General features: G+C 46.4%; 4 protein-coding genes, 1 long non-coding RNA gene and 1 pseudogene across 6 annotated transcripts; 3 read left to right on the forward strand and 3 right to left on the reverse strand.

The window, feature by feature from the left end:
- Nucleotides 1-8,998: 8,998 nt before the first annotated feature.
- LOC311130438 (capping protein inhibiting regulator of actin dynamics-like) lies at nt 8,999-13,611 on the forward strand (the record flags this gene model as incomplete). The annotated part of the gene is made up of 8 exons (XM_084163164.1): nt 8,999-9,040; nt 9,225-9,380; nt 9,510-9,752; nt 9,886-10,191; nt 10,528-12,592; nt 12,750-12,943; nt 13,081-13,240; nt 13,451-13,611. The coding sequence occupies 8 exons, from the start codon at nt 8,999-9,001 to the stop codon at nt 13,609-13,611; spliced, it is 3,327 nt and encodes a 1,108-aa protein (XP_084019290.1).
- A 1,944-nt stretch (nt 13,612-15,555) lies between these two features.
- On the reverse strand, nt 15,556-27,080 carry LOC311131059 (beta-alanine-activating enzyme-like; annotated as a pseudogene). The gene is made up of 9 exons (XR_014615346.1): nt 27,030-27,080; nt 25,967-26,202; nt 25,723-25,829; nt 24,420-24,534; nt 16,728-17,528; nt 16,481-16,608; nt 16,266-16,388; nt 16,044-16,174; nt 15,556-15,914 (listed from the first exon to the last, which is right to left on the reverse strand). The product of XR_014615346.1 is annotated as a beta-alanine-activating enzyme-like (transcript).
- Nucleotides 27,081-35,450: 8,370 nt separating this feature from the next.
- Nucleotides 35,451-53,421, reverse strand: LOC311131298 (amidophosphoribosyltransferase-like; the record flags this gene model as incomplete). Its single annotated transcript, XM_084164195.1, has 11 exons — nt 35,451-37,273; nt 37,366-37,486; nt 42,253-42,474; nt 42,588-42,715; nt 42,874-43,025; nt 43,119-43,191; nt 48,411-48,556; nt 48,653-48,765; nt 48,869-49,075; nt 49,394-49,460; nt 53,291-53,421. The coding sequence occupies 11 exons, from the start codon at nt 53,419-53,421 to the stop codon at nt 37,101-37,103; spliced, it is 1,533 nt and encodes a 510-aa protein (XP_084020321.1). The 3' UTR covers nt 35,451-37,100.
- LOC311130324 (zinc finger and SCAN domain-containing protein 20-like) lies at nt 49,880-52,906 on the forward strand (the record flags this gene model as incomplete). Its single annotated transcript, XM_084163055.1, has 6 exons — nt 49,880-50,291; nt 50,563-51,048; nt 51,161-51,214; nt 51,329-51,853; nt 52,139-52,210; nt 52,725-52,906. 6 exons carry the CDS (start codon nt 49,880-49,882, stop codon nt 52,904-52,906), a joined length of 1,731 nt encoding a protein of 576 aa, XP_084019181.1.
- Nucleotides 53,422-53,768: 347 nt separating the features above from the next.
- LOC311131300 (multifunctional protein ADE2-like) lies at nt 53,769-57,884 on the forward strand. The gene is made up of 10 exons (XM_084164198.1): nt 53,769-53,958; nt 54,055-54,091; nt 54,262-54,459; nt 55,140-55,318; nt 55,553-55,732; nt 55,870-55,983; nt 56,138-56,221; nt 56,658-56,838; nt 57,265-57,423; nt 57,541-57,884. The coding sequence occupies exons 2-10, from the start codon at nt 54,076-54,078 to the stop codon at nt 57,705-57,707; spliced, it is 1,278 nt and encodes a 425-aa protein (XP_084020324.1). The 5' UTR covers nt 53,769-53,958; nt 54,055-54,075; the 3' UTR covers nt 57,708-57,884.
- A 1,366-nt stretch (nt 57,885-59,250) lies between these two features.
- On the reverse strand, nt 59,251-60,167 carry LOC311130701. Its single transcript, XR_014613379.1, has 2 exons — nt 60,080-60,167; nt 59,251-59,876 (listed from the first exon to the last, which is right to left on the reverse strand). It is a non-coding gene; the product is annotated as an uncharacterized lncRNA (long non-coding RNA).
- Between the last annotated feature and the right edge of the window lie 11,050 nt (nt 60,168-71,217).

Consider the following 71,217-nt stretch of genomic DNA (forward strand, 5'->3'; position numbering starts at 1 on the left):
ACTGATCTCAAAAGTGTTGGCTTACAAAATCAAAATAAGTTATCACAGTAAAAATAATCAAGGGTGTTCTTTCACATTCCTCAACACTGCATAAACAATATGCATTTCCATAAACAAATGAAATATCAGCTGAAAATACAGCATCTTGGTATTTGTTCAGATTGCAGGATCAACAAGAGCTTTTACCACATTTTTTGCCTCATGGTTGAATTGGAAATATGTGCACCTGAGCATAATTCACAACAAGCAAGCAGGAGCTTTTGATAGAGGCTACTGAAAACATTGATGCAAGTTATTGGTAATAAGACATTTTTATAGACTTCCATATTCTGCCCTCTTGTATAGATTTGTGAAAATGAACAGTGATAGACATTTTGCCTGAAAACAGAATTTGAAAGTAATTTCTAGAAAAGGTAAACACAGCTATCTGTATGGCTTTGTAAAAATTAACAACCATATTCTGGCCAATTGTATAGATTTGTAAATATGAACAACCATATTCTGGCCAATTGTATAGATTTGTAAAAATGAACATTGAGAAAGATCGAATGATATTGTTTAATCTTACCTTATGGCCTGCACACTGCTTGTGAAGCTGTCGAGGGCACGTTTGATAAAGACAGCATCGATGTCCTTCTTCTGTAGCTTCTGGTACAGAATGTCGACGTGGGGCATGATTTTGTGAAAAAGCCGCAGGAAAAAAATAAAATCTTCATCAAGTAGCATCCTCACGTAGCCAGATGCCTCTCTCAGGGTGGGCTGGTCAAATGAACCCAATGAACCCGTCCGAATGGCTTCAAAACATTCTATGAGGTCGTCTCGATTCTCGTAGACAGTTTTCACGACTCTGCTTAGTAGAAACCTGTTGAATTATTAAATTTGGTCTGGGAGGTCCTAATTGTTTCGTTGCCAATTTATCTTGATTTGTTCGCCGACAAAAAGGAACTTCTTTCAAAGAGACAACCGAGTTGCACTGAAGGCTAGCCATTTTGACAGTAATAGTGAATTGATTGATGAGGCTACCCGCTCTTTTCTTAGTTACGTTCATAGTTATGTTAGGTATGACGAAAGCACGTAAGTGCAAGCCCTCAGAAAACCATAGAGATTGTATTGAAAGCTCTGATATTTGAAAAAAATTGATTTTACATTAGAGGCTATGAGAGACTTCTGGGCGATTTTCAACCTGACTGAAATCGCCCCAAAACGGGCGGGGACATTTGAAGCACGACTTTAGCCTGATTGGACATTTAGTGGCAGATCAGACGTCTAGATTAGAACACTGATAACTACTGTTGCCGTGATATAATTGATTAGAAAAAAAATCCCTTCCTTTTCCCGTTTGGCAGTGCGTCGCCCATATCGCCCTAATGAACACACCGCCCCTGCTCCCTCTCCTTCTTCATGTCTCTATTCCTCTCTCTATCTCTCCCTCTTGCTCTCTCTATGTCTCTATCCTTTGCTGTACCTCTCTCTTTACCCCCCACCCTCTCTGTCTTTCCCTCTACCCCCCCTCTCTCTCTGTCTTTCCCTCTACCCCCCTCTCTCTCTGTCTCTCCCTCTACCCCCCTCTCTCTCTGTCTTTCCCTCTACCCCCCCTCTCTCTCTGTCTCTCCCTCTACCCCCCTCTCTCTCTGTCTCTCCCTCTACCCCCCTCTCTCTCTGTCTTTCCCTCTACCCCCCCTCTCTCTCCGTCTTTCCCTCTCTATCTCTCTCTCCCCCCTCTCTTTCTCGGTACTGTCTCACACATGCCAGGCTTCTGGCTCGAGTGCTTGGGATTTACACACCATGTGTTTCCGCTGTACATGTGAAAACCGGTGGGTCAACAACGTGCTGGTGTCTAGAGACTGACAGGTGTTGGATGAGAGGTGTTGCAGCCAGAGAGCTGTGTGTGTGATTGAGGTGTTGAGACGATTGTTTGGTGAGATAAAAACAGCATCTTTCATTTTAATCTAATTTTTGCAACATTATGTTTCTCAAATTGTCTCTGTTAAAAGTGGTGGGTGGTGGTGGTGATCAGTGTACCATGTAGTTTTGTTCAGAAGTTGCACTGCAGTCATGTGTGACGGGTATCATCCACATTGTGCTTAGGTGGAGGATCTCTAATCAAATGCAGGTCTGGAGGAACAAAGGGCTTCCCTGCTGGGTTAACACATTATCTACAGCTGCAGTGAGAGAAAGAGATAGTTGAGAGAGGGAAGGAGAGGGAAGGAGAGAGTACTGTGAGTGTCCTGTGATTTGTTCAGTTATGATTATCTTTATTTGAAAGGTGTGTTAGGTGTCATTTGAAAGATGTATACGTCTCATTAACACTTAATTCAATTACAACACTTTTCTGAGCTATGTAAGGTGTTTGTTTGGCTATCTAAGCAATTATGTTTGCACACAAACTGTGTGTAGCACAGTGTCCTCGGAGGGGTTCCCTATACCATTAACAAGCTAGTCACCAAGGGACCCTTCGAGAGAGGGGAGAGAAGATCATTGCAAGGTAGAGGATGAGAGGGCTGGGGAGAGAGAGAAGGAGAGCAAGGGACAGCTGTGTCATTTAAACTGCACGCTTTGTGTGAGCTCTCATGTTTCTCCCTTCACTCAGTGAGTGCTGCTCTGTCATCTCCTTTTTTCCTTTCTTACACGGGACAGGACCCTCACTCGCTCACTCTCACTAAAGACAACAACAACCCCCATGTTCACTCTCTTTTTTCTTACCACAGACAAGGCCGTTACCATGGCTAAGGACGCCAGGGAAACTAAGCGTGACAGTCATTTAGAGGTAACCGTATACGAAAGCCCAGGTTAATAGGAAAAAAATAGTGATTTTAGACAAGGCCTTAAAGAGACAGGACTCAGACTAATTCATGATAACCTCGGGAGGATACAAGGAGGCCTTTGTTGGCTTATATTTATACCTCTTTAACTGTCTCTTTAAGAAATGCATGGTGTGGTGATGTAGTGATGGGTTGTACAGTAACTGATATCAAAAGCTTACAGAGGCCTATCTTAGATGTGTGTGATGGTTTAAGGCCTCTGTGTGACCCTGTGTGTGATTTCTGCACTCAATTCCTGCTTTTATCACCTATTGGTATCTACTTTCCTATGGTGAATTAATACATTCTGAAATGATTGAATTGACAGGACAACTGACAGGACAACTGAGTGTTCTACTCTGCTGAAAATGTGTCCTTTCTAGTTTCATGCATGAGTGTGTGAGCACGCCAGGGGCAGTGAGTGCAATATTGGCCGGCTAGCGAAACAGAGCAGAAGCAGTGCAGTATGGGCCGGCCAGCGACACAGAGCAGAAGCAGTGCAGTATGGGCCGGCCAGCGACACAGAGCAGAAGCAGTGCAGTATGGGCCGGCCAGCGACACAGAGCAGAAGCAGTGCAGTATGGGCCAGCCAGCGAAACAGAGCAGAAGCAGTGCAGTATGGGCCGGCCAGCGAAACAGAGCAGAAGCAGTGCAGTATGGGGCGGCCAGCGAAACAGAGCAGAAGCAGTGCAGTATCGGCCGGCCAGTGAAACAGAGCAGAAGCAGTGCAGGACAGGCCCTAATGCTGGGAAAAATAATCCACAGTACAACACTCAATACTTCCTCAGAGGGAGAAACAGACTGACAGACAGAGAGAAATAGGCTGGAGCAGCTCATCAGTTTGCTCAATAACACACTCTAAGACACAGAGGCTGAGCCCAGTAGTCTCTCAGGTTTGGCTCAGTCAGCAGTCTGGGTCAACAGACTAGTACACTGTTGACATCCTGTTGGTAGACTGTCGGTACACTGTTCTGTTGAGGCCTTTGTTTCTCTAAATTGCACCAATGTTAAGAAATGATTAGGTAACACTGATTACATGATTGAATTATACCACAGATAATATGGTAGTTTGGATATGAGGACAGATGATGATTTGCCTGAGGTCTTGGTAGAGGTGATTGATGGCTATTGAATATTTAATATGATTTAAATGGTCAGGAGTTAGAGTCGACCTACAGTATAGTATTTTAATCACTAAGGATAGATGGATGCAGATGCAACTTTTTAACACTACTAACTCAAACTCACACAGCTCCCAGAGGTGGTGTTTGTGACCAGAGAGTGGAAATTAGTTTACTGTATAATTTCCCACAATGCCCTTGTGCAGCAACACACACAGAGTGAAATCCCACACTGGTTGCTACTTATAGCCCTGCAAGGGATAACCGGAGAGCCCAGAAAGCATTTGCCTTCACAGTGGTGTAGAGTAGCCTGGTAACCTTTCCCACTTCAGTTCATCCACGGGATCTCCCACTAACATTCAGACACAAACAAACACTGACATAGATACATTACACACATCTGCTCATACAGATACTCATACTGTATGAATATATACAGTAATCCTGGAAAACACTGACCTCGAGCCACGTGCACACACACACATACATGTATTGAACACACATGTTGAAACACACCTCTCAAACTGGCAGGCAAAAGTATGCAATTACCTGTATGCACAAGTCTAGTGTAAAATAACATTTTAGATTGAATAGTCTTCATTTACCTTGGCATGTGAAATAGCTTTCAACCAGGCCACTCAGTGAGGATAGGAAAGCATTTTAGTGGGAGAAGTGATAACCTCCTTCAGAGTGCTTGACTTGGACTGAAATAGGTGGCGGTACTCATTTTGGGTGCCGGTACTGTTTATAGTTAGGTGCAGGAGCTCCACAATACTATTGAGCTGATATTCTATAAGAGGAACAGGAGCCCAAGCAGTAGACCAATTGAGGTGCCTGTACTCAGCTCCAGTGAGCTCCTGCCCAAGTCAAGCACTGCTCCTTCCACTCTTGAGATACAGTAACAATATAATATCTATGGATAGCATATCGACACTGGTTACCATATCATGTCAACAGCATTCAGGTCAGGAGATCCCTGAGAGACCACTGTCAGACGTTTTATTTTAGACACGGAAATGTTTATCTTATATGACTGGGAGTTTATAACTGACTGGCAAGGAAAGCTAATGAGGAAATAAAGATATAAAGCAAAGGTCCTCTTATCTTCAGTTCAGCACTGTGGCATGGAAACTGCTCGGTCGTCAAGACTCAATCACTACCAACTGAAATCATGCCCTGTCAGTGTCTGCCAGTGAAGTGGTTTACCAGGGTTGTATAGCAGGTAGGTAGTTGCACTATGATTTATGTTTTTGACAGCAGTAATTTACCGATACAATATTTCACGGCTGGATATTGGTCAACAAATCACATAGCCAATACCAACAAAATTATATTTTGCTCTTGTGATGTAATCATTATGTTGTTATAGTAGTAGTAAGCAACCGCCTTGTAGATAAATGAACAGCAAGCTTCCTTGTTCATAAGAGCTGTACCTAAAATAGAAGTACGATTTGTGCAATATAAGGTTAAGATCTCTGAGAGTGTGGTTCTCAAATTAATTTGTAGAGAATAGAAACTAGATGGAAACTGTGATGTGTCCTTGTGCACATTGTCATTGACATTTCCAGAGATAAGCTTCTGTACTCAGGAACCACATTTTGTACTCTGATAAACAGGAAATTAATCTTAATATAATATTATTGCTAAGGATTCTGTAGATATATTGGTTTGGTTTGTTTGTGGGCTACCTGGTGTGCTAGCATTCTGCTACATGGCAGCTCTGAAATGTTCTGTGAACCAAGGTTATTATAGTAAACTAAAACTAAAAAATGAATCATGAAAAGTAAACTAAAATAATAAAAAACTACAACTATACTGAAACTATCTTTGACTCCAAAACTAACTAAAATAAAATAAAAACCATAATTAATTATGTTCAGTTAGAGTTTTATTTCTAAACTTCGGGCAAAAATCTAATGGGGTTTCAAGCTACTGGATCTGGTGGGTAAATCCTGCTAGTAGATGGCCATGTTTCAAAAAGGCCTAGCATGTGCATCACTGTCACTAGCTATCACTAGCTAACAGGGAAAAATGTCTAGGTAGTTAACTTGATTCTTCTTACATGTACTACTTAAGTTAAAAAGTTTCCTTCCACCATATTTACCCAAGGCCATACAGCCATATGGTTCTCATTTCAACAACTGACCACAGTGGGGCCAAACTGTCCCGACACTCAACTTAATAATCACTGCGTGCAATGCGGTTTTGGAAACCTCAGAAATCTTTCATATCACCCCAAAATGATTTTACAAATACAAAAGATACATTTACTGTGCGCCGTTTTAACACAGATTCCCACAGAGGTGTTTTGTGTTACACTTCCTAAGCTAATGGAAACTCGGGAGGGAACAAAAAAAACCTGTCGGCTCAAAACTGTGTTACACAAAAAAACTAAGTTAGAATCTGTGGTAAAACAGCTAACAGTAAGTGTATCTTTTGTATTTGTAAAGTTATTTTGGATGATAATTAAGTTAGGTGTTCAAGGTTTCCAGAACTGTATAGTAATCAAGGATCAATTGTTTCTAGATAGAGCGTTTCACACTTGACAAAATCACTTCAGCTAATCAAATGGGACGTGGATTACTACAATGTAGCATTGGAGTCATGAGAAGTGCTAACCTAACCTATGACCTGACCAATCACCTTATCAAAGATGGTGGATAAATACGTTCGTTTACTCAGGCCGTTTACCATTTAAATGTTTTTTCAATGTTCCGGTCTGTGTAAGTGGGCGTTCCCTCTCTCGCGTGAGCATGCTTTCCCGCATGAGCTCATGGTTCCTCCATAATATCTGGCATGCTCACACGAGAGAGGGAACAGCTGGCTCTGGTCTACTTTGTGTCCTCTCCCCGGTCGCCATACCTGCCCGACCAGAAAAAATTTGCCAGTGAGATGTCTCGCTCTCCAATAAGTAGACCAGTGTGGCCCCGCCCCGATCAGAAGAAATGAGGGAGTCGAATGTCTCGCTTTCTCTTCTGTCTTTGACCTTAAGTATAGTTGCAAGAAGTGACAAGACAAACCCAAAAACAAACAAAAAACGATATAACCCAAATGACTCATAGGCTCCCACGCATGCATTCTGTCGCTAACACTAAACCTAAAACTGAAACAAAATAATATAAAAAACAAAATAAAAAAGGACTGAAAACTCACTGAAACTAAACTGAATTTAAAATCGAAAAAACTAATAGAAATAAAAACACAAAACTATAATAACCTTACTGTTGACTAGGTGCTCCCTACACTTTAATAAGATATCTGTTGGTCATCTAAATTGCTGCTCAGATGAAACACCATCTGACAAGGTCACAGAGACAGGACGAGGAGGCAGTCATGATGAGCTTCACCGCCATTGTTTCTGCATTTGTAGTAAACTTCTGGTTATGCGATTATATAGCTGGGATTTTCAAGGTTGATTTGTAATGAGTCATTGTGGTGGTGAAAACTCTGCTCCATACCACCCAGCTGTTTGAGTGAAGTTGGCATAAAAACTCTTTTTGGGGACAATTTATGAATCAGTTTGGCACAAGCCACGATAGAGGAGTATTTATGTGATGAAGGAGCATGTACAAACGTCAGTGATAAATCACATCTATGTGGATAAATCACATCTATGTGGAATTAGACAACCTGGAACCTCAAAAGTCCACAGCACACCATGCTGTGTAGATAACATGAACAGTATTGAACTGTCTAAAGTTGCTTTGGATAAGAGTATTTGTGAGGCCTTGAGTATCTGTTCAAGTGAAACAAATGTATGTTTGCATATGAGAGAGAGAGAGAGAGAGAGAGAGACAGTCATTCAATGAGTGAGTGATTTCCTGAATGACTCCCAAGGGTGCAGTCAGGTCAGAATGATTCAGCCTTTTTATGATCAGAATGTTGGTTTTCCTCCATGTCCTTCTGACTGTTGCTACTTTATTTAGCACATTCTGTTATTCAAGGTAAGTATTATCAACCGAGCCAAGGTTTTCTCTTCACCTAATCTGCTGTGGAGTTATTTTGTATACTTACACACACACACACACACACACACACACACACACACACACACACACACACACACACACACACACACACACACACACACACACACACACACACACACACACACTACGGCCCACTCATTTAGATGTAATTATACAGTCCACGGATGTGATAATAAAGAGAGATAAGGTGATAGTGTGTGGCTTTGGTTATCATTTCTCTTTCTGCCTGCAGAGAGGCGACGACAGGGCAAATTCCAGCCATTCAGACGTCTGTTTGGGAAGAGGAATAAGGACGCAGCAGAGCGGGACTTTGATACAGCAGAGCTGAAGGCTAGCTTCTCCACAGGGGAAGTGTCTAACGAAGTCGTCTCAGATGATGAGGAGACCAATCAACATCTGAGGTAAACGGGACATCTACGTATTCTGTTTGATATTATGAGAAATACTCCAGTAGTCCAGGTTGCATTTATACACTGTTCATAATGTTGTCATGAGGTCATGCAGTTGAGTTGGATCTACATTGCCGTTTTCCCCCTATTGCTTGTACAGGTCCCCATCTCAAAATGAAACAAGCTCTGAACACAGGTCTTATCAATAACTTAGTCTGCATGGCCTTGAGCACATTATGTCTTTAATCCCTTCCAGTAAGCCACACCCAGACCACAGAGAACGCCTATAATACTATTTCCACTAAGACCCAACATGGATACCACATATATTATCATGTGGCTTCTTGTTTGGCATGCAATGTGTCTGGTTATCTATTTTTCGAGTCAGCAGAGTCGACTGAATCTATCTGGTGAGAAAAGGGGGCAGTTCAGTTGAAATGTGTTCTATAAACTGCTTGACTGACTTTTAGCTTTTAATTGGTGGAGTGTGAAAGGGTTTCGGTTTGTGCAAATGAATTTACTCAGGGATACTACATCTTGTCAGGAATTAATGAGTGACTGACTGTAATAGCATGCTATAGCTGTAGCGCCCGTTATGTCTTTGCAGGAAGCTGAACCCCATTGGGTCCCGAGCCCTCTCCTACGACAGTGTGTTTATCCCAGAGGAAGCAGTACAGGAGCCCAGCCCAGAACAGACCATGTCCCAGGAAAACGTCTCTGATAAAGTCAGGAACCTGCAGGTGGGCCTTAAACACGCACACACACACACATTCAGATGTATGTTCACAGTCTTGGTTGATGCCTCTAATTACCATGTACTCGTAAGTCAACAGTTGCTCCCAGATAACATACACTTTAATGTTACTGCTGTCTTCAATGTCTAACACCAAACCCAAAATGTGTGTGTGTGTGTCGAATATGCAGAGGCAGATAGCACAGAATATCAAGTTTGGCCAGAGGCCCCCCTCTCTGAGGAAGAGTGAGGGAGACGAGGGCAGCTCGGATGAAGAGGAGGTGCCCAGGAGCCATCTGAGTGTCTTAGCCCAGGTGGAGGTTGAGCCAGTGGACACAGAGCCAAAGGTAATAGCAGATCATTAACTGCATAATCTTTGGTTCACTGTTAGCTTATAATGCTACAGTAGTAACTCAAAGAATTTGTGTTGGAAATATAGGAAGAAAATGAAAATGTTCTGTTTTCATGACAACCAGGGGGCCAGTCAGGACCAAGAGGCCGGTGAGAGCCATGGAGCTCCCCAGGCTGAAGCCCCCAGCACTCCAGTGAAATCTCCCAGGTCCAAACAACTTCTTCCAGCCATCGGCACCATTGAGTCTATCGACCTGGATGGAGTCTCACAGTCTGTCCCTCGGCTGGACAACACCGCTGCCAAGCATAAGCTGTCTGTCAAACCCAAAAACCAGAGGATCTCCCGCAAGCACCGCCGGTACACACAGGTGAGAGGGGTCATGGTCCTTACAGTTGGTGGTCTTTCTTTGGTATGAATGTACATACATAGAATTGTCATATAGACTGAATATAGTGAGATAAAGCTCAACAATAGAAATCAAAATACATTATTTTTTTCAGGATCTGCAAGAGGTGGATATCCCTGGCATACAGCAGGAGGAGAAAGATGCAGCAGACAGCCAACACAGGACCACTGAGGAGGAGACACCCCCAGAGAAAACCAAGAAGCAGAATCTGCAGGAGGAGGAGAGACGGGAGTCCAGGAGAAAGAGAGACCTGGCGGAACAGAGGCACAGAGTGGAGGAGGAGGATAGAAAGAAGAAAGTAGAGGAGTGGAGGCTGCGTGAGTTAGAGGAGGAGCGATGTCGCAAACAAGAGGAGGGACGTATACTTAAAGATGAGGAGGAAAGGAGGCAGAGAGAGGAGATGGAGAGGAGGATGAAAGAAGAAGAGGAGAGGATACAGAGAGAGGAGATGGAGAGGAGGATGAAAGAAGAAGAGCAGAGGAGACAGAGAGAGGAGTTGGAGAGGAGGATGAAAGAAGAAGAGGAGAGGATACAGAGAGAGGAGATGGAGAGGAGGATGAAAGAAGAAGAGCAGAGGATACAGAGAGAGGAGATGGAGAGGAGGATGAAAGAAGAAGAGGAAAGGAGCCAGAGAGAGGAGATGGAGAGGAGGATGAAAGAAGAAGAGGAGAGGATACAGAGAGAGGAGATGGAGAGGAGGATGAAAGAAGAAGAGCAGAGGATACAGAGAGAGGAGTTGGAGAGGAGGATGAAAGAAGAAGAGGAGAGGATACAGAGAGAGGAGATGGAGAGGAGGATGAAAGAAGAAGAGCAGAGGATACAGAGAGAGGAGATGGAGAGGAGGATGAAAGAAGAAGAGGAGAGGATACAGAGAGAAGAAGAAAGAAGGATGAGGGAGGAATTGGAGCTTATGCAGCGAGAGGAGAAGGAAAGGACACTGGTGGAAGAGAAAAAGAAGAAAGAGGAAAGAAGTAGAAAAGAAGAAGAGGAGAGGAAGCAGTGTGAACTGGAGGCAGAGCGTCTCCGTGTAGATGAGGAAAAGAGACTGAAAGAGGCAGAAGAAGAGGAGGAGAGAATGAAAAAGCAGGTGAAGGAAAAGAGAAAACTGCTTGGAGAGGAGGAGAGGAAGAAAAAGGAGAAGGAGGAGGAGAAGAGTCTGTGTGCAGAAGCGGCTGCGAGCAGCTCTGACCCTGAGAGGAAGAGGAGGGCGGAGGAGGTGCGCTGGAGAGAGATGGAGAAGAGACAGAGGCCGTTCACCTTCAAAGTGTCCTCTGGGGAGAAGCAGATCCTGTTCCAGAAGGTCGACCTGACGCCTGTTATACTGGCCTCCAGTCAGCAGGGGAGCACTGTGGCTGAACACAGAGAGAGAGCCAAGGCCTCATCGCCTGGAGGAGCTGACTCCCCCACCCTCCCATCCTCTCATCATGTCCCCCACACAGCCATCCTGGTGACAGGTGGCCAGCTATGTGGCACTGCTGTCAACCTGGACCATATCAAAGAAATCGCTTGTAAGTCTATCCTGGGTCTGGCAGATGAAAAGAAAGCTGCCATGGGCATCCCACCACCAACCAAGACCAAGACCTCACCAGACCGCAAGTCTGGGAAAACAAAATCCCTCAGCGAGTCCACAGACCAGTCCAGTGCAGCCGTCCTTGCAGAGTGGGCCAGTATCCGCTGCAAGATATTCAAGGGGGCGGAGGAGGGGAAGTATGAGGAATACCCAGACCCCCAGAGCCAAAGCCGACCCAGCAGTGAGGACCAGAGTCCGTTCCCCCATACCAACCTCAGGAAGACCATGTCCACCAGCGCCAAGTTCTCCATCACCCCGGCCAGGAAGAAGTTTGCCAACTCCAACAGGAACTCTGAGGTGTTGAATCTGGAAGAGAAGGAAGGAGGAAGCCCAACCTCTACTCTCTCCAACACCTCCTCCAGCGCCTCTATTCCCCCTGCAGTCTCACCAGCCCCAGGCAGCAAGGCCCAGAGCAGGGGTGGTAAGTATGTCCGGATTTCAGACGGAACAGGGGAGTGCATGTTTGCCAAAGACCTCCCTTCATTCATAGTCCCCAGCTCTTCCCAGTGCTCCCCCAGACCTGAGGACTCAGAGACAGATGCTGAGAGCCTGGGAGGAGAATCAGAGGACTCTGACGGCCGGGAGGAACAGGGGGAGAAGGGCCAGCCCTCTCCGTTTGGGATCAAGCTGAGGAGGACCAACTACTCCCTCCGCTTCCACAGTGATCAGTCAACAGACAAGAGGAAAAAGAGGTACAGCGCCGGTGACAGCTTCAATGGGGTCCCCTCACCTCTGACCCCCATTGACCCTGACGCCTCAGTTTTCTCTGATCGATCCAGCCCTGCATCTCCACTCAGAGAGAGCATTCCTGGGGTAAAGCCTGGACATATGGTTGTATCTCTGCCAGAGCCCAGGGCCAAAGCAGGCAAGTCTCCCACCCCTTCCATACACAGTGAGGAGAAGCCGTCCAAACCCTCACTCTACCAAAGACCGAGCACATCCCCTAAACCTGCCACCCCTCCCCCCTCTCCACTCCCCAAAGTGGGCAGAGGGGGTCCAAGCGATGCAGTGGTCCAGAGGACGAGGGTGGGGGCTAATTCAGCTGGCCATGAGGAGCGAGTTGAGAGGACGGAGGAAACCTCAGCTGTGGCCCAGCTCCACAGGAACGGCCAGGGACAGGGTCAATGGGGTCAGGAGGAGGAGGAGCCCAAGGAGAAGAGGTCCTTCTTCCCCTCCATCAGTATCCCCTGGAGGGAGCAGGCTGACAGTAAAACAGAGCTCATCAGGAAAGGTTAGTGTCACCTTGGGAAGCGCATATGCTGCAAGTGCTCCAATCTCCATGACAGATATTTGCGAGTAGGGATGTCACACCTGCATTTTAATTACTTGAGTGATTTTGTGTATATGATGTCAAGTATATGATGATTGTCTCGTCTCACCACTTACAGAGGGGAAGCCATCGCTGCAAAGCAGGCACTCGTTGGACAGCGTGCCGGTCCAGGACAAGGAGGCGGGGCCTCCGTGGATCACGCTGGCGCTGCAGAAACAGAAGGGCTTCAGGGAGCAGCAGCAGAGCCGAGACGAACGCTGCAGCAATAGAGAAGCCAAACTGGCCGAGAAACAGGCCAAGGACAAAGACAGCGTATGTTGCTGCACTTTAACACACATTACTGTCCTTACCTTCATACACTCACGATTATGCTTATGCAGAGATAGAAATGCATTCAGGGCAGTAGGAGAGACTGGGACAGTCCGCTAAAAGGTACCTGTGTTTCACAGTGTGTGTTGGTTAGTCCTTCAGAGGGTAAGGGGAGTGGAAACACCAGCCCTCCCAAACCACAGACACCGCAAGAGGCCAAGAGACCAGACTCCCTCCTGGGCTGCTTCGAGCGCCGGGACCACCTGAAGAAAGCCAACACCCTGCCCAGTACTGTCACAGGTAAGAGCTTTCATATTCACAACTATTTGTCATCACACTTTCCCAAGATCACATCAAACATTTAGGATATCTCACATATGAAACATGATTATATTACATCTGGATCATCATAATCAAACCAATCTGTTATCAAACTTGTGTGGATTACTACACTTTTATGGTGTCCTCAGCATGCATTATAACCCTTTCTCTCTGGGTCTTGTGTTCCAGTTGAGATTGCAGACTCCACACCATCGCCCCCTGCAGTGAAGGAGGTGACCAAGCGCTTCCTGTCCACTGACTCTCCCCAGGTGTCCACTGAGCCGGCCTGGCTAGCTCTGGCCAAGCGCAAGGCCAAGGCCTGGAGTGACTGCCCTCAGATCATCAAATAACCTCCTCTCTAACCTCTACACTGCATCAGTACTGTACACACACTGCCCATGAACTATGACCCCTGTCCCAAACCATCCCAACCTCTCCTCTCTGCCCCTGCACTCTAACCTCAACCCAAGTCTCCCCCTATTTCACCATAACCATGTACTTGTATGATTAGTATGATTAAAAGTGTTTCACATTCATAATATAAACACAGTCACACATTTACAAACACGAACACTCAGTACAAGCATGCACTTATATGAACACCTGAAAACACAAGCTACATTTTTTTTAAAGATTACCTGGCTGTATGCTATCAACTATACATTTACATTTTAGTCATTTAGCAGATGTTCTTATCCGGAGCGACTTACAGTTAGTGAATGCATTCATGTTTTTTTTTTGTTTTTTTAATACTGGCCCCCCGTGGGAAACTAACCCACATCCCTGCCGGCCAAACCATCCCCTACCTTGGACGACGCTGGACCAATTGTGCGCCGCCCATGGGTCTCCCGGTCGCGGCCGGCTGCGACAGAGCCTGGACTCGAACCAGGATCTCTAGTGGCACAGCTAGCACTGCGATGTAGTATACAATATCTTCCAACAACTCAAAAGATCCTACAGTAGCCAATCATGGCCACTGCTGGCCATTGCAATAGCCAATCCCAACCCTTACTTCTCTTCAGTAGCCAATCAAAGCACCACAGCTGTAAATAGATAATGTGTTTAACATAATACAAGATAAAAATGCTTATGTATTGCAAAGATCAATCCCACAGGTCTGAAAAAGGATATAGATTATTCATTCAAGGGTGCTTTGGGAACAGTGTTTTAAGGGCTACCAGTAACCAATAACCCAACATGACAGATGATCACCGTGTTTCGTCCTTAAAACAACAATAGTTATGTTACCTTATCTTGTGGGTATTATTTCAAGCACTGGTTTTAACAATGTTGAAACAATATATTTGTAATCTCTGAGCCTTGTCTGCGATGTACAAAAGCTTATTTTTTACTTGTATTCAAAAGCAGTACTTAGTATAACTATTCTCACTGTGCCCGTGATGACTGTGACAGCTGTCTAAGATGCTATATTGTAAAAAAATATATATCAAAAAAATGCCATGACGAAGTTATTTGAATCTCACCGCAGTTTGTAAAATAACACTAAAATCTGTCATAATCAAATGTCAACTGCACTGAAACACAGCACTGAAGACCAATGTTGGGCAGTTGTGAACAGTATTCTCAACACTAATAATGTGTCCTGGATTTTGCTTAGCTATGGCAAGAGGCTACCTGCCTGCTGTAACATCCCATGTGCTCAAGTCACCACTAATGTGATGATCCATAATAAGGCCTTTACATGGTCCTCCAGCATTTGGAAAGTCACATTCTCTGAATCCCATCATGGGACAAGTTAAGCTATATCACATCCTCTTAATTTACCTCAATGTGATTTGAACCAATCAGCCCTGCTGTGAGAACCTCTGCTGGGCTGTCTGTTGGTGACTGACATCATATGGATATTTCTGCCAGCATTCTTCCTCTCACTACTCAATGTAATGATCTGTATGGATGTAAGTATGTATGTATGTATGTATGTTAGAGGCGGTTTTACCAGGACATTGGTCAGAAAGAAGCCCCTAAGGCTCAGTCACTTTGTCATTATTATTTTGTTTACCTTTGGTCGTGTGCAATAGTGTAGTGTACACAGTGTTGTATGGAAGACATTATTTGGGTAATAATTGCACTTTTTTGTCCCACTTAAAAGGTATTCATGAGAACATCTTAAAGTGATGCAAATGTTATGAATTATAAATTAAATACTGATGTCTGAACTCAAAGCCTCAAGTCATATTCCTCCTCCAAATTAGTATCAATACTTACATTTGTTTCCTATATTATTCTTTAATATTATAATATAGTACAAAAATACATGATGTCATCTCAGGAATCTATTTGAGCTCATCTATCGGCTCCACACAGTACACAAAGTCATTGCGTCATCCGACCACCAGGAGCGCTGCCACACCACAGGAGAGGAGAAGAGCCCCCTGGGCAGAGAGAGAGGCTCTCAGAGTTCCATTCTTTCCTGCCAGAACACACAGGGTCCCATCTGTGGAGACCACGTCCACCAATGTACCCTCCAAACCCCAGGCTGACCCCTCAAACACACATGGGCTGGAGTACACCCTCTGGTAGCACAATTCAGACAGTACACACACCCGTCATGTGACCCACACACAACGCTCTGCTTGTCTGGTGTGATGCAGGGGGATGAGAAGACTAGTCACTTGGTCACATACTGCCACAGCTGCAGAAAACACACAGTATTAAAGATGAAACACATAAGTGAGCAATATCAATTGTTACTTGGTGAAAATGAAGATGTTAAAGAGAAAGACTAAATGGACATTATATTAGTGCCTGTTCTTCCTCTCACCATTTTCCTGTGTGGCTGAGGCAGCAGATGTTTCCATTCACAGAGCCGATGATTATGTTTCCAATGGAGCAGCTTGGGATGGAGAAAAACGTAGTCTTCCTGGAATACATCCACAGGACAATACCAGTGTCCTGAAACAGAAAAAGAGTTTGAATCTTTTCTCATTCACTCATAAGTGCAAGCATCTGTGATTTTTGCAGCCAAGGAGGCATGGACACTCACAGGATGGAGACAGAGGAAGTTTCACCAAGGGTGGTGACACAATGCTGTTAGAGAGGGATGGAGACAGGGTGAGGAGAACACCAATCCACTCCCACAGTGGTGCTTCCACACACACTGCCAAACCTAGAATACACACACACAATTATACAGTGTTGAGCATGTGATGCAAGATTTACACTTGAAAGAAAGGTATGCACACACACACACACACACACCTGTGAGTCGAGGGCATAGACGTGGCCATCCACAGTAGGACAGCTCTTCACAGCATCTCCAGTCTCAAACACCCACTGTGTCTTCCCAGACTCCAAACACAGGAAACACACACAACCATCATAGCACCCTGAGATTAAACACAGTTAACACACAGTATATATCCTCAATATACACTGTAGAATAGACATAGAATAGAAAACAAAATTAAACATAACCAAATAACAGATGCTTTATGTGGATACAGACCAACCACGATGAGTCTTCCACATCCGGACACAGCAGCAGAGGACTCGATCCTGTCCCGAGACCCTCTCCCACAGCAGCCCCCCGGTGGCCAGGTCCAGGGCCTGCATCCTGTGGGAATGGGAGCCAATGAACAGGACTGGAGAGGCGTCCACAAACCTCTCTGTGTCTGACTGCCAGCTCCCCCTCAGCCCCAGACCACTAGCCTCTCTAAGGGGAGGGATAACACTGCTAGCACTGGGCTCATTGGTTTCCACTGCCTAGGAATGGTTGTGTTCTGTCCTCTTATTGGACCCAAATGTCTGGGAATGGCTGGATTATGTGCTCTTATTGGCTCCTTTGTCCTGTGTGAGTGTATTTCTTGTTCTTATGATTGGTCCCTCTGAGTCTGAGTTTTCATTGGTCCTCAAAGGGTCTGAATGACCCATCTCTACAAGCTCCCCTGGTCTCTTTACCACTGTACATCTTACAGCCTTCTTCACAGAATAAACGACAACTCCCAGTGGCGTCTCCACAGCTGTCTCTTGGGCTGTGCTGAGGAGACAGGGTCTGCTGGATGTTTCTTGGCCACAGGACGGGACGTCCAGCTGTGCTCTAACTGGAGAGTCAGTGTTTCTGTGGCAACATGGTACAGGACGTCTGAGAAGGATCCGTCCAGTATAACCTCCAGAAGCCCAGATGAAGTCCCTCCTACGGCGGTGGTGGTGTCATCACAGAGACGCAGGGCTTGCAATGAGTCGCCTCCACTAAACTAAAGTTGGAGTCCTCCTGGATGGTCTCATCCTCCGCCTGACCTAAAGTCTCCTGATATACACAAATATAAATGTACAAATATGTAAACTCTTGATGTAAAAGGGATACTGACTTGTATGTGACAATAATAAAACGATTAGTTACCGGAGTGTAACTCCAGTTCTATGAGTGGAGCGGAGCCCCATAGGGGAGCTCTGCTCCTAGTGGTTTACCCTCTGCCCTAAGGCAGCAACAGCCTGAAGCAAATTTATGCACACACCTGCAGCCAATGGGAGCACAGGTGTCCCTATAAGAGGGGACACATCCCCTCAATCAGCCTCCCGAGACATTATCTTCAGCGAGACTAGAGAGGGTCGGCAGGGCCTTAAGTCCTATGGGGCTCCGCTCCACTCATAGAACTGGAGTTACACTCCGGTAACTAATCGTTCTATATCGTGGAGCTCCGCCCCATAGGGGAGCTCTGCTCCTAGTGGTTTAAGGCGGAGCGTAGCGCTCCAAAATGTACTCCCTGCCGAGCCTAACACTTCCCATTAAAAAATGAAAAGGTCAAGCCTAGCAATGGCCGCAACCAATTCCCGCAGTACTGCAACTAAAAACCCCTCCGGGCGTCACAATATACCGCGTCATCGGTTAAAGACCCGCCCCATCTAGTTCAATGGCAATGCCAATGACTAGTGGGCAGATCATCAGAATAGAAGCTACACTAATCTGTACTAGCAGATAGATGTGCCTCAATATCCTGTGAAAACACTACCGACCACTAACGGAATGACACCAAGTGTCACTCTACATTATGTGCCCAGTAGACCACCTCACTCACTCAATGGAACCCAGAGATTAGTAGGCAGGAACAAAATATAAGTCATACTAAACTGAACCATCAGATAGATGACCTCACATTCTGTCAATTCAATACATGTCTCTACTATACTGACCCTGTCAGTCAAGAGACATGCCACAAGATATGCTTTCCATCCAAAGCGGACCTGATAGAGACCTGTGTCCATCGTCCTGCTTCTCTCTCCTCCAGCTCAAGATTCCCCTTCAGCTATGCTGAGTACAATCGAGCCAGAGAGCTAGAAAGCCTATCTATCAACAAACATGTTTTCCTAACCAAAGCGGACCTGATTGGAACCTGCCCATAGTCCTGCTTCATCCTCTCTTCCTGGTTCAAAATCTCCTTTCAGCCTTGCTGAGTACAGACCGAGCCAAAGAGTTAGAAAACATGTCTGTCCATAATATGTCTTCCTAACAAAAGCGGACCCGATGAACACCCATGTCCACAGTCCTGCTTTTTTCCTCTCCTTCTTGCTCAAGATCTCCTTTCAGCCACGCTGAGTACAGATCGAGCCAAAGAGTTAGAAGGCATATCTAATAGATAGAAACGGATAAATGGAGACGGCGTCGACCATGACGCTGCTCTACAAATATCCTCTACCCCTGTTCCTCTGAAGAGGGCAGTAGAAGCTGCTACTCCACGAGTGGAGTGAGCTCTGATACCCTGAGGCAGTTGTCGCCCCGCTGCCTCGTAAGCTGTCTCAATACCTTCACAAAGCCAATGAGACAATCGCTGTTTTGAAAGTGGTCTACCTAATGCAGCCGCACCGTGACACACAAACAGCTGAGGCGATGACCTAATCGCTGCTGTGCGCTCAACGTAACACGCCAAAGCGCGCACTGGGCACAGACAATGAAGCTTTTCCTCACTCCTCTCCCCATGAGGAGGGGGAGAAAAAGCCCACAACTCCACGGTCTGTGATCTATATGCACTGCTAATAACCTTCGGCACAAACGCCGGGTCAGGACGTAACACCGCTCTGCTCAGATCGCCATTAATGGCAAGGCAGTCGGGTCTCGTCGACAGGGCGAGCAACAGTGCCGTCTTGATATACAACATCTTGAGGGGTATTTGATTCAATGGCTCGAACGGCGACTTACATAGCGCTTCGAGAACCAAGGCCAAATCCCACTGGGGCAGCGTGGCTCTAGGCATTGGCCTAAGCCGCCGCGTTCCCAATAAAAAACTTTTCACTAACGGGTGGCTGAACACGTTTGTTCCGTCAAACCCCTCATGACCAGCTGAAATTGCCGCTGCAAACACCCAAATGGTGGAGGGCGATTTCTGCTTATCAAACATAAACTGCAGAAAAGAGAGCACACTCTCCACCTGACAGTTCATGGGGTCCACACCCTGTGTGTCACACCATCGTGAAAAAACGTTCCATCTGCTGGTATACATCCTAGAAGTGGAACCGGCTCGTGCACCTTGTATGGTTCTGATCACTGCATCAGATAACCCACGGCGCCTCAACCAGTCCCATTCAGGAGCCAAGCCTTCAGTGGTTGGCCGATTATGGGCCACTGCCCTATCGAGCCTCCCGCCTGGGTCAACGCGTCTCGTCGATGTGGAATTGGCCAAGGTGGCGCAATCAACATCTGACTCATCTCCGCAAACCACGGAGCCCCCGGGCGATCGGGCGCTATCAGTATCACTGACAGCTCCTCTGACCTCACCCTGGCTAGCAGTGGGAGAATGCAAGACAGCGGAGGGAATGCATACAGGAGAACTTTCGGCCACGGGTAGTGCGCGAATGCGTCTCTCCCCAGTGGTGGCTCGTCCTGTTCCCTCAGAGAGAACTATAGGGGACATTGCGCGTTCACGCGTGACACGAACAGATCCACCTCGGCTCTCCCGAACTGTTCCCAAATTTGGAGAACAATGTCCGGATGCATACACCACTCGTCGTCTCGAGGACCCCCTCTTGACATGAGGTCTGCTCCTACGTTCAAGTAGCCCGGAATGTGTGCTGCTCTCAACGAGCGAAGGTGCTTGTGAGCCCACAGCCACAATTCCTCTGCCGCCCGGTGGAGGGCAGGTGACCTGACCCCTCCCTGGCGATTTATGTGGGCCACTGTGGTCCGGTTGTCTGACCAGACCAGCACATCGCGACCCCGAAGGGTAGGCGCGAAGTGGGTCAAAACCAGTCGAACCGTTTCCAACTCCAAGAGGTTTATGTGACGACCTGATTGAGGCCATACACCTCCTATCGCTTGAGTCTGACATGTCCCTCCCCATCCAGTCAGAGAAGCATCTGTAAATACTGGAATGTAGGATGACACCTTGCCCATCGGGACTCCGTGCGTGAGAACGCTCGGGTTCCTCCAATAGTCCAGGTCTGCTCTTAGCGAGAGAGGAACCACCACCAACCGATGACGTTGACGCACTGGGTCTAGTCTTAGTTGGGCGAACCATCGCTGTATTCTGCGCATGTGCAGAAGTCCCAGCGGGACCACAGAGTGGGCTGACGACATGAGACCCAAAAGTGACATGATCGATAGCGCCGTCACTGTGTGATTCGGACGGCACTTCCTCAGGGCTAGCAACAATGCTACCCTTCGAGGGTCCGAGATTCGAGCCCTCATCATTACAGTGTCTAGCTGTAGCCCCAGGTAGACAATCTGATGACTGGGCCAGGGTGTACTCTTTTTCCAATTCACAGCGAACCCCAGACGCGTGAGATGAATCACTGTCTGTGTTGTGTGAGTGAACGCCAGCTCTGCTGACGGGGCGAGAACCAGCAGGTCGTCTAGGTAGGCTAATAGCCTTATCCCTTGACGACGTAGCGGCTCCAATGCCGCCTCCACACATTTGGAAAACGTTCGAGGTGCCAGGGCGTACCCGAATGGCATCCTCGTGAACTCGTACGCCACCCCTTGAAAGGCGAACCGCAGAAACTTCCTGTGACGCGATTGTATCGGCACATGGAAGTACGCGTCCTTTAGGTCTATGCTTGTACAAAAGTCTCCTTTCTGGACACATTCCAGTAGACGTTTTGTCGTCAGCATTCGGAAGGGTCGTTTGGTTATGCTCTCGTTGAGAGTGCGTAAATCCAAAATCGGCCTCACTCCCCCCGTCTTTTTGGGCACTAGGAAATAAGGCGAATACAACCCTTTGTTCCTTTGCTCCCGGGGAACTACTGTGACCGCCTCCTTCGCCAAAAGTTCCGTAATCTCTGACATCAGAGCGGCTACTTTGTCCGGCGTTTTCATCACCGTCTCCACCACTCCCCTGAACGGGGGTGGGGTTCGATGGAATTGGAGGGCATAACCCTTCTGCAACGTCTGTTCTAGCCAGCGTGAGAGGGTACAGCTTCGTTGCCACTGCCAGCAATGCAGAGAAAGCGGGCGCGCACGAAGCTGTGGTGCATCCAGTAGGAAGGACCTGTATTCCTCTATGTCCCTCGCCGCCGCTATTCCCCAGCACTGGGTTGGTGGAATAGCCCAAGGCGGGCCCCCCTCGAAAGGGAGAGGAAACATCAGCTCGTTCTGAGGGAATCGGAGGCCTTGATACGTCAGTTACATCCGTAACTCTAGTATTCCGGCCCTCCGTGAACGCAGCACGGTTTTGAGCTGCACTGACTGAGGTATTAACCTGAGGCAGAGCGCCCTCCCCGGATAGCAATTGCGTCATCATGTCATTGTCTGACTGAGACTGCTGCTTGTCATGAGATCCGTCCACTGCAGTACTCAACAGAGTCTGGAAAGTGTGGTCTCTAACTGGTACCACAAGGTGGCGCCACAATACCTCTTTTTCACTGGTCTCGTGAAGCTGCTCAACAGCACACTCTGGGTGTGGTGAGCTGCACTCAGAGTAATGGGCATTGTTACGTTCTGAATTAGCCGGGGGCGCCCATACATTGGTTACACCTGTAACTCTAGTATTCCCGCCCTCCGTGAACGTCGCACGGGTCTGAACTGCGCTGGCTGAGGCGTTAGCCTGAAGCAAGGCGTCATTCCCAGCTAGCGGCTGCGTCTTCATGTCATATTTAGACTGAGACGGCTGCCTGCTATGTGAGACCTTTACTACAGAGCTCCTAGGAGTCTGTAGTAAAATATCTTTATTAGGTGAGCTAAGGCTACGCCTTGCTACCTTTTTCTCTTTCCTCTCCTGAGTGTGTTCAACTACGCACCCTTGGTGGGTTGAGCTACACTCAGGATGGTGAGAGAAATTCATAGGACGTGAAGTACTCTGCAATGTGTCATGGAAGACAGGCCCTTTTGTGACAATGTCAGTGAGAGCCAGCTCTTTATTCACACAACAACAATAAACATTTCCCTCCATGCCCTGAACAGTAGGGTGGGGGGGAACAGTGGGCTCTGTCGCGTCTTGCGCCGAGCCGTCATCCGTCCTCTCCCCCTCGTCTCGTCATTGGTGCCGTCTTTTCTGGCTGACCTTCTGGTGTTGCCAGGACAGTTTCGTGACGACCTCTCTCGCCTGCGGAATCGTCGCCACCACCGTCGTCGCTGGAGGGGCCGAGCCCGCTCGCCTGCTGTCGGTGGTAGGCGCCTGTCGCCTGGCCCGTCGCCTCCCTGTAGTTCTACTGGGGGCGTTGGAGGTTGACGGTTTGGTTGAGGCCCTGCTAAACTTGCCTGCCAATGGCAGGTGTTTAGCCAGGTGCTTTTTCTCCTCGTCCAGCTTACCAAAGCGTTCCGTCGCCTCTTTAACGGTGACCCCAAAGAGGCCCTCGCTAGAGACGGGAGCGTTTAGTAGCGAGGCCCTGTCCGTCTCCTTCATGGCTGTCATTGACAGCCAGAGGTGACGTTCCATGACCACCGAGGTGGCCATGGACCGGCCTGCGCATATCGCTGACGCCTGTGTCAAGTGAAGAATAGCGCCAGAAATCCTGGACGCCTCTTCAATCTCATCGCTGGTCAACTCTGACCTACCCGTTGTTAGACGGGATAGGGAGGCCGCGAGGAGGGCGATGTTGTTAGCCGCTGACACAGCCTGGGCTCCCAGCGTGAAAGACTTCTCAGCCAGCTGTGCTGTGAGTCTGTCTTTTTGTGCTGGTAAGGTGGCTTTCTTGGAGGCCGCCCAGGGACTCGAACCCGGCACTAGATACGCCGCCATGGCGCTCTCGAGCTTAGGGATTCCCTTAGCCGCCCACTCACGTCCAGCCACTCTCGTGAATGGGATGTACACCTTGGCCGGCGAACGCGCCGCCAGGGGTGTGTCCCACGAGCCCTCGACATATTTCCCAAGGGAAGGCATAGCCGGAGCCATCGGCTCAGCTGCCTTCCTTGGTTTAGAGTAGGGGCCGCCCTCCATCAAGTCAACCTCCACAGGGGGGGGAGCTGGGGGTAGCGCTATCTCTAGTCGATTGGCGGCTTTCTCAATGAGTTCGGGAAAGTCCGAACGCAGAGAGGCCGCTGCGAAGGACAGGGCTGCTGACGTAACAGAGCCCGTGTCGTCATCGCATAAGGAGCCTTCAGACCTCGTACTCCCCATAGGGAAGGGGGTCTTGAAGGTTGGCGCCAGAGGGTCGGATTGTTCCATTGGAACATCCATCTCTGCGTCTCCCTCCTTATCATCCCCTGAGCCAGCACTGTCCGACGACGCCTCTGAAGCAGAGGCGAGAAGAGACAATACATCCTCTAGGGGGATATCCTCCCTAAAGAACGCCCAACGCTGCTTCCTCTCCTTCATAGGAAGGAGGGCGCAGGGGGCGCAGTTAGGGGGATTGCCGATTCCTTCCTTGGCATGCTGCGGCCCCAAACACACGAAACAAAGGTCGTGGGGATCCGCAGATGTCATGGCGGTACATCGGCACAGAGCCCTGAAAAGGGCTTTTGGGGGTGGAAATTCTCCTGGTGTGCTCATTTAGAAGACGTCGATGGCTGGATAATCGACGGCGAATTCTTCCTGAGTCTTCTTCTCTTCTTGGCTTCTTCAGTCTAGTCGTCCAGTCGCTGAAGATAAAGGGAGGCTGATTGAGGGGATGTGTCCCCTCTTATAGGGACACCTGTGCTCCCATTGGCTGCAGGTGTGTGCATAAATTTGCTTCAGGCTGTTGCTGCCTTAGGGCAGAGGGTAAACCACTAGGAGCAGAGCTCCCCTATGGGGCGGAGCTCCACGATATAGAACAACATAATGACTTGTACCCTCCACAGAGACTGGAGTCTTTCAGTGTCTCTATGTCCCCCAGTGCACTATGGGACTCTGAACCAGCTCTCTGCCTCTGGTAGATCTTCATAAATTCACCCATAGACACTTTCCCTGAAGAAACACAGCACTTAATTTACCCAGAGTCCAGATACAAGATATAGAGTACTGCCATGGTCAAATGAATGGTAAACCCTGATAGAAAATGTTTTAGAATGCAGCATTTACAGTAGAGTCTAGGAGTGATGTTCAGCTACAGGGCAGTGTCACTCACTATGTGAGGATAGTGGCAGGGCCGGGACCTGGACTAGTGTGTCTGGAACGCTGTGACTGGGTAGGAGCTGACACAACCTGTGGAGGAATTGCCTTCTGTAGGCCTCTAGCCGAGGGGGCAGTCTCTTCATGATGCTGTACCTGGTGGTCTACAGGGAAGGTGGTAAGGGCTGCATTTCGGTCCCGTGATGTAGAACAGGCTACGACAAAGGCCACCAGGTGGCGGCCACAGCACAGGCCTCCACCTGGGGTAGACTCGTTACAACCGGAGAGGGGGATATGGAGAATTAAAAGACCAATGAATGGAAGTGGGGACACCACAGGAAAATGTGTCATATGTGCCCGACATGACATGGCGTTTGACCAGTCGGTCCCGCCTCCACAGGTTGTAGAGGTGTCCCTAATCTGCACCCAGTCGCCTGTAGACCGTACCAGGAGCAACAGTCACCTCATCGTCTAGAACAGTAGTTCCCTTTTTTTTAAGGAACTCAGTCCGGCTTTCAACTTACTCTTGAAAGTTGTAATAGTGGAATGCACAAGGTGCAATTTCAAAATTAGGTAGTGCATCATCAGTTCCTCTTGTCATGTCAGTTATTGCATACCTTAGAGAGCTATTTATAACTTGCCAGAAATGTCCATATCAACTAGCCCATGTCAGCTAATGTTTTTTAGCTTGTTTTTTGCCCATTTAGAAGTAATGTTTGAGTCACTCAAATATCAGCTGAATACACATTATGCATGGCAAAATGTATAGAATTGCTAAAAAATTTGCTATAAAACTGCTAAATTCTCTTCACTCCATGACAAAATGTGTAGAATTGCAGGAAATAAGCTTTAAACCCGCAAAATGTTCTCTCCGCCAACAAGAGGGGTGTGAACAGTTTGTGTCATGAACAGTGCTTGTGCCCATAGAAATGTATGTGGCGCGCGCGGGGGGAGGGTGCGCGAGATGTTCCCCAGTGCTGGAAGGGGGGCCTGAGTGAAAAAGTTTGGGAACCCCTGGTCTAGAAGACACACTGTCCATCCCACCTGCAAACACCTGTTCTTCCCCCTGAGTAACGACACAGCCATCCTCATCTCTTACTTCCATTGTGGTCTCCATCAGAGGAGGACGAAGCTGCACAGAGGATTCAGTCCTGTGAGGCGTGCACAAAAACTACATTATGCAAGAACAATTGGATAAATTGGGTAAAAGGTAACTCCATATCACTGAAACAGAAGAGCTAGTGCTATAATTACATGATCAGGGTTTTAGGGTTCAGGGCTGACTCACATCAGTAGACTGCAGAAGGCTCTCTGGGAAGTTGTAGCAGCCGGCCGAGCAGGACACCTCAGTGTTGCCATAGACGTTGTGAGTGCAGTTCCCCTGCTGCCTCCAGCTACAGAGCAGGGCTGGGGAGGGGAGGGACAGGCCTCGCCCCCCCCCCCCCCCCCCAGGGCTAACACATGCAGAGAGAAGCCAGCAGAGTGGACCTCTTCCTGCAGGACACGCCTGCCAAAACGTCCAAGCTGGGTGGGAGTCACCGGAGGGACACAAGACACAAAATTACCACATGCTACAACAAAAAGCAACAAAAGGCTTGATAAATTACTCTCATCCCATGGTCATACTTACCTTAAAAACAGTGGTCTTGTGTTTCTTAAATAGCACGAGCCATTCTGTTGGGCATTTTCTTAATCACCGTGGGGACGATGAGGCGGCGCGCCCCTGACCATAACGGCAGAAATATTTCCACCATTGAAGGGTTAAAAGGTCAGGGGAGAGGCCAGGAACACCCCATCATCTTGTGTCATGTGAAACAGAGATCTGAAGAGATAAGGACAGAATGCTGTTTAACAAACAATATTCACTGAAATTCAATACATACAACCAGTGACATGGACATTGAGATACAGAAATACATGCATCACACCAATCCAACTAAACCAGTATATTAGGCACTATACACTTGGGTGGTACCCTCAATCTCTTGGGAAGACCTGTTGTTCCAGATGTGTGTAATATAAACGCCAGTGACCCCTGGCTGGCACTCTCACTGCAGCAGGAGTAAAGAGGTCAGCATTTGGCACCCCTTTTTGGGCCATTACCCCATCCTGGACATGGGCTGCAATTGGACTGTGCTGTATTAGTATGAGGGTTAGGTTGTGAGCAGACCACACTGCACACACCTCTACAGACATGAGGTTGGAAAATGCAGTCTTGAATTGTTTGGGGGGGAAAAAGAGAGAGATAAAGTCAAATAGTCAGAGGGTGAAACATGTCAGTAAGTAATTATAATTTTAAACCACAGTTATAATATAAACCACTATCATAATGCTCTGTGAATGCTCTTTACCTGCAACAGGTCACTCTGTAGAACAAAGTACTTCAGCCCACACCGCTCCATGACATGGGCAGACAGAAGTGCTGGGGGGTCTGGGTGCAGTGGTACATATGCAGCAGGTACCTGGAGGATGCTGACAGACAGAGGACCACCTTGAGAGCTGTTTACAGTAGTCCAAGCATATAACTTACAGTAGACTTGGGTAATACTAATCTTTGGCATGAAACAGCTGATAAAATGGATCAACCCCCAGTTGAGAGACATTAACAATAATACACTTACCCCAGAATCCACACTGGCAGGTTGACATCTGGCAGACAATATAATTCGATTGCTCTTGTATTTTGCTGTAGAACAAATGTTAATTCATTTCCAAGAGCAACAAGTTCGAAAAATGTATGCACTCACTAACTGTAAGTCGCTCTGGATAAGTGCGTCTGCTAAATGACGTAAAATGTAAAAAATGTAAAATGTAATAAGGTTACAGCAACACAGAGCATTCTTTTGTTGTCCCCTTGTCAAATGTGACTGCTATTTTGCCACTATGCAAAGAGGCAGCTGCGAGCACCATGTCTTGTAGCGTTTTCGTTGCCATCACCGGGTGAACACGGAAAATCTAAAGTATAGTCATTCACTATCAAATTAATGTTACAAGTAGCTAGCTAACAATATTTTCATTGTTGCAAAACGTTTGGTCGCATGAAGATGACAACTTGTAGAAAATATTGCGTCACATCATGAAATATCCAATCATATTTTAGTATTTTGTTGCGGGAAGTTTGAATTTTTTCACGTCGCGTTCGAAGTCGGTTAGTCTCGAAAACCCGACCCTTGTTGCCTACGTCGGGTTTTCGAGATTCAAATTAGACGTCCGTCGGCCTTGGACCCGAAGAGAATCAAACGAATGAGGGGAATAAAATGCTTTAAATGTATAGTTTAATTGATAAAAACTTTGCCTGACAACATGGATGACTTCGTCAAAAATAAGCTTAAGAACAATGCCAAGATTTACAGTGATACTTTGGAGCGAATCGTTCAGAAGGTATGTGGAAAATGGGCTGATAGCTAACGTTACCTAGCTAACTAACCGTGGTAGCCAGATGCCTGCTAGCTTTGTAGCGAGCTAGTTAGTATTATTCTAACGATTTCGTTAGATAATCAAACATATTAGCAAAGACACCCTATTGATGTTATCTAACTCTTTTCTCTGTGTATATCAATGATGTCGCTCTTGCTGCTGATGACTCTCAGATCCACCTCTACGCAGACGACACCATTTTGTATACATCTGGCCCTTCATTGGACACTGTTAACCTCCAAACGAGCTTCAATGCCATACAACACTCCTTCAGTAGCCTCCAACTGTTCTTAAACACTAGTACAACTAAATGCATACTCTTCAATCGAACGCTGCTGGCACCAGCCCACCCGACTAGAATCACTACTCTCGACGGGTCTGACCTAGAGTATGTGGACAACTACAAATACCTAGGTGTCTGGTTAGACTGTAAACTCTCCTTCCAGACTCACATTAAGAATCTCCAATCCAAAGTTAAATCTAGAATCGGCTTCCTATTTCGCAACAAAGCCTCCTTCACTCATGCTGCCAAACATGCCCTCGTAAAACTGACTATCCTACCGATCCTTGACTTAGGCGATGTCATTTACAAAATAGCCTCCACCACTCTACTCAGCAAAATGGATGTAGTCTATCACAGTGCCATCCGTTTTGTCACCAAAGCCCCATATACTACCCACCACTGTGACCTGTACGCTCTTGTTGGCTGGTCCTCACTACATATTCGTCGCCAAACCCACTGGCTCCAGGCCATCTATAAATCACTGTTAGGCAAATCCCCGCCTTATCTTAGCTCATTGGTCACCATAGCACCACCCACCCGTAGTATGCGCTCCAGCAGGTATATCTCACTGGTCATCCCCAAAGCCAACACCTCCTTTGGCCGCCATTCCTTCCAGTTCTCTGCTGCCAATGACTGGAACGAATTGCAAAAATCTCTGAAGCTGGAGACTCTTATCTCCCTCACTAACTTTAAGCATCAGTTGTCAGAGCACCTTACCGATCACTGCACCTGTACAAAGCCCATCTGAAATTAGCCCACCCAACTACCTCATCCCCATATTGTTATTTATTTAGCTCATTTGCACCCCAGTATCTCTATTTGCACATCATATCTTGCACATCTATCATTCCAGTGTTAATACTAATTGTAATTATTTTGCACTATAGCCTGTTTATTGCCTTACCTCCATAACTTGCTACATTTGCACACACTGTATATACACTGCTCAAAAAAAGTAAAGGGAACACTAAAATAACACATCCTAGATCTGAATGAATGAAATAATCTTATTAAATACTTTTTTCTTTACATAGTTGAATGTGCTGACAACAAAATCACACAAAAATTATCAATGGAAATCAAATGTATCAACCCATGGAGGTCTGGATTTGGAGTCACCCTCAAAATTAAAGTGGAAAACCACACTACAGGCTGATCCAACTTTGATGTAATGTCCTTAAAACAAGTCAAAATGAGGCTCAGTAGTGTGTGTGGCCTCCACGTGCCTGTATGACCTCCCTACAATGCCTGGGCATGCTCCTGATGAGGTGGCGGATGATCTCCTGAGGGATCTCCTCCCAGACCTGGACTAAAGCATCTGCCAACTCCTGGACAGTCTGTGGTGCAACGTGGCGTTGGTGGATGGAGCGAGACATGATGTCCCAGATGTGCTCAATTGGATTCAGGTCTGGGGAACGGGCGGGCCAGTCCATAGCATCAATGCCTTCCTCTTGCAGGAACTGCTGACACACTCCAGCCACATGAGGTCTAGCATTGTCTTGCATTAGGAGGAACCCAGGGCCAACCGCACCAGCATATGGTCTCACAAGGGGTCTGAGGATCTCATCTCGGTACCTAATGGCAGTCAGGCTACCTCTGGCGAGCACATGGAGGGCTGTGCGGCCCCCCAAAGAAATGCCACCCCACACCATGACTGACCCACCGCCAAACCGGTCATGCTGGAGGATGTTGTAGGCAGCAGAACGTTCTCCACGGCGTCTCCAGACTCTGTCACGTGCTCAGTGGGAACCTGCTTTCATCTGTGAAGAGCACAGGGCGCCAGTGGCGAATTTGCCAATCTTGGTGTTCTCTGGCAAATGCCAAACGTCCTGCACAGTGTTGGGCTGTAAGCACAACCCCCACCTGTGGACGTCGGGCTCTCATACCACCCTCATGGAGTCTGTTTCTGACCGTTTGAGTAGACACATGCACATTTGTGGCCTGCTGGAGGTCATTTTGCAGGGCTCTGGCAGTGCTCCTCCTTGCACAAAGGCGGAGGTAGCAGTCCTGCTGCTGGGTTGTTGGCCTCCTCCACGTCTCCTGATGTACTGGCCTGTCTCCTGGTAGCGCCTCCATGCTCTGGACACTACGCTGACAGACACAGCAAACCTTCTTGCCACAGCTCGCATTGATGTGCCATCCTGGATGAGCTGCACTACCTGAGCCACTTGTGTGGGTTGTAGACTCTGTCTCATGCTACCACTAGAGTGAAAGCACCGCCATCATTCAAAAGTGACCAAAACATCAGCCAGGAAGCATAGGAACTGAGAAGTGGTCTGTGGTCACCACCTGCAAAACCAGACCTTTATTGGGGGTGTCTTGCTAATTGCCTATAATTTCCACCTGTTGTCTATTCCATTTGCACAACAGCATGTGACATTAATTGTCAATCAGTGTTGCTTCCTAAGTGGACAGTTTGATTTCACAGAAGTGTGATTGACTTGGAGTTACATTGTGTTGTTTAAGTGTTCCCTTAATTTTTTTGAGCAGTGTATATTTTCTGTTGTATTTTTGACTTTATGTTTTGTTTGACCCCATATGTAACTCTGTGTTGTTGTTTTTATCGCACTGCTTTGCTTTATCTTGGCCAGGTCGCAGTTGTAAATGAGAACTTGTTCTCAACTGGCTTACCTGGTTAAATAAAGGTGAAATAAATAAAAATAAAATAACCCAGCTAACTCAAATCGTACTACTGTAAGTTAGGTAGTAGTCTCTCCCGCCTACTTTTACTGTCCCCCTTTGGCCACGGGACGAAATGCACAAACAATGCACCCCCTCATCAGTGTCACTCAGTACTACTAGGCCTGTAACAGAGATGAAACCTCAGAATGTGACAGTATTTACTCTTTCTTCCTCGACAACAGTATTCAAAGCTGCATGACAATGGGACTGAGGTGAACCTGGAGGACATAACACCCCAAGGTAAACAACAGTCCGTTTATGGTTACACTTGTTAGCTAAGAATACTTAAACTCCATGGATGATGGAGTTAATTATCCTTAGCTATGGTTACACACATTATCTGCTTCTCAGTGCTTGAAGAATTGTTTAGTCTTGTCAACAACGATATACAGTAGCTAGTTTTATGTTTATGGGTAATAATTCTGCACTCAACAGTGTTGGCTCAATGTCCTGATGTTTATTGTTTTTTCATGTGTCCTGTAATTGGATGGAGAAGAAGTGAGAGGATGCATGGTCAAGTCAGAGTTGGAGCTATCAAAGCTTGGATTTGTAAGATATGACATTATGTACTGTAGCTAATTATTTTAGACCCACGTGGTACATTTTCTGTTTATGTAGACTTTTTACATTTTTCTGAGAAATCGCTTATGTTTCTGGATCACACTCACACCTCTTACTCCACCTCTTTAGAATGATGCTAACCTGGCAGAGCTGTCACTAGGAGGTAAGAACTATGTATGCTTGTTTGCATGTGACTGTAGCTGAGTTGGTAGAGCATGGCGCTTGCAACGCCAGGTTTGTGGGTTCGTTTCCCACGGGGGGCCAGTATGAAAATGTATGCACTCACTCTGGATGTAAGTCGCTCTGGATAAGAGCGTCTGCTAAATGACTAAAATTTAAATGTATTCCTCTTTTGTTTGTTAATAAAAAATGTAAAAAGTAGAAACTACAACACGTTGTTTCTCTGTGAGATGTGCACTTGGGGCTCGATTCAATCTGTAAAGCTGAAGCATTACAGATTCTGCGATAGAAATGTAAAGTTCATTTCCGATTGAGCCGACAATCGGAAATTAAAGGTAATTTCCGCTAAAGTGGGAACATTGCCTTTACATCTCAATCACACTGTAAAGCTGAATTTCCGCAATGCGGATTGAATAGAGCCCTTAATTGTTAAATTGATCTGAATGTATATTCATGTTACATATTTTGTTATTTCAGATGTTTCTGAAATACACAGGCCACAGGACACCACTGGAGATTTCAAGGTACACATGGTGACAACTGATTGTGGGCAGAACAGATCTGTCTGTTTGGAGACTGTTGTCCAACCAGATGTTAACAGCCCACATTACTATAGCTTACTGTACTTCTCATGTTTTTCAACAGATGGACATCTCATACCACCAGGATGATCCCAACAATGATTGTGTAGATGAGGGTGCTGTAGATGCGAGTCCTGTCACTATCAACAGTAATGATTATGTTATGCAGCAGGCTGCAGAGAACAGCCACTGTAAGTAAATTATTTGAACATAAACCCTAGTGACTTATGTATTGTGCATGTCAAAGTAAACATATAAAATACAATTACAACAATTTTTCATGTTCATTTCTGATTAATAAATTGTGTTTATATTGCCTCCATCAGGGGTGGATAATTCCAAGATGAATGGGACTAGGAGTAGCCTGTGGGGGGCGCCAGAGGAGCAGGATGAGGAGCTGGAGCGCTCTCTGAGCAGTCAATGTAGCACTCTACTGGACCTGTATCCCAGCATGCTCAGCAAGGTAGGAGAGGCCTGGCAGCGCCAGCATATGTCCGACGCGGCTGTAGGGGTGCTGAGGAGGTACCACAGACTCAGGTGGTTCTCTAACAGAAACCTCAATAACAGCACCTTCAACATCACCCTGAGACCTGCTCACAGAAAGACTACCCTCAACAATGGCCAATCCAACCTCCAAACATCTCAGAACACCATACTGAATGTGACTAACCCCAAGAGTCTTAAGTTTAACGTCAAAAGGACAACAACCCTCACACATCCTCCTCCACAGACCAAAGTCAACCTCCAGGAGTGGCCAGCAGAGAGGCTGTCCCCCAGGAAGGGGACAGATTCAGGGAACAGACAACCGCCCCGCCCTGTTCTAGTGATGGACTTCTCCTCTCGTCCCTCCTCTGCAGGCTCCAGTCCTGCCTCCCCCCCTCTCTCCTCTGCAGCCTCCTCCCCTCTCTCTGCTCTCTCCTCTGCAGCCTCCTCTCCTCCCTCCTCTGCAGCCTCCCTTCCCTGCTCTGCTCTCTCCTCTGCAGACTCCTCTCTACAGGAGAGCCCTGAGCCAGAGGAGCCCCCCCTAAACCAAACCTTCATCGTGTCCATGCCCTCTTCCCCACCCCCCAGGGTTGGGTATACTACCCTTGTCTTCAGTCCTGCAAGATCTGAAGGCCCCTTCACAGCAAGAGGGTTGAGCAGCCCATCTATAAGGAAGTGTGCCCTCCCCACACTTCCCCATCAGAGGTTTTTCACAGCAGTATGCCCTGTGGTCAGTATGAACATGTCTTCAGACTACCGCTCCCCAGTAGCACTGAGTCCCTACAGAGCCAGACTGCTGAGCTGGGACGGCCAGCGTGCAGCATCTAACGCCCACCATAGAAGCCCCAAGTCGGGTTTTGCTGGATATCATCAGAGAAACACTGTGGAGCCCAGATCTTCCCCTGCGTCTTCACCCTCCTCTCTTCATAGGCCTCTGATGTCACCCAGGAAGCCCCACCACCTGGACTCCTGCAGTCCCTCCCAGCTGAAACTCCAATCGTCTAGATCATCATCCAATCATGAGTCTGGGGCAGGCCAGCCAAGGCTCCGGCGACACTGTTCCCTGGATTCCTTCTCCCCATCTATCAGTCTCTTACGAAACTCTGCTAAGCAGATTGACAAGGACTTCCAGAAGGTCTACCACAAGCTTGTCTGTCAGGGCAAATCCTCCTCCTCCTGCCGCATGTGTGAGAGGAGAGCAGAGACCACCAGAGGAACCTCCTCCTCTGCTCTGGCCGCCCTGGCCCTGTCTCCTCACCACTCTGTCATAAGGAAGCGTTGCAGGGAGCTGGTCCAGGAACAGTCCCCAGAGTCCAAACGCTTCAGGGATCGCTCCTTTGTGTACTCCCCAGGATCCCTCCGCCAGAGGATAGAAATGTTCAGGTGCCAGAACAGCTCAGACAGCCATTTGTCCTCCACCCAGAGGGACATCTCCTGCGACTCCCACAACTGGAGCCCCCGCAAGGCCAGCCTGGCTCAGACCCACCACAGCCCCCATCACCAACATCACTCATCAGATGCAGCAGTCAGGAAAGCTGCAGGCTCCTGGTCCGGCCTGCATGTTGATCAGCACTCTCCTGCTTGGGTAAGGGTCTTCCACAGAAACACTGTTAAAAATGTATGTCTTATTTCCTTGCATTTTCTAACATTGCTTTCTTCTCTGTCTGCTGTCTAGAGAGAGAAATACAACAGATTTGTTCAAATTCATCAAGGTTTGTTTCTGCTTTGTCTAGTCTCACAGGAAAAAAATAAACTTGTCTAATCTTTGATTGACCACTTAGCAGTAAATTTGTATTCAGTTCTGATATTTTATTTATCCTCTCAGGAAAGTCAGCTGTCAAGGCAGAGTGCCAATGTGGCTGTTCGCCAAGGTAACCATGACCTTATTCAAAAAGTAGTATGTTCTGCATTGTTGTTGAAATCTTTAATAGATGCATTTCATTGTTTCTCATGTTAACCAGCCTCCCTTCTTTCCCCCAGTTTCTCTAGGAGACAGCTTCTGTATAAATGATGTCACCCCACAGAAAGGCTGTCCTATCCTGCACCTCTACCTGTGGTTTATATGCCAGAGTTGAAAACATTTACATTTTAGTCATTTAGCAGACGCTCTTATCCAGAGCGACCTACAGTTAGTGAGTGCATACATTATTTTTTATTTTACATACTGCCCCCCCCGGGAATCAAACCCACAACCCTGGCGTTGCAAACACCATGCTCTACCAACTGAGCTACATCCCTGCCGGCCATTCCCTCCCCTACCCTGGACGACACTGGGCCAATTGTGCGACGCCCCATGTGTCTCCCGGTCACGGCCGGCTACGACAGAGCCTGGAGCCCGGAGCCCGGATTATAACATCTCTGCTGTTGCTGTTTATTTCTCCATTTCAAAACATATTTCTGATGTCCCAATAACCATTAACTAATTTGTTATAATGAAATGTTTCTGCAATGTCTTTTTAAAAATATAAATATATTAGTGAATTTCCTATACTGGGTTTTATTACTGCCATGCCGGTGTTTCATAACTGTTTGTGAATGGATGAGTGCATCATAAATACTGAATTACTTAATTGTAATAGAAAATATAAGGTTTTCAAAAGTATTTTATATCAATTAATTGCTTATCACAGTGGGGAAAATGAAAGCACGATTAACAGAAATTAAATGTTCAGCAAAGTCTTTTAATCTACATCGAACAAAAATATAAATGCAACATGTAAAGTGTTGGTCCCATGTTTCATGAGCTGAAATAAAAGGTCCCAGAAATGGAATGTTCATTTCTCTACCATAAGCTGCCTCCAACATTTTAGAGAATTTGGCAGTATGTCCAACCGTAGACCACGTGTAACCACGCCAGCCCAGGACCTCCACATCTGGCTTCTTCACCTGCAGGATGGTCTGAGACAAGCTACCGGGACAGCTGATGAAACTGGGATTGCACAACTGAAGAACTTCTGCACAAACTGTCAGAAACCATTTCAGGGAAGCTCATCTGTGTGGTCGTTCTCACCATCGTCTTGACCTGACTGCAGTTCGGCGTAGTAACTGGCTTCCGTGGGGAAATGCTCACGATGTGAACAAAGTGTCCCAAGATTGGGGTGGGGTTATGGTATGGGCAGGCATAACCTACGGACAACGAACACAATTGCATTTTATCGATGGCAATGTGAATGAGATCCTGAGGCCCATTGTCATGCAATTCATCCGCTGCCATCAACTCATGTTTCAGCATGATAATGCATGGCCCCATGTCACAAGGATCTACACAGTTCCTGGAAGCTGAAAATGGCCTTAATTCTTCCATGGCCTGCATACTCACCAGACATGTCACCCATTGAGCATGTTTGGGATGCTCTGGATTGACGTGTATGACAGCGTGTTTCAGTTCCCGCCAATATCCAGCAACTTCGCACAGCCATTGATGAGCGGGACAACATCCACAGGACACAATCAACAGCCTGATCAACTCTATGCAAATGATAGGTATCTGTGACCTACAGATGCATATCTGTATTCCAGTCATGTGAAATCCATAGATTAGGGTCTAATGAATTTAATTCAATTGACGATTTCCTTATGAACTGTAACTCAGTAAAATCTTTGAAATTGTTGCATGTTGCGTTTATATTTGTTCAGTGTAGTATGCACTTCACAGGAGGAACAGTGATTAGTCTGAAAGTTAGGGAAACAGGATTCAACCACTTCGTATATAGGATATAAGCAAAATACATTTGCAGGTCTACTTAGTAGAGGTTTTAGGCTAAATTAAATGGAAGCAAGTTGTTTTCACATAACATTTTTGGTTTGAAGTCTTGTGCGTCTTACAGCTGATAAGGCAACTTGTAATGAATCTATCCAATGAGAGAAAGGGGTCAGAATGCTGGTTTTCAATAACAATGGAATATTATGTGGAATGAAAAGGCAGGGTTCAAATGTAATACATTGACATGCATATGGTTATTGTATTGCCAGAGTGGAAGCATCCAGGCTCAAAGGTTTCAGACCAAAGCAGGCCGTGCACCACTCAAGCAGTAACAGCTTTCAGGAGAAATTAAGCAGCTACAGCAATTCTGTGTTTACTTGTCAAGGTGAGGCCGTGCCCCAGTCAGTCATACTGTGACCAAGCAGGCTCCAAGAGGCACTTCCTTGGTTAGAGTAGAGTTAAGTTTCACACAGGTTAAGTGCAATAACGGCAGTAGTGTGGTTGGGTTGTGGTTTGAGGTTGGGGTCAGCGGTCACCACTCCAGTTCCACAGGGTATTTGCCTGTGAGGCAGGCGGTGCAGTGGCCCACTCTCCTGCTGGCCTTGGTGTTGGTGCTGATCCGCTCATCCTTCTGGAGGGAGGGGATTCCCCACTGCACCGCTGACACCAGGCCCTCCACTGACAGATACTGCACGCTGGTGGCACCTACATTACAGAACAACATCACCGTTTTACAGTCTGGACCACCCACACGTCGAATAATAAGTCAATTGAATAATAAGTATTCCAAATCTCACCAATGTAGCCAGCAATGTCCTTAAACTCTGGCCTGTTAGCAATGAGCTCCTCTTTTGTGGGGATGTTGATCCCCATGTAGCAGGGGAACCTGATAGGCGGGGAGGCAACACGGATGTGGACCTATGGGAGGGGAGGTCAGCAACCAAAATGAGTGGTCATTACAGACAATGTGAGACCAGACGTAGTCGTTTCATTGTCGACAAGGAACCTGCAAGTAAGCATTTCATTGGACGATGTATAGTGTTTTACACTTTTATGTAGTCGGGAGAGGACGTGTTTTTCTCTAGCTCTCTAGCTCTCTAGCTGGAGGTAAGCAAACTTCTCATTTGGTGTTGAGTATAGCTTAACCATGCATTAGATCGTAGGTTGGTAGTTAGTTGTAGTTAGGTATTGTATTTATTATAGGTTAGTATTGTTGTTATTGTAGGTTTCCGTAGGTTATTGTAGGCTAGTATTGAAGCTCGAGGCTAGCTAGCTCTCTAGCTGGAGGTAAGCAAACTTCTCATTTGGTGTTGAGTATAGCTTAACCATGCATTAGATCGTAGGTTGGTAGTTAGTTGTAGTTAGGTATTGTATTTATTATAGGTTAGTATTGTTGTTATTGTAGGTTTCCGTAGGTTATTGTAGGTTAGTATCGAAGCACGAGGCTAGCTAGCGGGTAGCTACTGGTAACGATTAGCTGTTCCCACTGTTAAATGTGCTTCTAGCCAACGTTTAATTTTTGCTGCGTTCTGCGTTATGTAAGGAACTAGACACGGACATGAATCATCTGTTTAGTGTGCTAACACACTCTTGGCAGTTTGTTGTAACCAAGTATTGGTGCTAATTGTGTGTTAATGGATGCTAGCTTGCTAGTTAGCTACGGCGTCATAGCTAGGTATCGTGGGTAGCTACTGTGTCTTGGCAGTGTCTTCCGCCGTGCCGGCTGTAGCACGAAGCGAGCTAATTAGCCGTTTTTTCGAACAGAGTCAGAGTCAACACAGTAGCCATTGTGTGCCGGGTGTAGCACGAAGCTAGCTAGCTAGCCGTTCTTCAAACAAAGCCAACACAGTGGCCATTGCTAGCTACCCAGCACGACCAGCGAACGGTACGGTAGTAGCTAATTACAATATACTTGTCCTAGCTAGCCAATGTTGAATCATTGCTGCGTCATGAAAGGAACTTGACACAGACACGAATGATCTGTTTAGTGTGTTATCACACTATTGGTGGTTTGCTGTGACCAAGTGTTTGTGCTTGGCTGTGTGTTACTGGATGCTGGCATGCTGGTTAGCTAGTTAACACACTATTGGTGGTTTGTTGTGAGTATTGGTGCTTAACTGTGTGTTAAACTGTGTGTTATTGGATGCTAGCATGCTAGTCAGCTATGGTGTCATAGTTGGCTAGCTGAATAAAGTGGGTTTGAGTTTATTCCTTTAAACATTGAACAACTGTTCAGTGAAACAATTTTAGTTTCTGAGGTAGAAGTTTTTGTTGAGGGAGGCCCCCCTCTCTCCTCTCCCAGATGCTTAGCTCATTTCATTCCGATCTCCTCTGCATTTTTGTAGCCATTTGCTACAGCCTGTCAACTATGCCTCTGCCTATCCCTGTTCTCTCCTCTCTGCACAGGCTACACAAACAACGCACAACACCGCGCGGCTGCTGCCTCTCCAACCTGGTGGTCCCTGCTCGCACCCCTCACCTGGAGTTCCAGGTCGCAGGCAGCCTCTGGAACTGCCGTTCTGCTGCCAACAAAGCTGACTTCATCCCAGCCTATGCCAACCTCCAGTCCCTCGACTTCCTGGCGCTGACGGAAACATGGATCACCACTGAAAACACGGCTACTCCTACTGCTCTCTCCTCGTCTGACCATGTGTTCTCGCATACCCCGAGAGCATCTGGTCAGAGGGGTGGTGGTACAGGAATCCTCATCTCTCCCAAGTGGACATTCTCAATTTTTCCCCTAACCCATCTGTCTATCTCCTCATTTGAATTCCATGCTGTCACAGTCACTAACCCATTTAAGCTTAATATCCTTGTCATCTATCGCCCTCCAGGTTCCCTTGGAGAGTTCATCAACGAGCTTGACGCCTTGATAAGTTCCTTTCCTGAGGATGGCTCACCCCTCACAGTTTTGGGGGATTTCAACCTCCCTATGTCCACGTTTGACTCATTTCTCTCTGCCTCCTTCTTTCCACTCCTCTCCTCTTTTGACCTCACCCTCTCACCGTCCCCCCCTACTCACAAGGCAGGCAATACGCTTGACCTCATCTTCACTAGATGCTGCTCCTCTACTAATCTCACTGCAACTCCCCTCCAAGTCTCCGACCACTACTTTGTTTCCTTTTCTCTCTCGCTCTCCTCCCACACTACTCACTCTGCCCCTACACAGATGGTAATGCGCCGCCGCAACCTTCGCTCTCTCTCTCCCACTACTCTCTCCTCTTCCATCCTATCATCTCTTCCCTCTGCTCAATCCTTCTCCCTCCAATCTCCTGATTCTGCCTCCTCAACCCTCCTCTCCTCCCTTTCTGCATCCTTTGACTCTCTGTGTCCCCTATCCTCCCGGCCGGCTCGGTCCTCCCCCCCAGCTCCGTGGCTTGATGACTCACTGCGAGCTCACAGAACAGAGCTCCGGGCAGCGGAGAGGAAATGGAAGAAAACTAAACTCCCTACCGACCTGGCATCTTTTCACTCCCTCCTCTCTACATTTTCTTCATCTGTTTCTGCTGCTAAGGCCACCTTCTACCACTCTAAATTCCAAGCATCTGCCTCTAACCCTAGGAAGCTCTTTGCCACATTTTCCTCCCTCCTGAATCCTCCTCCCCCCCCCCCCCCCTCCTCTCTCTCTGTGGATGACTTCGTCAACCACTTTGAAAAGAAGGTTGACGACATCCGATCCTCGTTTGTTAAGTCTAATAACACTGCTGGTCCTGCTCACACTGCCCTACCCTATGCTTTGACTTCTTTCTCCCCTCTCTCTCCAGATAAAATCCTGCGACTTGTGACTGCAGGCCGCCCAACAACCTGCCCGCTTGACCCCATCCCCTCCTCCCTTCTCCAGACCATCTCCGGTGACCTTCTCCCCTACCTCACCTCGCTGATCAACTCATCCTTGACCGCTGGCCATGTCCCTTCCGTCTTCAAGAGAGCGAGAGTTGCTCCCCTCCTCAAAAAACCAACACTCGACCCCACTGATGTCAACAACTACAGACCAGTATCCCTTCTTTCTTTTCTTTCCAAAACTATTGAGCGTGCCGTCTTTAGCCAACTCTCTTGCTATCTCTCTCAGAATGACCTTCTTGATCCAAACCAATCAGGTTTCAGGACTGGTCATTCAACTGAGACTGCTCTTCTCTGTGTCACGGAGACTCTCCGCACTGCTAAAGCTAACTCTCTCTCCTCTGCTCTTGTCCTTCTAGACCTGTCTGCTGCCTTTGATACTGTGAACCATCAGATCCTCCTCTCCACCCTCTCCGAGATGGGCATCTCCGGCGCGGCTCACTCCTGGATTGCGTCCTACCTGACCGGTCGCTCCTACCAAGTGGCGTGGCGGGAAGCTGTCTCCGCACCACGTGCTCTCACCACTGGTGTCCCCCAGGGATCGGTTCTGGGCCCTCTCCTTTTCTCCCTATACACCAAGTCACTTGGCTCTGTCATATCCTCACATGGTCTCTCCTATCATTGCTACGCTGACGATACACAACTAATCTTCTCCTTTCCCCCTTCTGATAACCAGGTGGCGAATCGCATCTCTGCATGTCTGGCAGACATATCAGTATGGATGACGGATCACCACCTCAAGCTGAACCCTGGCAAGACGGAGCTGCTCTTCCTCCCGGGGAAGGACTGCCCGTTCCATGATCTCGCCATCACGGTTGACAACTCCGCTGTGTCCTCCTCCCAGAGTGCGAAGAGCCTAGGCGTGACCCTGGACAACACCCTGTCGTTCTCCGCCAACATCAAGGCGGTGACCCGCTCCTGCAGGTTCATGCTCTACAACATTCGGAGAGTGCGACCCTGCCTTACACAGGAAGCGGCGCAGGTCCTGGTCCAGGCACTTGTCATCTCCCGTCTGGACTACTGCAACTCGCTGTTGGCTGGGCTCCCTGCCTGTGCCATTAAACCCCTACAACTCATCCAGAATGCCGCAGCCCGTCTGGTGTTCAACCTTCCCAAGTGCTCTCACGTCACCCCCCTCCTCCGCACACTCCACTGGCTTCCAGTTGAAGCTCGCATCCGCTACAAGACCATGGTGCTTGCCTATGGAGCAGTGAGGGGAACGGCACCTCTGTACCTTCAGGCTCTGATCAGTCCCTACACCCAAACGAGGACATTGCGTTCATCCACCTCTGGCCTGCTGGCTCCCCTTCCTCTGCGGAAGCACAGCTCCCGCTCAGCCCAGTCAAAACTGTTCGCTGCTCTGGCACCCCAATGGTGGAACAAGCTCCCTCACGACGCCAGGACAGCGGAGTCACTCACCACCTTCCGGAGACATTTGAAACCCCACCTCTTTAAGGAATACCTGGGATAGGATAAAGTATTCCTTCTAACCCCCCCCCCCCCCCCCCCCCCCCCAAATTGTAAAGTGGTTATCCCACTGGCTATAGGGTGAACGCACCAATTTGTGAGTCGCTCTGGATAAGAGAGCGTCTGCTAAATGACGTTAATGTGCCCTTGAGCAAGGCACTTAACCCTAATTGCTCCTGTAAGTCGCTCTGGTTAAGAGCGTCTGCTAAATGACTAAAATGTAAATGTAAAATGTATACCATGCGTATCCCGTACATATGACTAATGAAACTGAAACTTGAGTAATCAACCATTATAAACAGAGGAGAGAGAGACTAACATGCAGTATAATTGATATTAAGAGGAGGACTGATAATGATCAACTCTGGGCCACTCACCTCTGTGGCTCCTGCTTCCTTCAACAGCTTGATTATGGGGGAGATGGTGTTGCCCCTGACGATGGAATCATCAACAAGCACCACCCGCTTGCCTGCAAAGTTGTCTGTCAGCGCACCAAACTTCTTGGCCACCCCCAACTGCCTGAGGCGTGTGTTTGGTTGAATAAACGTCCTCCCAACGTAGCGATTCTTACACAGAACCTCTACGTACGGTAGTCCTGACTGCAGAGATGGAACAGAAGAGTACAAACTGAAGCCCAGAATATTGTATGAATATGCACAATTCAGAATATGCACCCTATTGCTATCAACATTCAATAGGTGCCATGACTCACCTGTTCCGCGTATCCCAGTGCAGCAGGAGTAGCAGACTCAGGCACAGTGCTGACCACATCTGCCTCTGTAGGGGCCTCAATGGCAAGCTGCCGTCCACAGCGCTGCCTGACTGTGTACACCATCTGACCTGCAACACCAGGAGGAAACTATAGCTACTCTGGCATCAGCTCAAAAGCAAGTAATGTGCTGTAACCTCCCAGCCAAACTATTTACTACTCTCACTGACTCAGTGCTACAACTTAAAAAGTTGTGTTATTAGCCAGGCCAACTACTACATATGCCTACCTTCAAATATGGAGTCTGGTCTGGCAAAGTAAACATATTCAAAGATGCAGAAGGCAGGGAGGTCTCCCTCGGGGCGAGGGACGATGCTTAGGGACTTCACACCGTGTTTGGAGATCTGGACTATCTCTCCAGGCAATACCTCTCTGTAGTACCTAAAGACCAGACAAAGAGAGAGGCTTGTGAGCCACAGGACCACATGTTGCCATGGCAATAAGAGGTAGGTCACCGTGGTGATGAGAGCTCACTTGGCACCAATTGACTGGAAGCTGCAGGACTCTGATGACACCACCCAGCCCTCTGTGTCTCCCTCGCCAGCACCTGACAGAGAACAGAATATGGCCTGTCAATCATCCATCCTCTCCCACTTCTTATATATATATATATATATATATATATATACATATACACACACACACAGTGGGGGAAAAAGTATTTAGTCAGCCACCAATTGTGCAAGTTCTCCCACTTAAAAAGATGAGAGAGGCCTGTAATTTTCATCATAGGTACACGTCAACTATGACAGACAAATTGAGGGGAAAAAAAAATCCTGAAAATCACATTGTAGGATTTTTAATGCATTTATTTGCAAATTATGGTGGAAAATAAGTATTTGGTCACCTACAAACAAGCAAGATTTCTGGCTCTCACAGACCTGTAACTTCTTCTTTAAGAGGCTCCTCTGTCCTCCACTCGTTACCTGTATTAATGGCACCTGTTTGAACTTGTTATCAGTATAAAAGACACCTGTCCACAACCTCAAACAGTCACACTCCAAACTCCACTATGGCCAAGACCAAAGAGCTGTCAAAGGACACCAGAAACAAAATTGTAGACCTGCACCAGGCTGGGAAGACTGAATCTGCAATAGGTAAGCAGCTTGGTTTGAAGAAATCAACTGTGGGAGCAATTATTAGGAAATGGAAGACATACAAGACCACTGATAATCTCCCTCGATCTGGGGCTCCACGCAAGATCTCATCCCGTGGGGTCAAAATGATCACAAGAACGGTGAGCAAAAATCCGAGAACCACACGGGGGGGACCTAGTGAATGACCTGCAGAGAGCTGGGACCAAAGTAACAAAGCCTACCATCAGTAACACACTACGCCGCCAGAGACTCAAATCCTGCAGTGCCAGACATGTCCCCCTGCTTAAGCCAGTACATGTCCAGGCCCGTCTGAAGTTTGCTAGAGTGCATTTGGATGATCCAGAAGAGGATTGGGAGAATGTCATATGGTCAGATGAAACCAAAATATAACTTTTTGGTAAAAACTCAACTCATCGTGTTTGGAGGACAAAGAATGCTGAGTTGCATCCAAAGAACACCATACCTACTGTGAAGCATGGGGGTGGAAACATCATGCTTTGGGGCTGTTTTTCTGCAAAGGGACCAGGACGACTGATCCGTGTAAAGGAAAGAATGAATGGGGCCATGTATCGTGAGATTTTGAGTGAAAACCTCCTTCCATCAGCAAGGGCATTGAAGATGAAACGTGGCTGGGTCTTTCAGCATGACAATGATCCCAAACACACCGCCCGGGCAACGAAGGAATGGCTTCATAAGAAGCATTTCAAGGTCCTGGAGTGGCCTAGCCAGTCTCCAGATCTCAACCCCATAGAAAATCTTTGGAGGGAGTTGAAAGTCCGTGTTGCCCAGCGACAGCCCCAAAACATCACTGCTCTAGAGGAGATCTGCATGGAGGAATGGGCCAAAATACCAGCAACAGTGTGTGAAAACCTTGTGAAGACTTACAGAAAACGTTTGACCTGTGTCATTGCCAACAAAGGGTATATATAACAAAGTATTAAGAAACTTTTGTTATTGACCAAATACTTATTTTCCACCATAATTTGCAAATAAATTCATTAAAAATCCTACAATGTGATTTTCTGGAAAAAAATCTCATTTTGTCTGTCATAGTTGACGTGTACCTATGATGAAAATTACAGGCCTCTCTCATCTTTTTAAGTGGGAGAACTTGCACAATTGGTGGCTGACTAAATACAGTGCTCAAAAAAAATAAAGGGAACACTAAAATAACACATCCTAGATCTGAATGAATGAAATAATCTTATTAAATACTTTTTTCTTTACATAGTTGAATGTGCTGACAACAAAATCACACAAAAATTATCAATGGAAATCAAATGTATCAACCCATAGAGGTCTGGATTTGGAGTCACCCTCAAAATTAAAGTGGAAAACCACACTACAGGCTGATCCAACTTTGATGTAATGTCCTTAAAACAAGTCAAAATGAGGCTCAGTACTGTGTGGCCTCCACGTGCCTGTATGACCTCCCTACAACGCCTGGGCATGCTCCTGATGAGCTGGCGGATGGTCTCCTGAGGGATCTCCTCCCAGACCTGGACTAAAGCATCCGCCAACTCCTAGACAGTCTGTGGTGCAACGTGGCGTTGGTGGATGGAGCGAGACATGATGTGTCCCAGATGTGCTCAATTGGATTCAGGTCTGGGGAACGGGCGGGCCAGTCCATAGCATCAATGCCTTCCTCTTACAGGAACTGCTGACACACTCCAGCCACATGAGGTCTAGCATTGTCTTGCATTAGGAGGAACCCAGGGCCAACCGCACCAGCATATGGTCTCACAAGGGGTCTGAGGATCTCATCTCGGTACCTAATGGCAGTCAGGCTACCTCTGGCGAGCACATGGAGGGCTGTGCGGCCCCCCAAAGAAATGCCACCCCACACCATGACTGACCCACCACCAAACCGGTCATGCTGGAGGATGTTGCAGGCAGCAGAACGTTCTCCACGGCGTCTCCAGACTCTGTCACGTCTGTCACGTGCTCAGTGTGAACCTGCTTTCATCTGTGAAGAGCACAGGGCGCCAGTGGCGAATTTGCCAATCTTGGTGTTCTCTGGGAAATGCCATAAGTCCTGCACGGTGTTGGGCTGTAAGCACAACCCCGACCTGTGGATGTCAGGCCCTCATACCACCCTCATGGAGTCTGTTTCTGACCGTTTGAGCAGACACATGCACATTTGTGGCCTGCTGGAGGTCATTTTGCAGGGCTCTGGCAGTGCTCCTCCTGCTCCTCCTTGCACAAAGGCGGAGGTAGCAGTCCTGCTGCTGGGTTGTTGCCCTCCTACGGCCTCCTCCACGTCTCCTGATGTACTGGCCTGTCTCCTGGTAGCACCTCCATGCTCTGGACACTACGCTGACAGACACAGCAAACCTTCTTGCCACAGCTCGCATTGATGTGCCATCCTGGATGAGCTGCACTACCTGAGCCACTTGTGTGGGTTGTAGACTCCGTCTCATGCTACCACTAGAGTGAAAGCACCGCCAACATTCAAAAGTGACCAAAACATCAGCCAGGAAGCATAGGAACTGAGAAGTGGTCTGTGGTCACCACCTGCAGTCCTTTATTGGGAGTGTCTTGCTAATTGCCTATAATTTCCACCTGTTGTCTATTCCATTTGCACAACAGCATGTGAAATTTATTGTCAATCAGTGTTGCTTCCTAAGTGGACAGTTTGATTTCACAGACAGATTATTTCACTTAATCACAATTCCAGTGGGTCAGAAGTTTACATACACTAAGTTGACTGTGCCTTTAAACGGCTTGGAAAATTCCAGAAAATGATGTCATGGTTTTAGAAGCTTCTGATAGGCTAATTATAATATAATAATATAATATGCCATTTAGCAGACGCTTTTATCCATACATTTTTACGCATGGGTGGTCCCAGGGATCGAACCCACTACCCTGGCATTACAAGCGCCATGCTCTACCAATTGAGCTACAGAGGACCACTAATTGACATCATCTGAGTCAATTGGAGGTGTACCTGTGGATGTATTTCAAGGCCTACCTTCAAACTCAGTGCCTCTTTGCTTGACATCATGGGAAAATCAAAAGAAATCAGCCAAGACCTCAGAAACAAAATTGTACACCTCCACAAGTCTGGTTCATCTATGGGAGCAATTTCCAAACGCCTGAAGGTACCACGTTCATCTGTACAAACAATAGTACGCAAGTATAAACACCATGGGACCACGCAGCTGTCATACCGCTCAGGAAGGAGACACGTTCTGTCTCCTAGAGATGAACGTACTTTGGTGCGAAAAGTGCAAATCAATCCCAGAACAACAGCAAAGGACCTTGTGAAGATGCTGGAGGAAACGGGTACAAAAGTATCTATATCCACAGTAAAACAAGTCCTATATCGACATAACCTGAAAGGCCGCTCAGCAAGGAAGAAGCCACTGCTCTAAAACCGCCATTAAAAAGCAAGACTAAGGTTTGCAACTGCACATGGGGACAAAGATCATACTTTTTGGAGAAATGTCCTCTGGTCTGATGAAACAAAAATAGAACTGTTTGGCCATAATGACCATTGTTATGTTTGGAGGAAAAAGGGGAGCTTGCATGCCAAAGAACACCATCCCCACCGTGAAGCACGGGGGTGGCAGTATCATGCTGTTTGGGTGCTTTGCTGCAGGAGGGACTGGTGCACTTCACAAAATAGATGGCATCATGAGGAAGGAAAATTATGTGGATATATTGAAGCAACATCTCAAGACATCAGTCAGGAAGTTGAAGCTTGGTCGCAAATGGGTCTTCCAAATGGACAATGACCCCAAGCATACTTCCAAAGTTGTGGCAAAATGGCTTAAGGACAACAAAGTCAAGGTATTGGAGTGGCCATCACAAAGCCCTGACCTCAATCCTATAGAACATTTGTGGGCAGAACTGATAAAGCGTGTGCGAGCAAGGAGGCCTACAAACCTGACTCAGTTACACCAGCTTTGTCAGGAGGAATGGGCCAAAATTAACCCAACTTATTGTGGGAAGCTTTTGGAAGGCTACCCGAAACATTTGACCCAAGTTAAACAATTTAAAGGCAATGCTACCAAATACTAATTGAGTGTATGTAAACTTCTGACCCACTGGGAATGTGATGAAAGAAATAAAAGCTGAAATTAATCATTCTCTGTACTATTATTCTGACATTTCACATTCTTAAAATAAAGTGGTGATCCTAACTGACCTAAGACAGGGAATTTTTACTAGGAGTAAATGCCAGGAATTGTGAAAAACTGAGTTTAAATGTATTTCGCTAAGGTGTATGTAAACTCCCGACTTCAACTGTATGTATATAGTTGAGGTCAAATATATTGGCACCCTTGTGTTCACACAAGTATTTGTTTGATTTACAATTGCACAGGACCAAATATAAATAAAATGTTAACTAAAATTGAGATTTTTCACTTAAGTAAAAAAAATGCCTGGATCATAATTTGGTTGGAGGCATTTATGTGTAATTTATCTTACCTGTGGTAAGTAGCAAGTGCCTACAGGGTAAAAATATCCATTCAACCAGTTTAGAAAAGAGAAAACATAATTCTGCTCCTTTGTACTCCATTATAAAGTGCAAGTGTGCCAATATATTTGACTAACTTTACATAGATTATTAACTCTGCTTGTACATTATAGTTAAATCAAAAAAATACACAAGCCAAAGATACACAAATACCATGCAGCGCTAAGGAAGGACCAAAAACACCTGCAGTGTGGAGTTTAGAAACGGGGACGAGGCGTCCGATGCTGAGGGGTCTGTTTCCATACGGGTCACGGATAGCATAGATCACATCTGTGTACATCACCAGCAGTGAGTAGGATGTAGGGGTCTCATGCATCAGGTTCTTTATCCTGCAGTGGAGAATAAACAATCAATCAAGATGAGCTTTACAGGGGGTAAAAGAGATGGGGCATTATTGGAATGGAATAGAAGGCCATAGAACGGACCTGGCCACCCAGTCAGGGGCATCCAGCTCCTCCATGGGCGGAGTCAGAGCCAGCAGCTGGGTGATGAGCTCACTGTCTGAGCTGGTGGAGAGGCCCACGCCGTGACGCATCACCTGCCATACACACACAGTTATGTATGCTTATACACAAATACACAATAATCAACTACAATATAAACAAATGCACACAGTCATTGGATATGACAGCATGGCCCACCTTCTTACGCAGTGCAGCTGCGTTGACCAGTTCCCCGTTGTGTGCCACAGCTATCTTGCCGTGCAGTGTGTCCACCACAAAGGGCTGGCAGTTCTGCAGCTCAGAGATGCCCGTGGTGGAGTAGCGTGTGTGCCCGATGCCCAGGTTACCATAGCGCAGCTTCAGAAGGTCCTCAGGTGGAAAGGCATTGTTCACTAACCCCATCCCCTGTGAAGGGAAGTGACATACCAAATCAGAACAATAACACACATGTAGCCTAAATGTGATTAGTAAAGCTTTAACGTGATGATATAACTGCTGTCTTATTTCTGTACATCATGTTCCCTCCCCATCTGAGACTTTTGTTAATGTGTTAATGTGTTTTTGGGGAGGGGTGGTGGTATTGTGTTTAGTTTGAGGACACTGATGTTGAGTGAGTCAGAGGACACGTTGAGTAATCATCATTATCTGGAATGAGTGTGATGATAGCCATGTTTCTCTTTCATGTTTTCGTACTGAATGGTTCTGTATGTCACACATTTTTACCTTGAGGGTGTTGTACGTTGGTGGGTTGACTCCATTACTTGTGACGATTCCGGCACTTTCCTGACCCCTAAATAAACAAAGACAAATAAATTGCTTGAATAACATTTAGGTTCTACACTTCAGCCAATTTGCTTGATGCAACATGTTTGAGGCTAGCTTTTCTGTATGTATACTGCCTTAGGGCAGACTTAACCGGTTTGGTAAAAGAGAAGTGTTGTAGACTGAGGGGAAAATGATGGGCTATGTGTCTCTGCAGTGGAGTTGCCTTATATGGAGTGGCCTTGTGCTGCAGCCTCAGCCGATTTGCCAAGCTGCTTCTCGGATTACAGTCTGTCCCTCCCCCACACCACACAGCTTAAGCCAGTAGTGAGGCTGCTTTGATTCGGTGGGCGTTCCTCTTGGCTTAACCGCCTGGTTGCCTAGGGAACCAGGCACCAGAGGAAGGGGGGCTGGGAGAGAAAGAAGCGTTTCCAGGTCAGCTCAAACATGGAGAAAGGAGCTGGGAGACAAAGAGGAGGTGAAGAGGAAGAGATTGTAGAGGTAGAGGAGACCGGTGCAGCAGGGCAGTGGGGGGAAGCGGAGGTGCTGGCTCTTCTGTCAGTGTGGGGGGAGCTGGGAGCAGCTCAGCATTCAGGTGTATGCAGCAGAGCCACATTTGAATGCATATCAGAGCAGCTGAAAGGGTTGAATGTGCTGCATGGCTGGAGGGAGTGCCAGGCCCAGTGCAGGAGGCTGGGACTGCTGGGCAGGAAGGCTGAACAGCCAGGCACATCCACCAACTACAGGCAGGGGGCAGCAGCCATGATGGACGCCCAAATGAATCAAAGTGATTGGGAGGAAAAGGAGGATCTGACCAGTGAGAAAGAGGCTCACTCTTCCTCAGTCACAATACAGGAAGGTAACTGGGAGTTACAGGAACAGTGTACTGGCTGAGAAGTTGTTTAGTATACACAGCAGTAGTTTAATTAAAATAATCTTTGAGGTATCCCTCATTTAGATAAGAGGCCGCTTCATGACCAAGATGTTGACTCAGACATAACTGGAGTCACATACCATTAGCCTAGAAAAAGGGTTAAACTGAATCTAAATAAACCAGAGTATCAGTAACAGACAATATCAAAAATGGATCCCTTGATTGACATCCTTTAAAAATGTGTGTGTTTGTTAAGGAGGCCCGTGTCAGATTCTTCGCGGGGCTCTCCCATATGCCCAATACTTGGGCCCTGAGGGGGGCCGCCATTGGACAGATGAGGAGGTGCGAGCTCTGTTGTGTGTCTGGTCTGACCGCCACATCCGCCAACGCCTCAAAGGAACGCTACGCAACAAGGCCATCTTCCAGGAGATGGCCCGCCGCATGCAGAGAGGCTTCGGAGTGGTGCGCAACTGGAAACAATGCCGCACTAAATACAAGAACCTCAAGTATGAGTACAAGACAGCCAAGAGCGCACAGGCCGCTGCAGGGAGCAGTGGCCCAGGAAGGTACATTAAGTTCTTTGATGAGGTAGAGGCCATAGTGCTGGACAGGGGAGAGGATGGGGACCAGGATATGCAGAGAGGACCTGAAGGGGACCAGGGAGCTGGGAAGCTGGGACATCCGGAAGGCCAGACTCAGTCTAAAGAACCCAAAGGAGACCTGGTCATTGAGATAGACCATGGTGAGGTTTTCATTTTTTTTAAATACTACAAGTTTACAGATGGTGATGAGATACTGAATGAATACATTGCCTAGTCCTACTTTTAAAACTTCTAGAACAATGCATCTTTCAGATGACAATAGTGACGATTATGAGCTGGACACAGACCAAAACCAAAGGGAATCAGGTATGTGAATTCAAATAACCTACAGCAGAAAAGCCTTCTGAAATGCTGTGCAGTACATGGGCTTGGCATGATTGCTTATGCTCACTCTCTTCTGCATTCTGTCTCCCATCCTAGGAGCCCATCTATCACCATTGAATCAATCTAGCTCCGAGCAATTCCATGTGGTAACGGTGTCCGACACAGGACGGAACTGGAGTGACCAGGAGGTGCGTGCTCTGATCCAGGTGTGGTCTGAGGAGGGCGTGTGCAGGCAGCTGGAGAGCTCCACCAGGAAGAGGGACATCTTTGTGCAGATCTCCCGCCGGCTACTGCAGCAGGGGGTGGAGCGCGACTGGAAGCAGTGTCACACCAAATACAAGAACCTCAAGTACCTGTATCGCTCCCTACAGAGGGGCAGGGCTGACAGCACAGACCCACGTCGTCTTATGAGGTTCTATGACGAGGTGGATGCCATTTTGACCAGGTCAGATAGTGGACCTGCCATAGGATATGAGAAACAAGCAGAGGCTGGCCCCATTTTGGCCGGGGCCATGATTAGGTATGAGGATGACACAGATGCCATGACTCATCCAGTTAACTCTTACACAGCTCAAATCTATGAACTTATCCCCAGGAATGAGGACAAACAAACACACACAGGTAAGAAAGTGACTCCGATAGCCATTGTAGATCAACCTAAGGTCACTCCAAATCATTTAGTGGTGACCATGTAAACATTTTTATCAAACACCGCAACGCAAGCCATTACATCTTCAGACATATCCCACATCTATTTTGTTGCCTATAAACAAGCTAATTTATAACATCAAAAATAAAACCCATTGGCCCCAAAGCTGGTAGTTGGAGCCAGTAGAACCTGGTGGAGGAAAATAGGTTCTGATATTGTGCATTAACAGTGATGTCATGCCTCTGTGTTCCTTACAGACAATGCTGAGACCGATAAAAGACAGGATCTGACTGCAAAAAGAGGGCTGAAAAGGAAAGCGTTGGATCAAGGTTTGAAATTGTACCTCCTCCCTCAACAATTTTGTCTCATCTCGTTTTAAAATCCACACGCGACCAAAGGCTCAGTAACAGACTAATGATGGACGGTGTGAGTCAGTCCTGTGACTTACTAATAAGACTCCTAATCTAATCATGGGAGAGTGGGTTAGTGAGAGGAATCAGGAAACTGCTGAGAATGGGCAAAAACACCAGCCTTCTTTACAAAACCGCAATTTGGATTCCGTGTATCCATGTGCTCAAAACGCAGAACAGTGTTATCAGTAAACTGAAGATTGCAATCTGCCCATTCTTTAGTATACATTTTGAAATATTCTCTCAGAACACATCAGCACAATCAACTTGAGAGGACCAAGGTCAAGAATCTGTGCAGGATAGCGTATTTTGTACATCATGTGTCTCAGACTTCTACACTTAGTAAAAAGTGATTGATTAATCAATGATGAAGGCATTTAACCTCAACTCAATCTCTGATGTATTAGTCCTCTTGAATCCTTGTTTTCTTTAGATACCTGTAGAATTGTGAAGAGACATGATACTGGGGGCAGCTGTGCTGAGAGTATTGACTTCCAGTGCAAATTGGAGGAGGACCAATACATTCCCATTATAGAGATCAACTCAGTCTGCTCAATGGCAGCCTCTGTCTCAGCCCGACAAAAACAGGTAGGCCTAATCAACTCCGAATGTTAAAAATGATGTTAACATCATTGTAACCAATTGACTGTTGTATACAATAGGAGTCTGAAAGTTTACGAAAGACATTGAGTTGAGTCTGCATTGGAGAAATGTAGCAGTCTGGAATCCAAGGACGTCCAGAGATCTCTATACTTTCACCGGAAACAATGTAACACTTGTAGCAAAGCCATGCTCGTGGAACGTTTGACGTCACACCTCCATGTTGTTTTGAGACATTGCCCACTACAATGCATTTTTTAAGTGATTAAAGTTGTAAGCATTATAGCAGTGTAGCTAATTAATGATGGGCAAGATAGTGGGCATTTGTGATTAGCGGATGACTATACAAAAGTTTCAAGGACCCTATATACATTTGCTCGCTAGAAAACATAAACTCACCTATGTTGTAGCGCCACAAGTCCCAAAGTTAACACTTGGGCAACTTCTAGTTGTGTTGGCCATTCTCCTGCTGCAACACATCCGAAAACTCCGCACTCTTCTCCGATGCCAGATTCTTCGAACTCGCTCATTCTTCAATCCCTGGGCTTCCCGTGCTTGTCTACTTCACACTGCGTGTATCTCCACGCACAAACACTAGCCACGTGTTGACAACAGAGCTACCGCTACACGAACTGGCTCAACCTACAGGGATACAAAATGGGGTACTTCATTGACATCCCCTGACAACAGACGGAATACTGCGTATCAAATTGCGAAAGTAGTACAGACTCAAATATCGATTAGGACTTTGACTGAGAACCGATATGCAATCATTCACCCTGTTTTTTGGTGATAAAGTTCAATTATATTTATTTTTAAGTATTCAATAGATACTAAGTAAAAACCAAAGACACTTATCTTACAACTATGCCCGTGTTTCGCTGATATATTGAGATGAGCAGCAGCCAAAAAAAAACGTTTTCCCCCACGTGGTGAGGCCTACATTACTATAATTGGTTATTCCTGAATCGATGCTGAGTTGTAATTGGCTTTTCTGGATTCTGAAAGTCAGTCGTGACTCCTGAAGCGCATTCCACTTTCTGCACTGAATTCTCCACGAGTTGCAGGTAAAGTCGCGAGAATTCTAGATGAAACTAATATATTTTTGGTGTACATTTCCCACACTGTTGATTTCATCTAACTTTACTTGCTTTATTTTTCAGGGTTTCAGATTATCTACCAACATGGCGCCTGCATCAGGTATGGTTTCATTTTTCTTCAGTTTCAAACTGCATGAAGTCAGATTGATAGTCGAAGTGACAATATAATTTGATTCCACTGTAAACCCGCGTTTCCCGTAAATAAGTGTTTCAGCGTCGATTTAGGGTGGCTCACTGGTGTTTTTCTGCTTTCTGTTGTTGTTGTTAAAGAGCTGAAACTTGGACAGAAACTAAATGAGGGCAAGACCAAGCAGATCTTCGAGCTCGCGGATGAGCCAGGCCATGTTCTGGTCCAGTCGAAGGATCAAATCACAGCCGGGAATGCGGTGAGGAAGGACCAGATGGAGGGAAAGGCCGCGATAGCAAACAGAACCACGAGCTGTGTTTTCAAGCTGCTGCAGGAAGCGGGTGGGTCTTCTGGCTACACTGTTTTCAATTATCATTCATGATTGTGGTTAGTTAATGCTAATGTTTCGTTTGGTTATGTGTGGGTGAGTGTGATAACTAGTTTAGATGTGTCCTCCCCATACAGCCATATTCGTAATGTTCTGTTATCAATTTTAAAGCTTTATGGTTCTGTGAGAAATCTATATTGTCTGACCCTGGGTCAGTAAAGTGTGCAAACGTTCATGAATGCATTTGTCCACAGGCTAGAATTCAATCAAACAGCTATGATTAGTGAGTGTTGTTCTGTCTATAACTGACCACCGTGGGCAGCTGTCCTGTGTATCCAGGTCATGTTGCATTCCTGTATTTTGACCTTGAGATCACAGTAGTCCATTATTAAACACTCCCTGTTAAGAAATTACTCTCCATATTGCAGCAATTTGAAAATAAATGGGGGTAAGTGCATCCCATGTGTCCCTCATGATGTAAGCCAAACTGTGGAAATTCATTCCTTGTGACTCGGAACATGCTTTTTTAAATCAAACCGAATGTGACCCACCCCAGCCCCCTTTCCTCACCATCATCTAAGACAATGGCTTCCCTGATTGACTGATAATTGGCTTCCTTCATAGCTGAAGTAGTGCTGCTGTTTAATCACCGATGGCTGAGTAAGTCCTCGTGGTGTTCTTTTTATACCTCAGGCATCAAGACAGCCTTTGTGAGGCAGCAGTCGGAGACGGCGTTCGTGGCGGTCCACTGTGAGATGATCCCCATCGAGTGGGTCTGTCGCAGGGTGGCCACCGGATCCTTCCTCAAGAGGAACCCTGGCGTCAAGGAGGGCTACAGGTTCTCCCCTCTGAAAATGGAGATGTTCTTCAAGGTGTTTGTGTATATTTGTATCTGTCCAATCATGCCCAGTAGAAAAAGTGGATTTATCCTCTCTTTGATAATCCAATCTACCTGCCTAATTTGTACACATTCATTTTCCACTCGTGAAAACATTGAAAGTTAGGTACATCATCCATCAGCAACTCATCCACCTTCATACAAATATTGCCATGTTCTACAGTTTACATCAATGTCTGAAATCTTGGTCACTATTTGTTTGTCTCAGGATGACGCCAACAATGACCCTCAGTGGTCAGAGGAGCAGCTGCTGGAGACTAAGTTCTCTCTGGCTGGGCTCACCATCGGCCGCTGTGAGGTGGACATCATGAACCGCAGCACTGTGGCCATCTTTGAGGTTCTGGAGAGGGCCTGGGCCACCCAGAACTGCACGCTGGTGGATATGAAGGTATGTGGCTCAGCGCCACCCTCAGATGGTCAGGGGAGGTAACAAAGTGGACCATGTTTTGTTCTTAGTTAGTTCTGAAAGTTATGAACCCATTATGGGGCCTTTTAACATGCATTCCTTTGACTGTTTGTTGACAGATTGAGTTTGGTGTGAATGTGAGCACCAAAGAGATTGTGCTTGCTGACGTGATTGACAATGATTCCTGGAGGCTGTGGCCAGCAGGAGATCGGAGTCAGCAGAAAGACAAACAGGTGAGATGATCTCCTGCATAGCTCTGTCCAATGCTCCTATCCTGCCATCCCTTTATGGAAAAATGCTAATGTTGCCATTATTTAACCACCTCAGATTTTGAGTTACACCACGTTAGCTGTAGTGTAAACCTGTGTGCTCTCCTCTCCTTTGCAGGTGTACCGGGACCTGAAGGAGGTGACTCCTGAAGCCATGCAGATGGTGAAGAAGAACTTTGAGTGGGTCTCTGAAAGAGTGAAGGTAGGCTAGCCTTGTGTATCCCACTAGTCCTGTGCTCTTTAGCCTAAAATAGCAAGAGCCGACTAGCTGTGACTCTTATCAGGAGGACAGCCACTAGTTTGTATTGAATCAACATACCATAATGATAGAGGATCGTGTAGTTTAACATTAAATTATCTGTTGATTGAGCAATTTTCCATTGTTATAACCTAGACATGATGGGATTCTCACGTGAATCCCAGCATTTTAAAATAGCTCAACATTTTGTGACCAGTCTTTGATCAACTCTAGTAATCTCAGAAATGCATACTCCCTCACATCCTCTGTCAACTTAACCCAGTTTGTTTTAATCTGTCACATGACACACACACAGAGACACGGTACAAGTACAGCCCATAGTGAAATAGTTTAGGCCGGGCATTCAGTGGAGGCTGACGGGGTGTCTGTGTGTCCCTAGCTTCTGCTGGAGCCCAAGGCCAGTGGCAGAGTGGTGGTTCTGATGGGCTCCACCTCTGACCTGGCCCACTGTGAGAAGATCAGGAAGGCCTGTGGCTCCTACGGAATTTCCTGTGTCCTCCGAGTCACCTCTGCACACAAAGGACCAGACGAGACTCTTCACATCAAAGCTGAATACGAAGGTGGGCTGAACTCAGCCTTATAGCCCTAACCTTACTGTTAACCCCTAAAAACATAGCTACCCCTCTCTACATAGATTGTACAAGACATTGCTTGCTTATGTTTATTAAAAGTGGAAGATTGTGGTACATACATTTGGAATAATGGCTCGGTATGTGGAGCCTCCTGTAGCTCAGTTGGTAGAGCATGGCACTTGCAACGCCAGGGTTGTGGGTTCGATTCCCATGGGGGGCCAGTATGAAAAATGTATGCACTCACTAACTGTACGTCGCTCTGGATAAGAGCATCTGCTAAATGACTAAAATGTAAAAAAAATTAGTAACTGCGCAGTATACTGGCTAACATTATAACACCTATCTAATATAACATTTTATAAATCATGATTTGGCTCTTCTGTATGGATGGGCTAATATGCAGTATTTTCCCAGGGGATGGAGTACCGACTGTGTTTGTGGCTGTGGCGGGCAGAAGCAACGGCCTTGGTCCAGTGATGTCAGGAAACACCGCCTACCCAGTCATCAATTGCCCTCCTATCACCCCTGACTGGGGGGCACAGGACATCTGGTCATCCCTTCGCATGCCAAGTGGTGAGTACATCCCTCCATGCGGTCTGTCTTGCTGTGTGTGTACAGTACTGTATGGTAATTATCCCGGAAATGAATCTGTGTGTTTACCCTAACCCTGATTGCTCCTCTCTCCCACAGGTCTTGGCTGCTCCACAGTCCTCTCCCCTGATGCTGCAGCCCAGTTTGCAGCTCAGATCTTTGGGCTCAGTGACCACCTGGTGTGGTCCAAACTGCGGGCCTCCATGCTCAACACCTGGGTGTCTCTGAAGCAGGCTGACAAGAAGCTGCAGGCCTGCAGCCTGTGAGGAGCCCCCTGTACTGTACCATTTCAGACCCTGCCAGGCCTCTCCAAGATGGGCACTGTGAAGGGTCACTGCCTTGCCGTGTGTTATGTCTAATGAAATGTTTACCAACTGTAAAATCAGCCCTACAACACATTTCTCTAATCATTCCCTTAATAAAGTGATTCATATGTATAAACATCTGTGTTTTAGATTACTATGTTTTTCTATTTCATTTACAGTATACACTACATGACCAAAAGTATGTAGACACCTGCTCGTCGAACATCTCATTCCAAAATCATGGGCATTAATATGGAGTTGGTCCCCCCCCTTTTGCTGCTATAACAGCCTCCACTCTTCTGGGAATGCTTTCCACTAGATGTTGGAACATTGCTGCAGGGACTTGCTTCCACTCAGCCATGAGCATTAGTGAGGTCAGGCAATGATGTTGGGCGATTAGGCCTGGCTCGCAGTCGGCGTTCCAATTAATCCCAAAGGTGTTTGATGGATTTGAGGTCAGGGCTCTGCAGGCCAGTCAAGTTCTTCCACACCGATCTCAACAAACCATTTCTGTATGGACCTCACTTTGTGCACGGGGGCATTGTCATGCTGAAACAGGAAAGGACCTTCCCCAAACTATTGCCACAAAGTTGGAAGTACAGAATCGTCTAGAATGTCATTGTATGCTGTAGCATTAAGATTTCCCTTCACTGGAACTAAGGGACCTAGCCCAAACCATGAAAAACAACCCCAGACCATTATCCCTCCTCCACCAAACTTTACAGTTGGCACTATACATTGGGCAGGTAGCGTTCTCCTGGCATCTGCCAAACCCAGATTTGTCCGTCGGACTGCCAGATGGTGAAGTGTGATTCATCACTTCGGAGAACGCATTTCCATTGCTCCAGAGTCCAATAGCGGCGAGCTTTACACCACTCCAGCAGACGCTTGGCATTGCACGTGGTGATCTTATGCTTGTGGGGTTGCTTGGCCATGGAAACCCATTTCATGAAGCTCCCTATGAACATTTATTGTGCTGATGTTGCTTCCAGATGCAGTTTGGAACTCTGTAGTGAGTGTTGCAACTGAGGACGGCCGATTTTTTTTTTACGCGCTTCAGCACTCGGCAGTCCTGTTCTGTGAGCTTGTGTGGCCTGCCACTTAGCGGCTGCTCCTAGACGTTTCCACTTCACAATAACAGCACTTACAGTTGACCTGGGCAGCTCTAGCAGGGCAGAAATTTTACGAACTGACTTGTTGGAAAGGTGGCATCCTATAACGGTGCCATGTTGAAAATCACTGAGCTCTTCAGTAAAGCCAGTCTACTGCCACTGTTTGTCTATGGAGATTGCATGGCTGTGTGCTCGATTTTATACACCTGTCAGCAACAGGTGTGGCTGAAATAGCAGAATCCACTCATTTGAAGGGGTGTCCACATATTTTTGTATATATAGTAAGTATTTTGAAAGTTTGGTAATGTTTAGCAATAATATATTTCATGTTGGACATTATTATGGAGTAACACATTTAAAACAAACAATGTTAGCTTTTATAAATGACACAGTAAGGTTTCCTCAAATTTTATTAGCAAGACTTCCAAGTGGTGATAAAATCACAGACAGAATGCAAGATCATCTTGATATTTTTAAAAACATAGGCTTTAGGCAAATCTCTGGCTTGGATTCCAGAATATATATTATGTTTAACATTTCTGTGTTCCCCTTTCTTCTGTGGTTTTATTGACAGTACCTTCGTTCTTATCATATGTGATTATAGGCTTGTGATCCTCTTCATTATCATCCACCCAGATCGCACCTGACTTGGCAAACTTGATGGAATAGTTGGAGGTGATGATGAAGGATTTAGGCTGGCCAATGAAATTAGTTGCCGTGTAGTTTTCGAAGATACGGTTTTCGCCTACGTACCCAGTGACGTACATGATTTCGAAGGCAGAGCAGGAGATGTAATCTCTCGCTGGGATGATTTGGGTGCAAATGTCTTCACCGCGAATGAAGTTCAACCTTGTTTCTCCTGTAGCTTTGACATGGGTGTCCGTATTCACTACACAGACTTCTCCACCAATGGCCACAGTGATGTCTTTGAGTTTAAACTCTGAATTTTTGTAGAAAATCTGAATGTTGTAGCTTGTTGCATTGGCAATGTGGACTGGTTTATTTCCCATAGCTGCAGCTGTGAGAAACAGAATAATTATTTTATGAACCGTACACTAAAGAAAATGTGATTTTTGTGATCTGTGAACTTACACTTTTAAACCATTGTCATCAAGTATTCAAATGTAAAAAGCAGATAAATAGAGAGGGTGAATGGGACAGAGAAGATTCATAAAGATAACACATCTGGATGAATAAGACAATTAGAAGAAGACTACTCGCCTGGTTGGATTCAGAATCTGATGGTGAACTGAAGAGGTTGTTAGATGAGAATCTGATGGATAACTGAAGAGGTGGTTCGGAGTGTGGCTCAGGAGCAATACCTACCTAGACACATCACTGGGTTTATATAGATCACGTTCTTCCTCCTTTACTCTTTCTATCAGATTCTTGAGAAAGAAGAAGTCCTGTCATGTCCTGATAAGGATAAAATCGTATGCTGTTCTTCATCATCATATGACTCTGATGAAAAAATTGTCATCAGTTGTTGTTACCTGTGTGGAGTGGTCCATTTGAGATAAAACATACAATTGGAAGTGGAAATCACTTTATATGATAAGATGAGAGTGCAATTTGACATTTATCTGAATTGACTGTAAAGTTTATGACAACTGGGCAGTTATTTTCAGTTGTGTGGGCAGTTGGGCAGTGACTTTTTTGTCAAGTGACTGAATTTCTTGCTTGAAGACTTGCAGCATGTACAATGGTTAGATGATAAACTGTCTTTGAAGAAACTAATAGACTAATAAACTAATTATTTTTTTGTTCTTTTTGGGGGCGAGGCGGGGGAGATTCAGCAACACTTGGAGGACAATGGAATTAAATACAAAAGCTTATTGCCAAAAGTAGAACCAACGCGGCAGTGACCCTTCCCTCATAGTACATTAAGAAAATACTTGTACAAGCCACCTTCCTACCCATAATTGACTATGGCAATGTAATGTGTTGTACAGTCACATCCAAAATTATTGGCACCCTTGATAAAGCAAAAAACACTGTATAAAATAGATAATACAAATGCTGAGCTATATTGTATGCTCAAAAAATAGGAAAATAATAACATGTTATATTAATACCATTGCTCAGAAAAAAAGAGTAATAAAAACAAATCTCTAAAATATATGTGTCAAAATTATTGGCACCCCTGTTTTCAATTCTTTGTGCACCCTCCCCTTGCGAGGATCACAGCACTTAGCCTTTTTCTATAATGATTTATGAGATTGAACGATGGAAGGATCTTAGACCATTCCTCCATACAGAATCTTTCCAGATCCTTGATATCATTTGGTCTGCGCTTATGGACTGCCCTCTTCAATTCAAACCACAAGTCTTCAATGGAGTTCAAGTCCAGAGACTGACATGGCCATTGCAAAATGTTGATTTAATGGTCAATGAACCATTCCCTTGTGGATTTTGATGTGTGCTTGGGGTCATTGTCTTCCTGGAAGATCCACTTAAAGCCTAGTTTCAGCCTCCTGGCAGAGGCAACCAGGTTTTTGGCTAAAATGTCCCAATACTTGGTATAGTTCATGATGCCGTTGACCTTAACTAAGGCCCCAGGACCAGTGGAAGCAAAACAGCTCCATAACATCAAAGATCCACCACCATATTTACAGTAATAGGAATGAGGTTATTTTCTTCATATGGATCCTTCTTTCAAGGCTAAACCCACCATTGGTGTGATGGCCTAATAACTTTGTTTTTGTCTCATCTGACCATGGCACCCAGTTCCAAATCAAGTGCCAATGCCGTTCAGCAAACTCCAGGCATCTACATTTGTTGGTTGCTTTTCATGGCAACCCTTCCAAATAGCCTATTGGCATGGAGGTGGCGTCTAATTGTAGATTTGGAGACTTGGTGACCCCAAGATGCAACCAAGTTCTGTAATTCTTCAACTGTGGCCCTTGGACTCTTCTTTGCCTCCTAAACCATTTTCCTCACCATGCGTGGAGACAAGATATACTTGGGTCCTCTACCAGGCAAGTTTACCACTGTTTCTGGGGTTTTAATTGTTGCCATAATAGTGGTAAGTGGTATATTTAGTTTTTCAGTTGTTGTTTTTGTACCCAATGCTTGATTTATGAAAATCAACAACCATTTGTCTCTTTTCATTTTCTGAGTTCTTTGCCTTTCCCAATGGTGATGGATGACAAATGGATTTGACATGCGTTACCTCATTTTTATACCCCAGTGAAACAGGAAGCCATTAAAGGCCACAAGACAGTTCCTTAAACTGAGATTAATTAAAAAAAGTAGAATGGTAATGCAGATTACATTTTGTTAATTTTATTCATAAGAATTGTTAGGGGTGCCAATAAATTTGTCACCCATCTTTTTGAGATTAGTTTTTTTACTTGTTAAATAAAATATATTTCTCTGATTAATTGTTTTACTATCAAATTAAATACAAAAGGCCTATAGCTCAGTATTTTTTGCTCATCTTTATTTTACATTTACATTTTAGTCATTTAGCAGACGCTCTTATCCAGAGCGACTTACAGTTAGTGAGTGCATACATTATTTTTCATACTGGCCCCTCATGGGAATCGAACCCACAAACCTGGCGTTGCAAACGCCATGCTCTGGTGCACTTCACAAAATAGATGGCATCATGAGGAAGGAAAATTATGTGGATATATTGAAGCAACATCTCAAGACATCAGTCAGGAAGTTAAAGCTTGGTCGCAAATGGGTCTTCCAAATGGACAATGACCCCAAGCATACTTCCAAAGTTGTAGAAAAATGGCTTAAGGACAACAAAGTCAAGGTATTGGAGTGGCCATCCCAAAGCCCTGACCTCAATCCTATAGAACATTTGTGGGCAGAACTGAAAAAGCGTGTGCGAGCAAGGAGGCCTACAAACCTGATTCAGTTACACCAGCTCTGTCAGGAGGAATGGGCCAAAATTCACCCAACTTATTGTGAGAAGCTTGTTGAAGGCTACCCGAAACGTTTGACCCAAGTTAAACAATTTAAAGGCAATGCTACCAAATACTAATTGAGTGTATGTAAACTTCTGACCCACTCGGAATGTGATTGTCACGCCCTGGCTCTAGGGACTCTTTTATGTTGAGCCAGGGTGTGTAGAGTCTATGTTTTGTGCTCTTTGTTTTCCATTCTAGGTCTTGTATTTCTATGTTGGCCAGAGTGGTTCCCAATCAGAGGCAACGAGTGTCAGCTGTTGCTGGTTGTCTCTGATTGGGAACCATATTTAAACAGTCTGTTTTCCCTCAGTGTTTGTGGGATCTTGTTCTGTGTTCCTAGTAGGTTGTGTTTGAGCTAAGGACGTCACGTTATCGTTTTGTTCGTGTTATCTTTCAGATTAAATAAATATGTTTGCATTCAATGCTGCGCATTGGTCCTCTGTTCCCGACGATCGTGACAGAAGATCCCACCAAAACTGGACCAAGCAGCGTGTCCAGGAGCCATCGCCAGGGGAATCGCTAGCGGATCTCCGTGGCAACCTCGACTGGGTCAAGCCTAGTGAAGAGCAGAGAGGGTGGACTTGGGAGCAGTGGAGGAAGAGTCTCGACTGGGTCAAGCCATGTGAGGAGGAGAGAGGCTGGAGTTGGAAGCAGAAGAGCGAGAGTTGGGCGAGAACTATAGAGGCCTGGCCCACGGGGTGGAGAGACCCCCAGAATTTTTTTAGGGGGGGGGGGCTCACGCCGTGGACGACGGGGCAGCAGGAGGCCGCGATGGAGCGGTCCAGCGGGTTTGCAGAGGAGGCCGCCAGGTTAAGGGGGCCACTGGTCACAGAGGAGAGGGAAAGTGTGGAGGCACGGCGAGAGGTACTGGGGTGTGTTACCAGTCCGGTCCGGCCCGTTCCTGATCCCTGCATAGGGCCAGTGGTGTGTGTCCCCAGTACGGTCCGGCCTGTTCCTGTTCCTCGCATCGAGCCTGTGGTGCGTGTCGTCAGCCCGGCCCGGCCTGTTCCTGCTCCCCGCAGCGAGCCTATGGTGCGCGTCGCCAGCCCGGCCCGGCCTGGCCTGTTCCTGCTCCCCGCACCAAGCCTATGGTGCGCGTCGCCAGCCCGGCCCGGCCTGTTCCTGCTCCCCGCACCAAGCCTATGGTGCGCGTCGCCAGCCCGGTCTGGCCTGTTCCTGTTCCCCGCACCAAGCCTATGGTGCGCGTCGCCAGCCCGGCCCGGCCTGTTCCTGCTCCCCGCACCGAGCCTATGGTGCGCGTCGCCAGCCCGGTCCGGCCTGTTCCTGCTCCCCGCACCAAGCCGATGGTGCGCGTCGCCAGTCCGGCCCGGTCTGTTCCTGCTCCCCGCACCAAGCCTATGGTGCGCTTCGTCAGCCCGGCTCGGCCTGTTCCTGCTCCCCACACCAAGCCAGTGGTGTGCGTCGTCAGTCCGACACGGCCCGTGCCTGTTCCACCGGTGCCTGGTCCGGTACCGGTCAGCTGCTCCACGTCGGAGCTAGAGCAATCCGCTCCACCAGTGTTCAGTCCAGCTCCGGCCAGCAGGGCCAGACCGGACCAGGGGTACTGTGGGGGGTTAGAGAGGGAGTGGGGATCATGCCCAGAGCCGGATCCGCCGCCAAGGCGGAGTGCCCACCCGGTCCCTCCCCTGTGGTGTTCTGTTGGCGCGGTCGGAGTCCGCGCCTTTGGGGGGGGTACTGTCACGCCCTGGCTCTAGGGACTCTTTTATGTTGAGCCAGGGTGTGTAGAGTCTATGTTTTGTGCTTTTTGTTTTCCATTCTAGGTCTTGTATTTCTATGTTGGCCAGAGTGGTTCCCAATCAGAGGCAACGAGTGTCAGCTGTTGCTGGTTGTCTCTGATTGGGAACCATATTTAAACAGTCTGTTTTCCCTCAGTGTTTGTGGGATCTTGTTCCGTGTTCCTAGTAGGTTGTGTTTGAGCTAAGGACGTCACGTTATCGTTTTGTTGTTTTGTTCGTGTTATCTTTCAGATTAAATAAATATGTTTGCATTCAACGCTGCGCATTGGTCCTCTGTTCCCGACGATCGTGACAGTGATGAAATAAATAAAAGCTAAAATAAATAATTCTCTACTATTATTCTGACATTTCACATTCTTAAAATAAAGTGGTGATTCTAACTGACCTAAAACAGGGAATTTTTACTAGGATTAAATATCAGGAATTGTGAAAAACTGAGTTTAAATGTATTTGGCTAAGGTGTATATAAACTTCTGACTTCAACTGTATATAGATCCCGTTCTTCCTCCTTTACTCTTTATATCAGATTCTTGAGAAACAAGAAGTCATGTCCTGATAAGGATTAATCGTATGCTGTTTTTCATCATGATATGACTCTGATGAAAAACAAGTTGTTTCAGAACTTGACTGCTGTACATTAGGCTTACATATTCAATCTAATTGTCATCAGTTGTTATTACCTGTGTGGAGTGGTCCATTTGAGATAAAACATACAATTGGAAGTGGAAATCACTTTATATGATAAGATGAGAGTGCAATTTGACATTTATCTGAATTGACTGTAAAGTTTATGACAACTGGGCAGTTATTTTCAGTTGTGTGGGCAGTTGGGCAGTGACTTTTTTGTCAAATGACTGAATTTCTTGCTTGAAGACTTGCAGCATGTACAATGGTTAGATGATAAACTGTCTTCGAAGAAACTGAAAGTCCAACTTATTTTTTTGTTCTTTTTGGGGGCGGTGGGGGGTGGGGGGGGGCTTAAATTAAATCCAGGGGAGATTCAGCAACACTTGGAGGACAATGGAATTAAATACAAAAGCTTATTGCCAAAAGTAGAACCAACGCGGCAGTGACCCTTCCCTCATAGTACATTAAGAAAATACTTGTACAAGCCACCTTCCTACCCATAATTGACTATGGCAATGTAATGTGTTGTACAGTCACATCCAAAATTATTGGCACCCTTGATAAAGCAAAAAACACTGTATAAAATAGATAATACAAATGCTGAGCTATATTGTATGCTCAAAAAATAGGAAAATAATAACATGTTATATTAATACCATTGCTCAGAAAAAAAGAGTAATAAAAACAAATCTCTAAAATATATGTGTCAAAATTATTGGCACCCCTGTTTTCAATTCTTTGTGCACCCTCCCCTTGCGAGGATCACAGCACTTAGCCTTTTTCTATAATGATTTATGAGATTGAACGATGGAAGGATCTTAGACCATTCCTCCATACAGAATCTTTCCAGATCCTTGATATCATTTGGTCTGCGCTTATGGACTGCCCTCTTCAATTCAAACCACAAGTCTTCAATGGAGTTCAAGTCCAGAGACTGACATGGCCATTGCAAAATGTTGATTTAATGGTCAATGAACCATTCCCTTGTGGATTTTGATGTGTGCTTGGGGTCATTGTCTTCCTGGAAGATCCACTTAAAGCCTAGTTTCAGCCTCCTGGCAGAGGCAACCAGGTTTTTGGCTAAAATGTCCCAATACTTGGTATAGTTCATGATGCCGTTGACCTTAACTAAGGCCCCAGGACCAGTGGAAGCAAAACAGCTCCATAACATCAAAGATCCACCACCATATTTACAGTAATAGGAATGAGGTTATTTTCTTCATATGGATCCTTCTTTCAAGGCTAAACCCACCATTGGTGTGATGGCCTAATAACTTTGTTTTTGTCTCATCTGACCATGGCACCCAGTTCCAAATCAAGTGCCAATGCCGTTCAGCAAACTCCAGGCATCTACATTTGTTGGTTGCTTTTCATGGCAACCCTTCCAAATAGCCTATTGGCATGGAGGTGGCGTCTAATTGTAGATTTGGAGACTTGGTGACCCCAAGATGCAACCAAGTTCTGTAATTCTTCAACTGTGGCCCTTGGACTCTTCTTTGCCTCCTAAACCATCTTCCTCACCATGCGTGGAGACAAGATATACTTGGGTCCTCTACCAGGCAAGATTACCACTGTTTCTGTGGTTTTAATTGTTGCCATAATAGTGGTAAGTGGTACATTTAGTTTTTCAGTTGTTGTTTTTGTACCCAATGCTTGATTTATGAAAATCAACAACCATTTGTCTCTTTTCATTTTCTGAGTTCTTTGCCTTTCCCAATGGTGATGGATGACAAATGGATTTGACATGCGTTACCTCATTTTTATACCCCAGTGAAACAGGAAGCCATTAAACGCCACAAGACAGTTCCTTAAACTGAGATTAATTAAAAAAAGTAGAATGGTAATGCAGATTACATTTTGTTAATTTTATTCATAAGAATTGTTAGGGGTGCCAATAAATTTGTCACCCATCTTTTTGAGATTTGTTTTTTTACTTGTTAAATAAAATATATTTCTCTGATTAATTGTTTTACTATCAAATTAAATACAAAAGGCCTATAGCTCAGTATTTTTTGCTCATCTTTATTTTACATTTACATTTTAGTCATTTAGCAGACGCTCTTATCCAGAGCGACTTACAGTTAGTGAGTGCATACATTATTTTTCATACTGGCCCCTCATGGGAATCGAACCCACAAACCTGGCGTTGCAAACGCCATGCTCTGGTGCACTTCACAAAATAGATGGCATCATGAGGAAGGAAAATTATGTGGATATATTGAAGCAACATCTCAAGACATCAGTCAGGAAGTTAAAGCTTGGTCGCAAATGGGTCTTCCAAATGGACAATGACCCCAAGCATACTTCCAAAGTTGTAGAAAAATAGCTTAAGGACAACAAAGTCAAGGTATTGGAGTGGCCATCCCAAAGCCCTGACCTCAATCCTATAGAACATTTGTGGGCAGAACTGAAAAAGCGTGTGCGAGCAAGGAGGCCTACAAACCTGATTCAGTTACACCAGCTCTGTCAGGAGGAATGGGCCAAAATTCACCCAACTTATTGTGAGAAGCTTGTTGAAGGCTACCCGAAACGTTTGACCCAAGTTAAACAATTTAAAGGCAATGCTACCAAATACTAATTGAGTGTATGTAAACTTCTGACCCACTCGGAATGTGATTGTCACGCCCTGGCTCTAGGGACTCTTTTATGTTGAGCCAGGGTGTGTAGAGTCTATGTTTTGTGCTCTTTGTTTTCCATTCTAGGTCTTGTATTTCTATGTTGGCCAGAGTGGTTCCCAATCAGAGGCAACGAGTGTCAGCTGTTGCTGGTTGTCTCTGATTGGGAACCATATTTAAACAGTCTGATTCCCTCAGTGTTTGTGGGATCTTGTTCTGTGTTCCTAGTAGGTTGTGTTTGAGCTAAGGACGTCACGTTATCGTTTTGTTCGTGTTATCTTTCAGATTAAATAAATATGTTTGCATTCAACGCTGCGCATTGGTCCTCTGTTCCCGATGATCGTGACAGAAGATCCCACCAAAACTGGACCAAGCAGCGTGTCCAGGAGCCATCGCCAGGGGAATCGCTAGCGGATCTCCGTGGCAACCTCGACTGGGTCAAGCCTAGTGAAGAGCAGAGAGGGTGGACTTGGGAGCAGTGGAGGAAGAGTCTCGACTGGGTCAAGCCATGTGAGGAGGAGAGAGGCTGGAGTTGGAAGCAGAAGAGCGAGAGTTGGGCGAGGACTATAGAGGCCTGGCCCACGGGGTGGAGAGACCCCCAGACATTTTTTAGGGGGGGGCTCACGCCGTGGACGACGGGGCAGCAGCAGGCCGCGATGGAGCGGTCCAGCGGGTTTGCAGAGGAGGCCGCCAGGTTAAGGGGGCCACTGGTCACAGAGGAGAGGGAAAGTGTGGAGGCACGGCGAGAGGTACTGGGGTGTGTTACCAGTCCGGTCCGGCCCGTTCCTGATCCCTGCATAGGGCCAGTGGTGTGTGTCCCCAGTACGGTCCGGCCTGTTCCTGTTCCTCGCATCGAGCCTGTGGTGCGTGTCGTCAGCCCGGCCCGGCCTGTTCCTGCTCCCCGCACCGAGCCTATGGTGCGCGTCGCCAGCCCGGCCCGGCCTGGCCTGTTCCTGCTCCCCGCACCAAGCCTATGGTGCGCGTCGCCAGCCCAGCCCGGCCTGTTCCTGCTCCCCGCACCAAGCCTATGGTGCGCGTCGCCAGCCCGGTCCGGCCTGTTCCTGCTCCCCGCACCAAGCCTATGGTGCGCATCGCCAGCCCGGTCCGGCCTGTTCCTGCTCCCCGCACCAAGCGGATGGTGCGTGTCGCCAGTCCGGCCCGGTCTGTTCCTGCTCCCCGCACCAAGTCAGTGGTGCGCTTCGTCAGCCCGGCTCGGCCTGTTCCTGCTCCCCACACCAAGCCAGTGGTGTGCGTCGTCAGTCCGACACGGCCCGTGCCTGTTCCACCGGTGCCTGGTCCGGTACCGGTCAGCTGCTCCACGTCGGAGCTAGAGCAATCCGCTCCACCAGTGTTCAGTCCAGCTCCGGCCAGCAGGGCCAGACCGGACCAGGGGTACTGTGGGGGGTTAGAGAGGGAGTGGGGATCATGCCCAGAGCCGGATCCGCCGCCAAGGCGGAGTGCCCACCCGGTCCCTCCCCTGTGGTGTTCTGTTGGCGCGGTCGGAGTCCGCGCCTTTGGGGGGGGTACTGTCACGCCCTGGCTCTAGGGACTCTTTTATGTTGAGCCAGGGTGTGTAGAGTCTATGTTTTGTGCTTTTTGTTTTCCATTCTAGGTCTTGTATTTCTATGTTGGCCAGAGTGGTTCCCAATCAGAGGCAACGAGTGTCAGCTGTTGCTGGTTGTCTCTGATTGGGAACCATATTTAAACAGTCTGTTTTCCCTCAGTGTTTGTGGGATCTTGTTCCGTGTTCCTAGTAGGTTGTGTTTGAGCTAAGGACGTCACGTTATCGTTTTGTTGTTTTGTTCGTGTTATCTTTCAGATTAAATAAATATGTTTGCGTTCAACGCTGCGCATTGGTCCTCTGTTCCCGACGATCGTGACAGTGATGAAATAAATAAAAGCTAAAATAAATAATTCTCTACTATTATTCTGACATTTCACATTCTTAAAATAAAGTGGTGATTCTAACTGACCTAAAACAGGGAATTTTTACTAGGATTAAATATCAGGAATTGTGAAAAACTTAGTTTAAATGTATTTGGCTAAGGTGTATATAAACTTCTGACTTCAACTGTATATAGATCCCGTTCTTCCTCCTTTACTCTTTATATCAGATTCTTGAGAAACAAGAAGTCATGTCCTGATAAGGATTAATCGTATGCTGTTTTTCATCATGATATGACTCTGATGAAAAACAAGTTGTTTCAGAACTTGACTGCTGTACATTAGGCTTACATATTCAATCTAATTGTCATCAGTTGTTATTACCTGTGTGGAGTGGTCCATTTGAGATAAAACATACAATTGGAAGTGGAAATCACTTTATATGATAAGATGAGAGTGCAATTTGACATTTATCTGAATTGACTGTAAAGTTTATGACAACTGGGCAGTTATTTTCAGTTGTGTGGGCAGTTGGGCAGTGACTTTTTTGTCAAATGACTGAATTTCTTGCTTGAAGACTTGCAGCATGTACAATGGTTAGATGATAAACTGTCTTCGAAGAAACTGAAAGTCCAACTTATTTTTTTGTTCTTTTTGGGGGCGGTGGGGTGGGGGGGGCTTAAATTAAATCCAGGGGAGATTCAGCAACACTTGGAGGACAATGGAATTAAATACAAAAGCTTATTGCCAAAAGTAGAACCAACGCGGCAGTGACCCTTCCCTCATAGTACATTAAGAAAATACTTGTACAAGCCACCTTCCTACCCATAATTGACTATGGCAATGTAATGTGTTGTACAGTCACATCCAAAATTATTGGCACCCTTGATAAAGCAAAAAACACTGTATAAAATAGATAATACAAATGCTGAGCTATATTGTATGCTCAAAAAATAGGAAAATAATAACATGTTATATTAATACCATTGCTCAGAAAAAAAGAGTAATAAAAACAAATCTCTAAAATATATGTGTCAAAATTATTGGCACCCCTGTTTTCAATTCTTTGTGCACCCTCCCCTTGCGAGGATCACAGCACTTAGCCTTTTTCTATAATGATTTATGAGATTGAACGATGGAAGGATCTTAGACCATTCCTCCATACAGAATCTTTCCAGATCCTTGATATCATTTGGTCTGCGCTTATGGACTGCCCTCTTCAATTCAAACCACAAGTCTTCAATGGAGTTCAAGTCCAGAGACTGACATGGCCATTGCAAAATGTTGATTTAATGGTCAATGAACCATTCCCTTGTGGATTTTGATGTGTGCTTGGGGTCATTGTCTTCCTGGAAGATCCACTTAAAGCCTAGTTTCAGCCTCCTGGCAGAGGCAACCAGGTTTTTGGCTAAAATGTCCCAATACTTGGTATAGTTCATGATGCCGTTGACCTTAACTAAGGCCCCAGGACCAGTGGAAGCAAAACAGCTCCATAACATCAAAGATCCACCACCATATTTACAGTAATAGGAATGAGGTTATTTTCTTCATAT

Source organism: Coregonus lavaretus (genome assembly GCF_964263955.1).
Source record: "Coregonus lavaretus genome assembly, chromosome: 6".
In the NCBI taxonomy this organism is placed as follows: Eukaryota; Metazoa; Chordata; class Actinopteri; order Salmoniformes; family Salmonidae; genus Coregonus; species Coregonus lavaretus.

Bases quoted from the DNA above. Each gene is read 5' to 3' on its own strand.
- LOC311131300 (XM_084164198.1), top strand. The intron at 54,460-55,139 runs GTGGGTCTTCTG...TTTATACCTCAG, and splicing joins CAAGCTGCTGCAGGAAGCGG to GCATCAAGACAGCCTTTGTG. The intron at 57,424-57,540 runs GTGAGTACATCC...TCTCTCCCACAG, and splicing joins ATCCCTTCGCATGCCAAGTG to GTCTTGGCTGCTCCACAGTC.